Source organism: Topomyia yanbarensis, chromosome 2 (assembly GCF_030247195.1).
Source record: "Topomyia yanbarensis strain Yona2022 chromosome 2, ASM3024719v1, whole genome shotgun sequence".
NCBI lineage: Eukaryota > Metazoa > Arthropoda > Insecta > Diptera > Culicidae > Topomyia > Topomyia yanbarensis.
The window spans coordinates 304803523-304858261 of NC_080671.1; the positions used below are offsets into that span (position 1 = coordinate 304803523).

Here is a 54739-nt window from a genome sequence, read left to right on the forward strand (position 1 = left end):
CGTGTGCTAGTATGTAACTTCGCGTGGGCACATTATTTTTGTAAGCGTGTGGCCATTCGCATGTTCGCGTATTCTTCAATGACCGCGCGTGGGCGTCTTATCTAGTTTTTATTTCTATTGGTCCAATTAAAGACTTCCGGACGTAACCGATTCATGATTACGCGAGCTTAGGTTCTTAGGTTCCAACGTTCACCTAATCAATCGGGATGTTTGAATATTGGCGAGAACGCGGGCGTTCGTATTTGTGACCAGGTTTGTGTTATCGTGTAGGCCACGTTTGTACGTTTGGAATGAGAGATTGATAGTGTATATGAGAGAATAAGAAATTTGCTTGCAGAGAGAATTGGGCCCTAAACCCACATTGTATATTATTTGACCATGGCAGTGGATAATAAAGGTCGCCAAGTTAAGTACTAAAATTGATCACAATGTAACTTAACTAAAAAGAAAATATTCGTATCCCAAGTTTCTGTGATATAATCACTGTAATACTGCTTTGGTGGAAAAGCCCCCGGACCGCATCAAGGTACCGTATCATGTTCTATATGTATGTTTATATTATTAAAAGCAAAGTAAAAATATTGCTATTGTCTAATGCTGCTATCAGTGCACTCTTCGAGGGGAGCAATATGGCCAAAATACTGAAAAAATGTTTTGATTTTCATCAAAAAAATTTCCCACTTCAAAAAAAATGTCTGGAAAATGAGCTTATGAACCGATGCTCATTCTGGATATGGTTTTCTGGAGAATAATTCTTTCTGGAGAAAACACTTCGGTATTTTAGTTTCTGTGGAATGGTTTTTGGGGATAGTCAGCCATTCTTTATTTTAATTCGGAATAAATAATGTCATCCTAACTTCCGGTTTCAACACAATGCAAATCATTTCAAATGTGACCGAATCGAAGAATGTCGTTCGATGGAAGTGGGAACGAGTAGTACATTTGAAAAGATCAAATCAATAAAAAAAGTTAAACTTTTCTGGTGAATGACTTTCTGGGAGATGACGCATTCTGGGGTATGGAATTCTGGGGAATGGTACATTCTGAGAAATGACTTTCTGGGGAATAGTATATTCTGAGGGATGATATTAAGGGGAGTGGAATTCTGGGGAATGGCTTTCTAGGGAATGATTTTCGGGGGAATAGTATACAATCTAAAATATCAATTATCAGCCATCAAATCATCAATGAAACAACGAAGCGGATATAAAGATCATGGGGAAATGTGCATTTCCCATTTGAATTTGTGATTTATTGTAGTGGGGGCATATCATATAATCAAACTCATAACAATAACAAAAAGTATATCATTTAAATGGCTTACATTCCAAAGGCTAATGATTGTTCTACTAGACGTTTTCCATTTTCATTTTTGCTCTTATCTTTGGAACACTATTTTTCACTGGGATTAAATGCAAGCATAACTGCTGTGCCTGTGACGTTTCGTTCGTTTCCCTTCTTTTGAGTCGTTTAATTATGGACTAGCTTTTGTGATGAATTCCACCAGAGTACGCATTGGGCGCCCGGTCATTCCCTTGGCACCAGTGTATGACTGATCGCTACAATCTCCCATTACACCGGCAATGTCGACATGAAGCCAAGGTGTCTCTTTAGGGACAAATTCCCGCAGAAATGCCGCTGCCGTACATGATCCGCCTCCCTTGCCTTTGCCCAAATTATTTAAATCATATCCGTTGTGGTCACACATCTGCTCCGAGTAATGCTTGAATAATGGCAAACGCCATACGCGATCTCCACTCTCCGCGCCAGCTTCGTGGATTTGCTCCCATAGCTTACTACTAGTGGAAAAGACTCCTGCAACGCAATCTCCCAGTGCAACCTTGACTGCACCTGTAAGCGTTGCTATGTCCAGAATGAATTTAGGATCGAAACTAAAAGTGAATAAGTTATTTTTCGCGTCATTCAATTTTTTTTTGTAAAAGATATTCACGTCGAAGCATAGCACAGTGCATCTGCCAAAATGAGTCTTCCTTCGGCATCGGTATTGTCCACGCATATACTTTTACCGTTCATAGCAAAGACAACATCTCCCGGTTTAGTAGCTGTGCCACTTGGCATATTTTCGCAGAGTGGGATAAAGCCTAAAGAGATCATGTATAACTATATAGGCATTTGTGTTTTAGAAACGGACAGCTTACCTTTCACAAAAACTGGTGCCTTCAGCTGGGCCAATGCGTAGATAGTAGCAGCAACATTGGCAGCTCCACCCATATCGGCCCTCATCTGATCCATGCTAGCAGACGGTTTCAAGCTGATGCCACCCGAGTCAAACGTAACACCTTTTCCTACCAGTGCGATGCACTTATCTTCGGAACCATCTCCCTTGTACGAGATTTCCAAAAACTTGGCCGGTTCTTTGGAACCATTAGTGACTGACAAAAATGATCCCATCTTCTTTTCCTTGGCCCAACTTTCATCGTAGATTTTAACATCCACGTTAAGGGATGCCATTTTTGATTGAACGTTTTCAGAAAAGATCGTCGGAGTCATCAAATTGGCTGGTGTTTCCATGAGTCTGGAAAATAAATACATGCAATAGTTCTGATTTGATATGTACTAACTCGAAACTCACAATCGGGCCCAATTTTGTGCGCTAGCCAGTATTGATCCCTGTTCCCAACCCTCGCTTCCATTGGCGTTCTCGGCCAGTGAAACATTGGGCAGCGGCGTTTGTTTTTCCTTGCACTTGTATTCCTGAAACTTGTAGTTGCCTAACAGAGCACCTTCCGCCGCTGCTTGAGCATTCTCGAGATCTTCCACCTCAATGTGACCAATCTTGCATGCCGACAGAGCCTTCACGCCACTGGACGCTGCAATGCGCACATTTTCCTTGGCGCCATTGATTTCGTCCAGTTCGTCCCATTTGGAAGCGTCGCCCAACCCGGCAACGGCGACGGCTGGATACTTACCTAGATCCCAGTAAATACGCGCCTGACCACATTTTATCGGACCGCAGCTGTAAAATTGATATATTTAGTAATGCATTTAAACTACACGGACGGAAAACTGTAGCATTATTCTTCTATTTTTCGTCGGACTATTTCCGCTACGATACCAAACACCGACGCCAGTGAAGTGACTTGATTATCTGGGATAGATATCGACCTATCAACTATAAACCAGGGACCAAAGTCCTCACTTTCCTTCCGAAGGAAGGACTGACCGTCAAACGATACCATTGGAAATGCTTTCCGAGTCGTTCTAAATACTAGTACCTAGAGTAACAGTTCCCTAATTCATCTCAGCATCTCAATTCATACCACCGATTTGAACACATTAGTTAGAGTAGTGCCTGCTATTTCGCTTAAAAGGTAGGGTGCGTTATACTTGACTTTTCACTTCGCTCAATCGGAATATTTTACATGTTGGAGGCCAGATTTTCCATTGTATTACTTCTTAGGAACGAAGCACAGATTTTAAAACCAATTCAAGCGCAATCCAATGACAGTTGGATGAGTTATCAACAAAATAGCGTTGTTGAATTCGATACACCAAAGGATCGTTTCGAAGGACGTTTCGTACATTCCCAGAGGTATATCCGCACAGACAAGAGGGCAATTTAGATGTGACGCAACGTTTGTAAACACGAGTAAAAACCATTTTATTTCGACTTATCAGTCGACTTTATCAGCGAGCAGAGATTAACTGCCATCTGCGTCGTTGGTTGCAGTCTAACTGCATTCCGTCGATAACTGCGCCAACTGAAAACGTTTTCAGGTCTTTCCAAGGAATTTCATTAGTTTGGCTGCCAGATGTTCAGCTCCTTCAATCCCTCGAACCCTACATTGCCATAAAAATACAATGTTAGTTTCTTCCATATCGGCTGTATGTTTCTAGGGTGGAGCACGGAGCCATCACTGATGCCAATCCTCTCAATTTTCGCTTTACCCTTTGAGTAAAAACGTTAAACATAGACATAATGCACCGTTGTTTTAACAGTTTAAATAGGGTAGGGTAGTAAAACAGTCGCTATGATACAAGTACAATATAGAGTTAGGATGTACCATTGTTCAATATTAAGTACGTCATCTTCAAGTGCAGCAAAGTCAAGTGTCCAGAAGCAATGTAACGAAAAAATTTAAAATCGTCGACGAAGAAGTTATCCAGATTTGATACGCGTCCAAAGATCGTTTATGAATAAAATGAAAATTAACGGCCCTAGGTTGGCATATCAAGCAAGCTAGAACGTGTCGAACCAATTCTTACGAAAGCACATCCTTTATGAATATCGGAGGTAGGCAATCCAGGCCTGGTACTTTCAATGGGTCGACACTGGATAAAGTTTCGAACACGTCGGCTTAACTTATATTCAAGTAAAGGAGACTGATATTGCATGATGGAGAGACAGCTGGGTTGATGAATACCCCACGAGTGTTCTGCAAAAAGGTCTACGGACTCGGCTGTGGATTGCGCGCTGGCATTCCCGAAATAAACATTTACGGGAGTACCATCAGCACGTTTTCTGCTGTTCACAACATCCTAGAACGTCGAAAAGTTGTTCTGAAAATTGCTTTGGACATGACTTATATACTCAACGAATGCACCATTTCAGGTAGTTTCGTATTGAAGTTCGGTTTGGCACAGAACAGCTTTATTTTCGTCGGTCTTATGACGGAAGTATCGCTTGCGTTGATTTCAACAAAGCTCAGAATTCCACCATGGATACTTATCAAGAATGCACCATTCCAGGTAGTTTCGTATTGAAGTTCGGTTTGGCACAGAACAGCTTTATTTTCGTCGGTCTTATGACGGAAGTATCGCTTGCGTTGATTTCGACAAAACTCAGAATTCCACCATGGATACTTATCAAGATTTTTAGTTCGATAATGGCGTTCTAAATTGTTTAGTTCGTACTACGTTTCATTGCCCCTTTTTGGCAATAATCGTTTACGCCATCTTAACAGCAACGCCCAGTTGAGGATGTCGGGCGTTCATTGAGTAAACATCCAACGCATTGGACTAACGTAGGATGACTTTCTCTCACTAGATGGATGACGTAAACGATTATTGTCAAAAAGGGCAATTAAACGTATTACGAACTTCATTCTGTTGACAAGTTTCTGGCGGAGGAGTATCTTGTTTCCACTTAACAGATCACATGGGACCTACTGGCGATTATGGCCAGTATAGAGGTCGGAGGTTCGAGAAGTTCGACTAAATAAGCGTAGCGTAGCGTGACCGTCCGTCCATTTGCTTTAGTGAGACAGTTGATTCGACCCAGCCCCCAACGACTATCCATTGTTCGGTTGTGGCATTTTCAGGCAGGTAGCATTTGAGATCATCACCTAATATCCATCTGAGTTGGGGAAGGTTTTAATCCCCTACAATGTGTACAATATCTGATTTACTAGCTTTGTCCAAAATTTGTTTAACTGCAGAAGAGTAGGCAAGATCTGGACTGCTGTTCGGCCATATATATATATATATATATATATATATATATATATATATATATATATATATATATATATATATATATATATATATATATATATATATATATATATATATATATATATATATATATATATATATATATATATATATATATATATATATATATATATATATATATATATATATATATATATATATATATATATATATATATATATATATATATATATATATATATATATATATATATATATATATATATATATATATATATATATATATATATATATATATATATATATATATATATATATATATATATATATATATATATATATATATATATATATATATATATATATAAATATGGATAATATAAAATAAGGGTAAATGCTCTAAAAACCCACCAAACCCCTAGTTCAATATATTTTTATTCATCTGGTACAAGAATTTTTGTAGCTTCGTTAATTTTGTTTCTCTTGTGAGTTAACTACCGTCTCAATTAATTTTTGCTTCTATTAAATACTAGCTAGTACCCATCGCGCATTGCTGCGACTTCCAACGAAATAGAAGGAAAACACAATTTGTCCCGAAGCGCCATCTAGTGGGCAGATAATCCCCAACCAATAGTACACAAACACGCTCCATAACAAATGCCTGCTATGTAAATTTTTTACGGCAATCGGTTAAGCCGTTTGGGAGTCCATAAATCATATACAAACATTGACTTATATATACTAGCTGATACCCATCGCGCGTTGCTGCTATTTTCAACGAAATATGAGGAAAACACAATTTGTTCGGAAGCGCCATCTGGCGGGCAGATAATCTCAAACCAATAGCGCACAAACACGCTCCAGAACAAATACCTACTGTGTATAAGTTCTTACGGCAATGGGTTAGGCCGTTTGGGTCTAAGGTTGGAGGCAAATATATCTGCAGTAAAACATACAAATAATCCCAAATTTACCTCTATTGGTGGACTACAACATATTCTTCACATGCAATTATTAAACGTGCTGAAGAAAATTCAAAATTTTTGAAAATAATCGATGTTTGTATGCTTGATCGATTTTTGGCATGGTAGGGGGCAATATGATCATGTCGCAAAAGATTATATTTGATCACAAAATTTAAAATTTATTTCACTTAATAAGAATCATTTTGTCCATTGATATAACGACTGCCAATGAAATTCATCTTATAGTTTTTAACAGCAATTTCGGTACTATTAGATACAAATTTCCATTTTGTTTTAATAAAATCTTTGCGAGGGGGGAGGGGAGGAGTTGCTTCTCTAATCTTCCGGTCATCACATCGCATGCTTTGGTATTCTTAGTATGTATAACAAACATGAAGGTGTGACACAAGGCGCCAAGAGCGCACTAAAATCCTTTCAATCCTATTTTTCATTGGATTGTCTGCTCTAAATATATCACCAGGGGACCATTCATAAATGATGTTGGATATTGACAATAGGGGAAGAGCGTCACGTAACGAGATAAAAACTAAAAATGAATTTTATACGTATCAGGGATAAAAAAAAGTACAACATTGTTCATGAATGGCCCCCAAACAAAGAATATTCCATAACGAATATCACGTTACATCGGTGACAGGGCATTGGGATCAAGGCTAAGTCCCCCCCGGGTCGTGCAAAACTGAGAAGCAACATCAATTTAGGCACAGATAGCAGACGTCCATTTATTTTCATTTTGTTTTGTCTTTTCATTTGTTTCTCCTGCTACGATGTGTGCGGATCGGTGCGGGAGAGCGGGACGGCCAAGGAAACGGAAAGCCAGTGGCCCAAACAGATCAGGAACAGGAGGGAGTACTGCGAACAGGAAAACCGACAACAGAGGAGAAATCGTTTATTTATTTATTATAGCTACGATACTAATCACAATTGTTTTGCTTTTCTTGTTTCGTTTCAGCAAACCAAAATCTATACGGACTAGCACATACGAACAGTTAGGCTTTGTAGGTTCTCATCTTGAGAAATGACAATGACACTGTACGAGATGGCGCTGGGCCTGTGGCCTTCGACTGGCATGGTCCATTCTCTTTGATTCGGAAGTCTTCTTGGCTGGTTGGTAGATATGTGCTCCTACTTGCAAGTTGATCAATTCGCTTGGGTGGGGGACATGTGGATCCTACTAGTTGTCGACTCTTTTGATCGTGACTATGAGGCTAGTTCAGGAAAGGAGTGCAGGACTGGCACCTAAGAGATAGGTAATTATTCAGGACTTGTTCTTATGATTACTAAACTCGACCAAGCACACCGGCTCTCAGAAATGATAAGCAACCCTTTCGAGTCGGTTTGGTCTATTCGAGTCGAACCAGGCGGACATTCGGTTCGAGCAAACTTTATGGTTAATAGTGGATAAATATTTCTTACGCCTTTATTGGCAGATTCTTTTTGCGAAATCCTAAAATACCTTCACTGGTATAGCTACTCAGGATAATATTAATAGAAAAATTAAGGGTTTACCTGGTCAATAATGTAATGAATATGTATATTGACTAGAACAGGGATAATCGAGTTATGTTATAAGATAGAGAAGAAACAGCACAGTTGAAGGAAAAGTATTCGCGAGTAAGGACTAATACTGCTAGTATGTTTACCGTTTCAATTAATAGTCGATTGATCTGCTTCGGACCTAGGAGACAAAAAGGAGATTAGGAAGAGACAGAAGCGGATTCAATGCGAAATTTGCCAATATGACGTTGACCCCAAGGCGATGGTAGGATGATTTTCCATAGGATGACACGACGTTACACGCTCTGAACTTGCGCCAAATAGTTTGTATGTATGTATGAAATTCGCGGACATCACGTCTGACTGCGATCTCTAATTTACTTAACAGTCGATTGATCCGTTTCTGACCTAGGGGCTCATGAGGAGATCAGGAAGAAAATAGAAGCGGAATCAATGCGAAGTTTTAATTGCATCACTGACGACTTAGCACGCGTTGTTAGGAGCAGGATACGTTGGACCAGACAAAATAGAGAACTTGACGTTACACACTTCGAGACAAACAGGCGCAAAATTTAGTCCTCCTCCCGAGGACCGGTGTTTAATTGGCGGACAGTCGCTAATCCTTCCGATTTTGCAAATTTTGTCTCACGGGACGGACCGAGATCCCTCAAGCTATAAGCTGCAGTCCTATCAGCCCGTTAAAAAAATATCATTGCGAGTAATTTTCTCGAGCAAATATTGTTATTCATCGTAGTAACTTCAGGTATAAAACGTTTACATAGGGATAACTTTTCGGGATTTAATGCACAAAGTAGAGCTATTTTCGCAGATTTTTTGTGGAAGTCTTGTTAAATTATTTTTATGCTTGAAATAGGAAATATTACGGAGATGCATGCATTTTTCAATTACCTCGCACATACGTCATGCGACTGCTTCATATAGCTTGAATCTTATAACATTTTCAGTTCTTTGACATTCCGTCAGATTTTTGTATTTTTTGTGATTTAAGATTTGTTTTACGTCGCAATTGAAGTATTACATCATCTAATGGTGATTGACAGAGCATTCGTGCAAACAAAAGAATCGAAAATTGTCCATAGATTCTTGGAAAACGGGGGTGCTCAATTCGCCCCACATGGCGATATTACCTCACCTTCCCCTACTAAAAGAAATGTAGAAATAGTGCTATATCGGTCGACAAGAAATGCTGCTGACGGTGCACTCTTCGAAGAGAGCGAATTAATCAACACTCTGAATAAGACGATTGATTTTCATCAAGACTTTTCCCCATTCAAAGCAAATATGGTGCTTTTCCCATCTCGCTAAAATTTGGAAAATTCATTTCCGGGGATTCTCTAATTCTATACCTATAGATAATACCTTTCTGGGAAATGGTACATACTGCAATATAGTTTTCTACACTAAGGCAAAACGCATAGCGAAATTCATAAGATTCATCTTATGATGACTAGAAAAGTAACAAAACTATGTTTTCATAAGATTAATATGAAAAATATACGGCTTCTATGATTATATTAACATTTTATAAGGTATTGCATATGCCAGTCGTTCGAATTTCATACGAGCATCTTATGATTCTTATAAACATAAGATAAATGTATAATATTGTCTTATGATAATTCAAAGATGCCTTATGGAACATGAAATCATAGCAAACCGATTTGACCAAATAAATGCCGTTTCATAAGATAATCTTATGATACTTGTGGCTAAAAATTATGCGATATTCCTATGAAAATCGCTGTATTTTTTGCCTGAGTGTAGGAATGGGTACTTTCAAGGTAATGGTTTTTTGGAGAATAGTTCTTTCTAGGGTAAAAACATCGGTGGTTTAGTTTCTGGAGAATGGTTTTCGGGGGAAAGTCGTAGTACTGTACAATACCAACATTAATTTCGGCTTCCGATGATGTAGAGTTGTAGCTTGTAACTTCCACGTAGCAGCGAAACTACTCAAGAGCATGCCTCGAATACTACTCGCTTTAAATAAAGAAAAACTGCCAAAGCTACTTTTCCATTTTCATTGACCTGCTTCCATTACAATAATAATAGAGTAAGCGCCGTTTCACGCGAACGATTTTCCGAACCCATTATAGTTCCATTGATTTTGAACGACCGGCTCCAAAATTTTCACGTAGATCGGCACCATAGTTATCAGCCTGCGATCCTCTGCTCGTGAATTTAAAATTTTTGACGCTAGAATTACGATTGTTTTCTTTCACCCTTCCAGAAAAACACATTACCGGAACGACTCAGTGTTAACTGTTAGCTTAGGTAGACTGCCCGTAGTTGTACTTCGTGATTGACCGAATGAGTAAAAATGCACCGAAACGACTCATAATAACTGGTAACTATTTACCAGTAATTTTGTCAAACGCATTCACCAGCACCTAACATTATCCGTGCCCGAACAATTAAGCCGAGATTATTTTCTGCACCATGCTCTAGGCTCAAAAGCACAAAACTAATTTTCCTCCATTGGCCCTGTAGGCGACGGAATCACTTTGTGGATCTCTTCGAGGCTCTTGATAAAAAATAAGTTGAACTTTTCTGCCATGATTTCGTTGGAATACACCTCATTCGCGCCATCAAAGATAACCCTTGGATTTTTTACATCTCAAGGTTTAATAAGAGTCTTTAAGCGTTTCCAGAGCCTCATAGAGTCGCTATTATATTCATTTGTTTTTACAAAAAAAAAAATTTACGCACATATAGTTGTTGTGGAAGATGTTATAAGCCTGCCAGCTCTCGGAGCCTTTTGTTTCATTAAATAATCGATACGAACTATCTTTTCGGGGTTTCCCGATGTCAAAGGATGTCCAAAACCATTTTTAGGGCGTTAATTATCTTATTGTGATAAAATCATCAGCATCGATCAATAATTTGAAACAAACGTACTTAACGTTGTAATAATGATCAATGACTGTACTGTGTATCATAATTTCTGGGAAATGGTCATTTCTTTGGAATGCATTTCAGTGTATTTGGTCATCCTGGAAAAAGATACATTTTGGAATATGCTTTTCCGATCAATAGAACCTTCGAGTGAATGGATTTCTGAAAAATGGGTCTTCCTCGGCAACAAACTTCAGTGTAATACGAATTTTCATCTTGAATACTTTAGCTGAAAGACAAAATATGATCTGTGGAATAAAACTACCTTAATTTGATTTCGGTTGGACAAGGTACTTTAATTTAATAATGATTAAAAATTAACGAGGTGCTGTAGGATTTTCATTTACACAATGATGTATACACAAACTGTGATAGGTTGACACCTGTTTGTTTTTCTATTAATTGTATCAGTGCATTCAGTTGTACGTTTTGATATCGCCGTTGAAGTAGATTCTTGTTAGAAAAATAGGGATAGCATAACCGTAGTTCAACAATCTGATCCAGGGGTGCTTCATGTTCACTACGTTGGCTAGAACTGCACACAAAGATTGTAAATACTTTCACATCTTTGTTGTTCGTCGGAACTGGCTTTTCTCTTTAATGTTAACTAAGTGTTTTTTTTTATCTACAGGTATTATCTCTCTTGGCTTTCAGTTTAATTGACTCTTTTTGCACCTTCTCTATACCATTATGATAAGGATGGTACAGAAAACCAATTTTATAGTTCATAAGAAACGGCATCCGATAGCATACCCAGTCAGTTAGCCTTTCCTTACATAGTTCAGTTCGATTTCATCGACGAGGAAATTCTGTCACACTTGACGCTAAAATGTAGTAACTTCTATATTTACTAGCCTTGAAAAATGTATAACAAAATAATGCGTTTCTTCCGTATCATAAGTCTATCACCTTTATCATTGTTTGAAACGTTTGGATTTTAATTCGTTTGTTTATGTGCCAGTTTAATCAGAATGTATTTTTTGTGATTTGTTAGTGTGCAAAAAAAACGAAACAACAAATTAACGTGTTAACAGTATTTGACTGGCTTAGGTAAAACCTAGGGAAGTTACACGATTTCGAGGATTTTAATAATGCCTTCACTATTTCCGGCGATTATGATGTTGCTCTGCTTCCTCCAGCAAACTGCCGACACAAAATCGTTGCCTTCTGTACTCCGTTCGGTATCGGAGATGGATCGATTTGTGCTGCTGGGTGAAAATTTCAAATTGAACAACTGCTTGGACAAACCCTTGTAGTACACGCACAGAGAGTTGTCTTCGCTACCGCAAGCCAGATAGTCATTATTTGTCGCTAATCCGGCAAAGTTTTTCTCATTTATGTGACCAGTGAACGATCGTAGACAGTAGGGCGGTGAATTGATATTCCACAGTTTTAACTGACCGTCTGTTCCTGCCGACACAATTTCAGTAGTATTTAAAAACTTTACGTATGATACAGCCTTTTTATGGCCTCTGAACACACATAGTGGTTCCTTAATATTGCGTAGATCATAGTAATGTACGCAGTGATCAGCCGAACCAAACGCCAGGTGACACGAGCTTTTCGGGTTGAATTTTACACAACATACATTGGCCCTTGCTTTGATGGTAGCCACCGAATGATCCACATTGAGTGACCAAAGCTTAACTTGGGCATCATCGGAACCGGATGCTAGCAATCTTGTATCCACCTCATTGAAGTCAACACACCAACATCGTTTGTCATGTTCTTCGTACGCTTTTGTTCGCGTTTTAGTGCTTACGTCCCAAACTGAAACGATTCCTTCATAATCGCTCGATGCCAGGACTTCTTTGAAATAGTTGTTCCATATTACACATGAGATTTTATTATTGCATACCATTTCGTTGATAGGGTAGTTTATATCCACTGCAGCGTCCCGAATCGCACTGTAGTAGTCGAAAATTTTGATTCGCTTTGTGACACCAGCAATTGCAAAATATTCACTATCCTTATCAAATTCGATACTAGAAACAATAGTCGACACGTTACTAGATTCACACGAGTAGTTCAATGTAGCTAGTGGTCGGAGGGCACTGTATTTGGAAAATTTTATTAGATTTTCTCGAAAGGTGTCCAATGACCGACTAGATCGCGTTGTATCGAGAGAACGTGTCGGTGTGGAAGTGTCCAGTGATCCAGAGCTAAACGATCGGTCTTTTCCAAAGTATAGTTCTTCACTTCTTGCCGCAAAGTAGCACTGTACGAAGTCGTCAAAGTGCTGATACATACGCTGTTTTCGTGCCATAAATGACGACGATTTGGGGTCGTTTTTATACAGATTGAAACCTTCGCTGGAAGTCTCGCTGCGGTTCGATGGGACGGTTATTGTGTCAATTTTATCAATTATCTGAATTATTTCCTTTTTGATAGCGACTACATGTTCATCCTTCTCATCCTTTACACTGTTTTCCACTTCCTCTACCGTGGGGCAACTACTCTGGACCTCCTTCAGAATTTTCTCCACGTCCATTATGTCATTTTTGATCAGCGCTATTTCATTCGCTACCTGTAGCTGCTGTTGTTCTTTTTGTTGCAACAAATGCTTCAGAAATTCGTGTAATAATCGATTCTGAGCAGCGCAAGATTCCGCCTCGAGCAGCAACTTTCTCTGATTCAGAATCTCAAGCATAACGTTCACATCAGATAACGAGAGCTTCTTAGATTCTGTCGCCAGAAATTGCTTCAGCGTGTCAGCAGAATCTCCGGACTGCGTGTTGCTAGAGTCGTTTCGCTTCCCTTTCAACTTGAACTTGGTAATCAAGTCGTTAAGCAAATAATTCGGCACAATAGACTCGTGAGATGGTAGCGTGTAATTGCACTTTGGACACTTTTTCGTAATCTCTATGGACTTGAGTATACAGTGGTGGCAGAAAGTGTGACCGCACTTTGTAATGTGCGCTTCGCTGATAATATCGAAGCAAATAGGACACAAAAAGTCGTTGCTCTTGTTGTCGATACTAGCCGGTATTCCGTTCAGTGCATTCATTCGTTTCTTGCCTGAGGAAGACATTATAGAATCACTTAAACCACCTCCTCCTCCTGCTATTCCTCCACCACCGCCTGACATAGTCCCAGCTCCGCTGGAGGACGAAGACTGTACATCCGACAGCTGCCTACGGGTTGTCATTTCGATGCCAATTTTTGCTCCTTTCTATGCACGATTCCACTTCCAAATATATAGCTTCTATCACGTACGTATACTTGTTTTTGTTTCCAGCTTTGTCTTTCAATCTTCTGTGTCTTATAGTGTATGAAATTCTTATTTCTTTTTTATTACAACATAACAGTGGAGCTGAAACGAAAATAATGCCAGAAATGAGCAAACTTTTGTTTAACATCGAGATTAGACAATTGATAGGTTTGAACAAAATTCTAGTCTAAATATGAAAATAAATTAAACAAAGGAATTCTAATCCGAGAATCCGAAGATGATCTAAATTAATAACATGAGCAACAGCTTTGGATCGTTGAACTCGACTGAACGTCGAATTTGGTCTCGTGTCGATACATCTTGAAATCAAAACAAGCTCAAACAGGCATTTTTTTCATTTCGTCTCAGTTTTACTGCTACATAATGGTATTGTTTCTCTTGAACCCTGTGCGCCACTAATAATACACAGTACTTCCCGTACTACGGTCAAGCTCTTATTAAACTATACAGCTGCGATTAAACGAAATAATAAGTCATCTAGTATTAACATACATTAGATGGGAAATTTGGTTTTAATTTGCTATATGGTCGGTGTTAGGTCAGACCGGACTGAGTGACAAAATATTGATTTCGAGAAAAACGGGTTTAAAGTTTGAATCTACGTTATAATTGGAAATAATTTTTTGCCATAATTATTGTTCATGGTTACATATTTCAAATCTGGCAAAAGTCGAATGTAGGTGAAGAAATTTTTTATCCAGTGTTATTATTATCTCACTTTTTGATGTTTTGCGGCTTAGTCCGGTCTGACTTAACACCGACCATATCAAACATGAAACACGTAAGGTAAGAATAAAAAGCTTGATTAATCAGATATTCTTTGCCACGCAAGTTAGCGGTAGTTCAATATTACAACGCAGTACTATCAGTCTCACCAGCATAAGAGTTCCTCAGCAAATATACTTAGGATTTGGGAAAAATTCAAAGTACCTACATTTAAGTTTTAAGAATTTAGGTCAGAGTTAAAATTATAATTAACCTCAGATGCACAGGAATACATGTGAGTTATTTCGTCTTAAAGAGTTTAGCGTTAAGTCTCGCTTCGCTAAGAGACCTAATTGCTACTAGAGGCTTAAAGATTTTGTTTTGCACCACAGGGGGATTGCCAGGATAAGTAAACAAATTTTAAATAAATAGAGATCTGCAAAAATGAAAAACATGACTGCCAACCAAAAGTATGCCAACTAGAATATGAAATAGTAGTGCTCCAAGTAACTAAAGGAGCATAAAAACATGGTACCGTTGCACATAAAGCACATCGAAATCCACGGATGCACTTCTGAACTTGAACTTCATTGGATGGAACAAGCTATTGAAACGACGTTATGGCCTTACGTGACGATGTTTGTGCCATGAATTTGAAATAAGGAGAACACGAATAACTCGCTCCATTTTCCATTTGCTCCCACTTAGGTATAAAATCACGGCATGCATTTTGGGTGGCTACTCGGCACCCCAGCAGCTCACATTTTTGTTCGCTCAGTAGATTAGACTGTTTCATATCTAGGATCTAGGACACAAATACATATGCAGATGAACTTAATTTCGCATAAATTGACGGCCTTCTCTGGTGCCGTTTTCCAAACTATGCGCTGCAGCTGCAATCCTTCTTAGGACTAAAAACAGGATCAGTATTTATGAATTCCGGTCGGATACTAAATCCCTCTGATTTTTATTGTGTTAATTTGCCAGCCATTTGGCACGGTGTAAATATTACTTTTACTTTGGTTACTTTCCGAGACAGGATAATCGTCAGGGTTTATCACAAACTGAATTTGCAGTCAATGTCTTTAGAATTTTGAGGGGAAATTGTTTATATGCATGAAGTTTTTTTGATGTAGTCCTTATAGTATATTCATTTGGCTCGTTACAGTGTAGAACATAAAAAGAAACCAAGCTAGTTTTTGTATTAAGACTACAGTTATTTTTTAGCAGTAGTAGAATAAGCTTAGATGAAAATATTTGATGCCAAATTTGTTATGGAAGAAAAACTATGCATTTTTGTCCACCTTAAATTTGCTGTTCTCCGCCAATTCTTGTATTCTTCTATCACTCTAAACTCGTGTGAAAAAATACACGTTTTCCGACGATCTACTTTCTTGATAATTTGACCCTGTTTACGACATATTAGTCGTTTTCTTCGACAATGAAATTTAATACTAGAACAACCAAACTTAACTTTTGGAACAAAGATATACTGCCGCTATACGCATAACTGTTCCATGTGTTATGATATCCTCTACATATATGGCACAATTATTCGTAGGAAATGGCAAACACAAGCAATAATTATGTTTGATACTAGTTTTTCAAGGGACGATAGGACAGCAGTCAATGCTAAGTGGTTCTCGGCCCATCTAGCGAGACAAGTGTTGCAAAATCGAACAATCTCCCTTCATGAGATACTCTAATATTCTCTGAGACGACCAATCCTCCGAAGGACCCAATCTGTTCGAACCGATCCGAGAAAGCGACTCGTCATTTTCAGTCGCCAGAGTGACTGGTCGAACGAAACAATCAATATTGTCCCAGATGCCAAATTAGTTATGGAATTTGCGTTTCGTTTCGAGTTTCATCACAATACGACACTAACTTAGTGACAGGACTAAGCTAGCACTGGATTGACGCTAGCTTTCCTTAGTGGAGAACAATTGGTCGGTGTTAACTCAGACCGAACCAAGTCGCAAAATCTTGAAAACTGAGATAATCATAGCACTGGATAAAGAATTTCTTCAGCTATATTCCACTTTTACCAAATTTGAAATATGTTACAAAAAGCCAGAATTGTGGAAAAAATATATTTTCCTTTGGGGTTTACCGTCGCTCAAGGATATGCCGTCTGAATCTCACAGAGTTGCGATCACTGGTGAACGAGGTTACCCGTCATGTAGCTATCTTAAACAACAGATGACCGACATATCGGAGCACTTGACCGTGTTCTTGGTTGTGAATGCATTCGACGAGTCGAACGAAAAAAGAGCTTTCAAGTTACGAACAAATCACCAAACAAAGTTCCTGACATGCAGAACCAAATTCTGGAGAACTGTGAAGCCGCGTACCAGATACGAGTTTTAGCAGCGAGTAATCCAAAACCAACAGCCTTATGACCGAAACCATCCCAGCCTCAGTAAACCCAATGAAGACCGAGTCGCCTTGTGACTTTTGCGTTGATTCCCAGCCCAACTTCCAGTGTTCGACCTTTATCTCTTTATCTACATCACTGAAGTGATAGAAGGTGCTATGCTTTGCTGCAATTGCTTGCGAAAAGAACACCTCCCCAGAAGTAGTTCTTTCTTCAAGTCGTGCCGCAAGTGTGAGGCTGAAGCAGGTGCCCTAAGTATTGCATGAAGATGTGGCAGCAGTTCCAGAACGTGACGTCAACCCAAAGCATCGGTAGTTACCAAAGCCGCAACCACCGTCTGTTGAATAACCGAAAGTACCCACTACGACAGACCACCAAGTGTCAATATCCTGCTCTAGTTATTTAGCCACCAGCGCGAAATCCATACTGCTGCTCACCCTAGTAATACACACCATTGAGAAACAAGGCCAACCTCATCCCTGTCATGTCCTCCTCGACAGCGGTTCCCAAGTAAACTTTATTATGCAGGTGGTGTGTTAAGAAGCAGTGAGTGAACATTCTTATCACCCGCATTAGCTAGTTGCGAAGCCACGCTCGTGACAAGGTGATGGTCAAGTTCTGATCGAAAATCTCTACATTCTTCTGCAATCTTGAGTGTCTGGCCACAGCCACAGTAGATGGAAAAATCCCAACCACCAAGATCGACGTCAGTAGATGGTGTCTTCCGAAGGAATAGCTCTTGCCGATCCAGCGTTCCACTCGCGTGAAAAGGTAGTAATGAAGCCAAGACATCTAAAGCTATCCGACAAGCTGCCACGCTGCGAGACTCACCTGGAGTGGATCGTGTCGTGACTAATGTCCTTAAGGGGTTACACCACTGTAAAAATCGATTTTCTATTTGTTAGTCTACAATATGCTTTAGAATGTTAAAAAATGATATCCTAAAACATGGAAGACGAAATAATACATAAATGTTTAAATTTTCAATCCTGCCGCGACGCCTCCTATGTATATCCCGGCATAAGGATTTTGTTTTGCACCAGCATATCAGGATAATGTGCCAAATGACCTACAAAAGAGGATCAAACCGCCTATAAAGACAGTTCCCTAATAAACATCTTATGATCCAAGAGCCTAACGACCTGTTCAGGGTATAATCCAAACAATATGTGGAATCGTTGGACTATATGGGTTAAAGTTTGTGTATAATTTTCTTTTATTAGGGTTGTCCTCTTATAATGAAGTCTGTATGTCGCCATGTTCCTTGGCGAAACGAAAATCTAGAAACAATTACGAAAGAAGCTAGACGCCTGTTAAATCAAGCGAAGATTACTGGTAACTGGTCAGACCACAGGTATCAGAATATATTGGCTCAAATGGCACGTTCCCCGTATGTAGTCGGGGATTTGTGTCTTGCCGTGTCTTTTCATCAGTACCTGAGCGGAAGGAAAGGAGAAGGAGCAGGGAGGAAGTAGAATTGGAAGGGTGGGAAAAATGACAACACGAACATAAAAACAAACAGCAGGTAAGTTAAACTCACAAGTAGTTTAACTCGCCTGCGAGTAAGCCTAAAGCTCTTTACCACATTGGATAAGAAACTTTAGTATGTCTCTGAGTTTCAGTCGTCCAAACATGGTATCGTCTATGTAAGGACGGCCGAAAACTCGAAATCGCAATTGCGCTGCTGCTGGACAGTTGCATATCAGATGATATGAAGTTCCGTAGTTGGATTCACAAAGATCGCATGAAAAGGACTCAGCGCGCTGAATAGTTGCCATGTGATAATTGAGTTTGCAGTGGCCGGTTAAAGCCCTGGTCAGCATGCCGCAGTGGAGCTTCGAAAAATGCAGGAGATTTTTCGAAGTCACTGGGCACGGTTGTTCTTCGTCTTTGTTTGGCGACACGTTTGTAGGTAATATATCCAATCCAATAATTGCGGTGCGCAGACGAAGCCCAGGACCGTATTTTTTCCCTTGTCCAACTTGTCGAAATTGGCAGGGCGGGCTCAGGACCAACGAAGTCAATCGCTGAACCTGCCCTGGCCAATTCATCAGCCCATTCGTTTCCAGTTATACCGGAGTGTCCGGGTATCCAGACAAGGTAGATAGTGTTGACAATGCTTAGTTCTTCGATTTGGTTTCGGCACGCCATCACTACCATGGACCGTGAGTTGTTGAGCTAAGGGCTTTGATTGCAGCTTGACTATCGGAGCAGAAATTTATAACTTTACCGGACAATCCCTGTTGAAGGGCGTACCCTGCACATAATCGCGAAGATTTCAGCTTGGAATACAGTACAGTATCTACCTAGCGAGTGAGATTGTTCCAATCTCATTTCGCGACAGTAGACACCAGCACCAGCACGTCCCTCCATCAGAGAACCGTCAGTGTAACAGACCACTTGCGTTTGTTGTTGTCTCTCCAAATAGTCAGACAACCACTCCTCTCTAGAGGGTAACTTCACCTGGAATGTCCTGTAAGGAAAACTACATGTGAGTGTTATATCGCTGGGAGCAAGAATGTCTTCACCCCATGCAACCATTTGTGACCACAGTCGTCTATGACTGGTAGAAAGATCAATATGGTTACTGTTCCAGAGCCCAGTAACCTGCAGCCTGTAAGCACATGATAGTGCTTCTTGTTTAAGTTGTATGTGTAATGGCTTGATGTTTAGTAGGGCCTCAAGGACAGCAGTTGGAATAGTCGTGAAAGCACCGGTCAACGCCATGAGCGCCATTCTTTGCAGATGGTTTAGTTTCGACTGGACCATCACCACCTCTCCCTTCTGCCACCACACAAGACACCCGTATGACAGTATTTATTTATTGTCGTCAAACAAGAGTAGACCGTTTTGTTACAACGATAAAATATAGTATACACTTAAAACATAAAATACTAATAACTAAACTAAACACTATCTGGTTTACATAGCACTACTTTAGGATGTTCTTTATAAGCGAATAGAATTGAAATATTTTTTTAATTTGCTTTTTGTCATTGTTAAGTCAATAGCTTCGCAGTGCTTGTTGTAAGTTGCCATCATCTGATTTAATGGTCCAAACTTGGCATAATTTGTATGATAATTGTTTGTTATAAATGTATTTCGGATTCGTAACTGCCGGGAAGGTATATAAAAATTAAGTTTAGATAGAAGTTCGACTGAATCAATACGACACGAAATTATATCGTTTAGAAATGAAACCATTGCATATTCTCGGCGCTCTTTTAGTGTTTGGATGTTAATGAGCATACAGCGAGCTTTATAAGATGGGAGAGGAAATCGTGTCCAACCTATTTTGCGAAGTGCAAACAATAAAAATTGCCTTTGTACTGATTCTATTCTTTCTTCATGTGTGATTGAGAAAGGTGACCAAACTATGCTACAATATTCCAGTATTGACCTTACATACGAGATGTATAATGTTTTAATTGTATATGGATCATTAAAATTGTAACTAAAACGCTTTATAAATCCAAGCATGTTATTTGCTCTATTGATGATTGTGTTGTAATGGTCAATGAATGTTAATTTTGAATCTAGAATGACTCCCAAATCTTTAACTCTTTCGCACTTTTGTACCACTTGATTTCCTAGAGTGATTGAAATGTCAGGTGTATTTCGTTTCCTACTAAAAGTTATTGCATTACATTTTTTTACGTTTAGTTGCAGAAGGCTTTTGTTACACCAGAGGTAAAACATATGTATTTCTTCCTGTAATATCTTTATGTCTTGTTCGTTCCTAATTTCTAAAAAGAGCTTCATGTCGTCGGCATAGATAAGAACTTTTATGTTTTTGAGAATGTATGATATGTCGTTTACGAATAAAATGAACAAAAGAGGGCCTAGATGGGAGCCTTGAGGAACTCCTGATGTGACTTGAATGGGATTCGATTTCTTCCCTTTAAATCTAACTATTTGTTGACGGTTAGTTAAATATGATTCGAGCCATTTGAGAAGACCTGATTCAATTCCTAATTTTTTCAGTTTGAATAATAGCAAGGGTATGTCGATACGATCAAATGCCTTGCTAAAGTCCGTGTAAAGAGCTTCAGTGTAGTTTCCATTCTCCATTGCAATCAATGAGTAGTTAACGAATTCTAGTAAATTTGTATTAGTTGAACGTCCTTTGAAGAACCCATGCTGCGTGTTAGTAATTCTGTTTTTGATTTGATTGAATAGTTTTTCGTTAACGATTGCTTCAAAGAGTTTAGGCATACATGACATAATGGCAATTCCACGGTAGTTACATATGTCAGATTTTTTGCCACTTTTAAAAATGGGTACCAGGTACGAGCTTTTCCATAAATTGGGGAAAATGCCAGATTCAAGCGACATGTTAAAAAGCCAAAACAGAGGAGCTGTGAGTTCCAACGCTAAGTTCTTCATAAATACGGGTGGGATCCCGTCAGGTCCAGAACCTTTGGAGGCATCTAGTTTGTTTAAAGCCTCCATAATATCTTGCACACTGACATGATTGACGCCAATGTCTGTGGTGAATTCTGGGAAGAAACCGAAATATTCGCGATCACGATCTTCTTCAGAAAATATGGTATAGATGTCTTGAAAGAAGGTTGCGAAAAGATTGCAGATTTGTTCCGCGTTGACACCGACATTTTCTTTAAGTTTCATTTTTGAAGGGAAGTTTTCCGATTTTAAATTATTTTTAACATGATTAAAGAAATTTTTTGGGCAAGATTTTATTTGAAGTTCGGTTTTTGAGTTATACTCTTCAAATGCTATTTTAATGGATAGGTTTAGTTGATCGCAAATGTCCAAATAGTTAAATAAGTTCCTTTCATTTCTGATTTTTTTATACTTTTTGTGGGCCTTTTGTTTACGATTTTTTAAATTTTTAATTTGCTCGTTATACCAAACTGGATATTTTGTGTTGCCTTGTCGCCTAATTTTTTTCAGTGGTACTTGTTCAACTATTATATCAAACAATTTTGTGTAAAAGACGTCTACTGAATTTTCGATACTTGTTTCATTTCTAAACAACGTTTGCCAATCTATACTGCTTAGTCTTTGTTTTATGTTGTCAAAATTTGCCAATTGAAATTGAAAGGCCTCTTCGTACTCGCAGTCATCGGGTCTTTTGTTATCATGTACAAATACAGAAAACTCTATTGCTGTATGAAACGCTTCATTTTTCCATAGTGGAGTTAATGATTCGGTGACACAGAAGTCTTCAAGAATGTTTGTGAATAATAAATCTAAATAACAGTTTTGCTGATTTCTAACATGATTAATTTGGTTAAGTCCTAAACTTGCAGTTTTGTCAAATATGGCCTGCAGAGTTTCGTTATCCCCAACGACTGGAAGTAGAATGCTTTCATTTTCAGTGTCTGGAAAGAAGTCAATGCTTCGTTGATTGAAGTCACCATAAATATGAACTTTTACCTCTGGGGGGAGCTTGGTTATAATGTCTTCGGCAATAAGAAAAAACTTTTCAAATGTATCTTTGCGGGCATTATTTGGGGGGAAGTACACAGAGGCAAATATATGTGTTTCACCTGCCAGATGGGTTTTAACCCACACATGCTCAAATTCTTTAAATTTCCTTGTAGTAATGATTTCTGCATTAAATTTTGATGTAATTGCTATTAAAACTCCCCCTCCTGACTTCTTTTCAGACATATGAATGTCACGGTCAGCTCTAAACACATTGTAGCTGTTCCCGAAAACTTCTTCACTTCTAACACTTTCGTCCCAACTAGTTTCTGTAGCCAAAATAATTGTATAGGAGCTACTTAAAATATTCTTGTGAATTTCATTCATTTTCGATGGACTTTTCATTCTATTAAAATTTTGACAGTAAATTAAAATTTCTACTGACGACTCTACTTGAGGAATCGAGATTACCTCTTTTTGTTGTCGTTCAAATGGCGTCGAATCTTGGCAAACTGCGGTGTCCTCGTCATTTCCTTCTTCTAGGGAATGCGTCAATGTCGTCGAAAACACGAATGTTGAGAATGGCACGCCTTACACAAAACTGTTGACAAGCGCTCCGATGTTGGGTGCATTTGCATCGTCGACCGTGGTAAATCATCCACTGGATAGGGATTCAATGTCGGTCCTCTTTGAAACTGAATTGTTGGCCTATAGTTCGTGGGGGGTCCTGAGAAATGATCTTTTGCAGCCGCAAGAAGCACTCTATCCGGTGGCAGGAAACTATTGTTGTAGTGACTACTCGTATGGTTTTTGTTATAGTGGGTGTTGCCGGCCCTAAATGTGATTCTGCGATTGGTATTACTCGTATGGTTACTATTAACTGGCTGTCGTGAGTGGCGCGCTGCTTGCTCTTGATCAGGTCGAGGAAAATTTGTGGTGCTTTTGTTTTTTTCATTAACGTTATTATTATTATTTCGCCTCGATCTTTTTTTACGTCTTCTAGCCTTTTCGGCCTGTTTTTGCTGGTTCAGGTTTCTTAATTTGCGTGCATCGTAATCGCTCCAGTCTGCTTTCCATACTTTCCTTGTACCCAAAAAGCGCCAACCTGAGTTATCGATATTTTTGTCGTTATTTAATTCGGCTTCCAAACTGGGGCATGAATCAAGCGATGATGTAGCGTTTTGACTTGCCGTTATGTTTGATGAAAGCGCCTTAAGTTCGTCGAGGATATCAATAGTTAGCGCAGAATTTGTGAAGTTTTGACTGGTGGATATGTTCGCTGACAGAGACTTAAGCTCGTCAAGAATATCAATCCCCAGCGTCGGGTTTGACGTCATAGTAATACTAGCCGCTGTGTCCAGAGACAGTTGATTAAGCTGGTTTATTTCATCATTCATGGTGCGCAGTTCAGCTGATAGCTCTGACGTTACCGTTTTCAGCGTGCTATAGACATTATTTTTCGTTGTCGTCATTGCTGTATCGAATAGCGAGGTAATGTGATTTTTAATGGCAACAACACTTCCAGTCAAACTGCTGTTTTTGTTTATTGCTATCAATTCCTGTTTTATTGTTGTAAGCAAAATTTCTAGGCCATCGATCGCTTCGTGAACTATGTTAGGCTTCTCCAGTTGAAACGCGAGCCGGTGCATTACTTCCGTATTGGCTTGCAGTTGTGATTCCAGAAGTTGTTGTTGTTCAATAAGCCCTTTGAACTCAATCTTGGCCTGCATCAATTCTTGACATGATTCACAGCACGGTAATAGATACGAGTTGATGTTCACCCTCTTGTCCTTCTTCCGCAGTGATCCCCTCGGAACAGTCACTCCAATGCAAGCGGCGTGGAATTTTCTTGGGCAACCTATACACGTCCACATAACTGTATCGGCGGAAGTGTCGAAAGTGCAAATTTCGCAACTCATTATGATTGATGTACACACACGAAAAGCTGAATTAATAAAAAACTAAATGAAATATCGCGCACGGCACCTGGATCGAACGATAAAAGCGTGCGAACTTGACGACGACTTGTTGTGAATGATTGGACGTACGATTGTCGTGTAAATCCAATAGATGTATTTAGGTTTGAGACCCCAGGTCTTTCCAAAAGTTCGTCTGCATTGTCCAAAAGCCATATACGCTTTACTGACTCTGAACTCAATGTGAGCTGACCAGTTCAATTTGGAATCCAATATAACTCCAACGTACTTGACTTGATCCGGACACAGCAGCTCAGAGTCAAAGTTCAGGGTATAATCCAAACAATATGTGGAATCGTTGGACTATATGGGTTAAAGATTGTGCATAATTTTCTTTTATTAGGGTTGTTCTCTTATAATGAAGTCTGTATGTCGCCATGTTCCTAGGTGAAACGAAAATCTAGCAACAATTACGAAAGAAGCTAGACGCCTGTTAAATCAAGCGAAGATTACTGGTAACTGGTTAGACCACAGGACCGCTCTTACCAAATACAACTCTGAATTCATAAAGGCTAAAAAACTATCACTGTGCGAGTTTTGTGAAAACATCGAAAACTTACCAGAGGCAGCTTGCCTTCAAAGGTCTTATCAAGGAATCACACAAATGGCCTAGGGCAAGTGAAAAAGGCAGTGGATCTCTCTCAATTGGAAATAGTGAAACATTGAATGTTTTAATTGACACAAATTTTTCTTAGTCGGTTGTGAAAGACGAGAACTCGGCATGTCAGGACTGAAATGGATTCCGTCTTAACGGGACATGTAAGGCAAAACAGAAACTGACCTGTCAAATTTTCACACCATCTCCAATTAAATAGGCTATCAACACCTTCGAACCCTGTAATCCCCTGGCCCTGATAACATTCTTCCAATATTTCCACAAAAATCGGTGGTCATAATTCTTCCGGATCTACTAAACATCCTGAGATCCAGTCTTATTCTTGCTAGAGGAGCTAGAGAACAGTTACGGTAATATGTATTCCAAAAATAGGTTAAAAAGACTTGACACTACCCAAGGCCTATAGACCTGTCAGTTTCACATCAACAAGTCTGAAACTGATGGAAATATTACTGGACCACTATATTCGAGGAGCGCACTTATCGAAAGTTCCGCTAAGTAAGTATCAGTTTGCATATCAAAAGCGTAAATCTACGGAAACAACCCTATACACCTTAGTGACAGTTATTGAGAAAACCCTATATTAGAAGGAAATATCAATTTGTGCTTTAATTGACGTCGAAGGTCCTTTTGATAACACGTCTTGCATATCAAGTCACAAGGCCGTGGAAAAATAGATAGCGGACCATGACTACAGTTCCAAGATACGACATCTCATATCATCGCTGTTGTGCTATCTTATGACAAACACCATTTTGGGGTGAACTGAATTAGATATGCCATGTTACGCATAATTTTACGAATCATTTATGATTTCTTTTTAAGGAAAATCTTCTGTGTACATTTGAGACACGTTATACATATTTTATCATCAATACACACTTATGATACGTAAGCGAGCGACTTTGGTTTACATTTTAAGCAAAAATTGTCAATATAGTTGAAAGATCTACGTATAAATCGAGAGATAACTACAGAAAACATAGAAGTGTCGATTGTCTTTTCTGAAAAGTTTTATAAATTTCAAGATATTTAATCTCAAGCTTTAAAAATCGTTTTTCTAGAAAAGTGCAAAATGGCGCTTGTCATAAGATAGCACAACAGCGACGATATGAGGTCCACACAGTGGATCGTCAGATGTGGGATGAAGGTGGTTCCTTACTACCTCAAGGTATTATTCTATACGGATGGCTCTAGAATGGACCAAGAATTAAAGGAACGTTACCAATCGGAAAATGGCTTATAGTTTACCAGGCAGAGGTATATGCATATACTCCTGTTCGGACGTATGTAGAAAACGAAACAGACATGCAAAAATCGCAATCTTCTCTGACAGCCAAAAAGGTCATCGAAATGTGAGTCCACACATGTTTGGATGTGCATCACGTCTTTACAACAACTGGCAACTCGGAATAAAGCAGAGGCGTTCTGGGTACCAGGCCACCAAGAAATCGTTGGTAACGAAGTGACCGACGAATTAGCCAGGCGTGGTTCATCGAACATTTTTGTTGGCCCAGACCATTTCTAGACATATCTACCTGCGTCATCAGACTAGAGCGTTCAGGTTAGGCAAGCGATCAACTATTAAAAGACTGGCATAACGTAGTAGGCGCTCGACAAGCTAAGAAATTCATATATCCAGATACAACGAGAACCAAAAAACTAATGGGCCTTAAACGAAAAGATTTACGTATAATCACAGGGGTAATTATCAGGACTTTATCCATTATCCTACCAAGCATCACCTGAAAAAAATTGGTAAGAATCAAGATGACATTCATCGATTCCGTAACTACGAGCCCGAGAGCTCGGAACATATTCTCTGTCATTGTGCAGCATTATTTCTTCAAAGGAAGCGACATATCGGAAGGCATCTTATGATGCCTCACGAGGTATGACATACCTGTCCCAAATGGATCCTCAGTTACATTATTAATGAAATCCCCGGTTGGGACGACACATTTGGACAAACAAACAAATCACTTCCAGCTACATTGGATTCGAGTAATTTGTAACATGTAGAGTACACAGGGACAACCCCAAAAGATAACGCGAGTAGTGGTCGCAGTGGCAAAGTTTTCCCTAAAAACCATTCACAGGGGGTCACAGTTGGGCCCCTATTTGAATCAACAAGATAATTTGAGGTTTAAGCTTGATGCTTGATTAACACAACACATGACTACAGTAGAGTTGAAGAAAATCATTATCAAGGAAAAGGAATACCCAAATTCAGAATGCTGACTTAAGACATAGGTAGTGATTGAATCGTAGATTAATGCTGTCATAAACTGGGTTAGCAAAATTCAATAAACTCAAGTATGGAACCCACTGCAGTGCACTGTAACAATTTTTTCCAAGAATATGAGATTTATTTTAAAATAATAATATTATGAAAAATGAGGCTCCGCTCTGTAAATCGATACAATATGTTAAATGAAGTTTCCAAAGGCAGACAACTGGACCAATACGGCCAGCAAAACCTACGTAAATGCATACATCTCTTGGATTCAATGAACCGTGCATGAATGAACATAAAGTTCTTTGTGATTAATTAGCAATTGTCCAAATATAATCGATACTTACTAGGGAGGGTCACGATGGTGTCCCCTGAAGATTCTTTCAGGGATATTTTGATGGATTGTACATGCCAAAAAGTCGATAAATCTAAAGTATAACGTATAAAAAGCCAGGAAGATAACAAAGAGGGATATGTAAAGGATATAATAAAACTGTATATTATCATTCCTGTCGACTATATGTACTATATGACTATAAGCGATTGACCACGACCTCGTAAGCCAATTTTGTTTCAGAATATTTTTATTGCTTTCAGGAAAGTTTTCCGTCACCGTAACAGATAATTAAATGCGCGCATGCAACGGCGAGATAAACCCGCTCAAAAGTACCGGCCTGTTGTCCGGGCACTCGTGAAAAGTGCGGTGTCGGTTCGCCATTAGTAATTAGCTAAACGACAAGGAGTGCTTTCGCAACATGGCTAAATACCAAGAAACCGAGACATAGGCCATTCTCACTGTTGACGAACAGTCGAACGAGCTAAGGCCTCCTTCACGGTTAATCATCAAGGAAAACGAAGCAAGGACAAAGATTTCCACTAAGGAGATCACTGACTTCAAGGATCGCTTGTGAGGAGAAAGCCCATCCAGCACTGAAAACAATTCAATGAACAATTAACAAAACCAATTCTTGTTTTTATAGTTAGTTGATTTCAACAGAAAAATAAAAAATGTAGCTAAGTGTTCCTTAACCGTTATGTGTTCGAAGGGGTACCCTGATAACTTTTTAATGAAATTCCAATGTTTTAGCCATAGCTGGCAGTTGAAACTTTCTGACATCTTAGAACTTCGCTAAGTCAAGCTTTTGCGAGAAAAATATTGCTGATATAGTAAGGGAGTTAGAAGGGGCACCTAAACTATTTTACTACGTAACAGGCCGACGAGTTTTGGGATCAGGAACTCATCCACTTTTAGACTTAGAAAAAATGATTCGGGTTCATTCATTCGGTTTCCGTGTATCGGAAGCATGTTCCAGTGCTGGGATACTATTCGTGAATTTCAATGGAATATTGGCAATATGGGTTAAAAGTTCTTGAAATGGCATCAGCAGGCTGTATCTCGTAGTTTTGGAACCATTTGGTGATTTGACCCTGGATCGGACATTCTGGAACAGGTTCGCATGGGGCCGAGTGGCCATTCCGTGATCAAATTGCCATATAGTCCCGTAAAAATAAATAATAGACTTCCGAGACAATTGAAAGACTTTCGATGCTCATATTGCTAGGATATTATTAAAATTTTCAAATGATACCCTAGTACTGGAACATTACTCCGGAAAATCTGGATTGCCAAGAACCAGATACATTCATCCGGTTCACTTTCACAGAATCAAAAAGTGGACGAGTTCCTGAATCCAAAACATCTAAAAGTATCCAAATCGGTTAAAGAAAGCCATAGTGATGAGAATTTCAATTTTTGGGTACCCGGGTACCCTCGTCGGCCTGTTAAAGGTGTTTTTTTTTGTTGGACACACATCGGTTAATTTTCATCTCTTGAGATGCCAAACTAGATGTGGTTTTTTGTAGTGCTGGTTGACTTATTAAAAGAGAAATGAAAATTATGCCTTGCGTACGATAACTTGTTTAAATCAGCAATGAGACCAGTTGAATTGTAACGGCATATTCTATTGTGTCAAGACTGAATAAAACGTTACAAGCTGCAACCAGCGTTTCAGGCTTCAACTCAAGTTAGCTTCAAGTTTTGTACCCAGACTGAAACCATTGTATTCAGACTAAGGCTGACAGCACAAAAACAACAGCGCTAAATTATTGTTTTCAAAAAAAAACTAATTTCGCCTAAATATCAACTAGACAAAATCAAAAACTACTTTTTAGTTGAAATTGTGATAAATCGGTTTTGGAGAACGAGCTGATCAAGTGTGTATGTATTTTGGGCGTTTATTCGCTGTAAAAGTGTCCACAGGATCGTCGGATGACCGAACATTATGTAATACGCCAGAGGAAATAGATTCCTGGAGTGCGACGACCCGAAAAATCGCTTCTCGGAGGTGAAGAAAACCGAAGAAGCACCGGCAGGAGCGAAAACAAGCGGGGCGAACGAATACACCTCCGCGCCCGCCGCTCAGCGCGAATGATGGTACCGCGAACGAGAGTGTGAGAAGAACCAAACTATCACGAAAGTGAGACGGACAAACCCATTTTAGAACCATCCGTATAGAATGACAAAATTGAAGTTGGTTCCCCCAACGCTCAGTGGAACTACAATCAACTACGCAGAAGAAGCGAAACACCTAGGTGTTATCCTATACAAAAAAAAAATAAAGGGTTGTGTACAGGACACGACCACGGTGACATTAAAAATGTAGCTTTTTTCAAAAGCGTGCAAATGAATTTTATCTATCACACATATCGACTCACGCTCTTGTTCACTCGCCTGTTTTCATATGTTACAATTTGCTATATACCCTCCTCATCAAAATATAATTTATTGAAGGTCATTTAACGGTAATCTATTAATTAATCAAGTATCTCACTAGGTGATTGGCATTATTTGGCTGATCCATCTAGTAAAAATAGGCTGGTCTGTCCAGAAAATATATTCAAAGGAAAAGCTCCATATTGAGAGCTGTGATGAGGAAGCCCACGCCCGCCAACGGAAATATACAGATTCTCCATGAAATATGAAATTTCATTTTCCATTTAAATTTTCAATAATGTACTAATGAACTTAAGTAAACAATCTTAAGGTTAAGTATTTCTTGATCGATTGGTGGTTGAACAAATGAAATTATTTGATAAATTACATTGTAATACAACGTTCGCACTACCAGTTAAAACGGGTTTTTATGCTATCTTGGTGACATTTTTCTTGTTGCTAATTATTAAAACGTGTTATAACTCTGTAGTGTAAACATTGTATTATTAAACCAATTCTGCAGCGTGTTATGTTATATAGGTGTTTTATGTGGTAATAGGACTGAGATAATTATATCTTCAGTACAGCGGTTTGTTTCATAATTTAAAACAATTTATTTTAAAATTTAAATTAGTATATCCAACCGTTCTATTTGTTGTATACTTTAAAACGCAATTAGAACTGTGTTTTAAATACATAGGGCAGGACAGATACTCTGACTGCATAAACTGGGAAAACAATTTTAAGTCCAGTAACGCTTAAGACATGGCTTGAATTTGAATCGAAAAAGAACACCCGCTTAAACTGCTGCTGGGACGGTAAGTTCTGTTTTAAAATTTTCCGTTGTGTGCAGTACGAAACAAAAGTGTTTGAAATTAGAAAACAAAAAGTTCTGCTGGGAATGTGATTGTTTCCGATGCAATTACACTCAGATTTTTCACGCAGGGGATACAGGCCCCTGAACAGTGCAATAACTACAGAAGCACGTTGTCAGATGCCTTACTCATAAAAAACATATAACCGAAATATGAAACATGAAAACCAATAGGCTCTTTACCCTACGCAGCTACAAAGCGCCGTAAACATGGATTAACAAGTTACAACGCACACGCATGCATAAAAATAAATATATTTATTTCAAGCGCAACACTCTTAAGCAGCACACACCGTATTGAATTAAATCCAACCACCCACTTTGCAAATCATTCTGTAACACCGTGCTGGTACCCGAAAAATCCGCACACGGCCACCGCTGCCGAAAATGCATAGCGTCTACCACTTATTGTAGTGCCTAGACGCTGCAGCCATGATCTTACCCGTTCGACATAAGAACAAAAACTGATTCAAACGGGTACGCGTCACCTCTATTTATAAACTAACCGTATATGGTTTAGTCACTTAGGTGCGAGTGTGTGCGAATGCCAACGTTGCCGAAAATCGATAGCGCTTATTGCATCGCCCGGAGACAATGTTGCTCGTATGGGATATTCGCAACAACTGATTTAAACGGACATGCGTTGCTTCTATTTATGACTTTTCGTGTGTGATTGAGCCACTAACCTACCCTCTAATGACGGCTGTGTCTGAGAAATCTGCATCACGAATGGTAATTTTCCCGTTTTTCGTGAACTTTTTAATTTTACCAATTTTTAAAAGTACTTTTATTGGGGATATATTAAATTATTACCAATATTTAAGTTAGGTGTTTCTGAATCGGTTGGTGTATGAATGATTAAAATCCATCTAGTAATATCGGAGTTATAAGCGTGCAAACCTTACATAGTTTCGTTACATTAGAGATAGTTTAGATTTTAGAATGACAGCTAGCCCCAGATAGTGGAGTAAGACATTTTTAATGTCAAAACTGAATTGGAACTCGCACCTGACATACGCCGTTAATAAAGCAACAACAGCACTGTGGGCGTGCAGTAAACTCTTCGGTAAAAGGTGTCTCAAACCTAGGTTGGCTTACTGGTCCTACACGACCATCGCCAGACACCGAATAACCTATTCCTCCATTGTATGGTGACCTAAAGTTAAGCAAATGACGCGCCCAAGCTAAACTAACTATAGTTCGGAGGCTAGCCTGCCTCTCTATCACAGGCGCTATGAAATCAACACCCACTACAGATATGGAAGCCATGCTTCATCTACCTTCATTGCACAAACATGTTATGAGTGAGGCGAGACTTGGCTCTCTAAGAGTACTAAAGGGTAAACCACTATTTGATGGCGATTTAAATGGTCACCTGAGTATAATGAAGGAACTCAAATTAAACCCTGTCTTGACTACAGTTCAAGATAAAATGGGGGCTATACCGAACTTCGATATCTCATATGAGGTCCACATAGTGAATCGTCAAATATGGGATGTAGGGGGTCCCATACTAACAATATCATTCTATACGTATGGTTCTAAAATGGGTGAGCTGACTGGCTCGGGAGTCTACGGACCAAGAATTAAAGAAGGGATGGGAATGGGAAAGTGGCTTACAGTTTTCCAGGCAGAGGTATATGCTATATACACCTGCTCAGAGGTCTGTAGGAAACGAAACTACAGACATGCAAAATTCGCAATCTTTTCGGATAGCCAAGCAGCACTGTTGGCATTAAGGTCGTCGAAATGTGAGTCCAAGCTAGTTTGGGAGTGCAACAACTGGCAACTCGGAATAAAGTAATTATATTCTGGGTACCTGGCCACAAAGGAATCGAGGGTAACGAAGTGGTCGATGATTTAGCCAGAAGTGGTGCATCAAACATGTTTGTTGGACCAGAACCATTTCTAGGTATATCTACCTGTGCCATCAAACTAGAACTTTCGGCTTGGGCAAGAGACCAACTACTAAACGACTGGTGTAACGTAGAAGGCGCTCGACAAGCTAAGAAATTCATATATTCAGATACAACGAGAGCCAAACAAATATTTTTTTTTCGAGAGAATTGTCCTACTGGAGCTGTAGAGCTAGGTTCTCGGAAGGGCTCCCCATCAGAATCACATACTACAAGTTGCAGACGAGACAGGCGAATGGCGCCTACTAAAACACTGCTTTAGACCAATTGTAGCGGGCCGTGATTTTGAATGTGATATTCATTGTACGGTTCAGCTATGTGCGGGCGTAAGGACTCGCGATAGCGTGTATCATTGCGAAGGGCTCGAGCATTTGTACGTTAACGTGTTCGATCGCATGTGCGTGTGTATGTCGCGTGTGTTAACGTATATGTAACTTCGCGTGTATAAATTCTATTTTATAACCGTGTGCCTTTCGCTTATTCGCGTGTGTTCTAGAATGATCGCGCGCGGATAGGGTTGTGGTACCGGTAATACCGGTACCGAAAATCCCGGGAATACCGACCCATTTTTGTTACCGTAATACCGGTACTGAACAAAAGCCAGTACCGGTATTTTCGGTACCATACATTTTTTTATGACAAATATGTGGACTCTCTAGGGGGACCTGTTCAAAATATCGGTCTGCAAGATGACTTTTAATTATATTAATTACCTTCTATAAGTTAAACATTACAAGCTCCCTTTGTAGTGAACGGTATGTTTAAATCGATCTTGTACTAAATTTCAAAATATTCACATCTAGCGTAAGAGACGTAAAAATTTGCTATGATTTTTTTTATTAGCGACATTCTGATTGGTTTCCATTATTCACTGGGTGGCGCATAATAAGTCATGTCTTTGATTCGCTCTTAAACCTTTATTTATAAAAGAACGAACAGCGATTTAGTAACTAACAATGTTAGGCTTGGTGAACTACTCCAAATGGGGCGATTTGTAATTATTGATGACCGGAAAATTCAGCAAAACTTCATAGTTTACAGTAAAGCAAGGAGCCTTGGTATGCAGGTCGAAACCAATTTACAGAATCAAGAGAGGAAATGCGAGCAACCTGCTGCTATTTTCGCTTTGATTTACTGTTGTTAATAGAGTTTCTTACATTTACCATCTGTTGAAGTCGATAGAAGTTGCACCGCTTAGCAGTTGTTGATTTCAAAGTGGCCTAGATTTCGAAATAAAAGAAGGTGCCGCATACGAAAAATATTTTCTGCTGAAATGAGTCATGCCATTCCGAATCAATTAAAAACAATAAACAAGTTTTTTTGATCAGCACAAATCAATTATCTGAGAATAAGATCATCAGTTTGAGCATTCCATTTCACTTTGAAGCTTTCATAGAATTTTTAAAAAAAAATCGAGTACCGGTACTTTACCGGTGCCGAGGGCTTCAGTACCGTAGTACCGGTTCTCGCCAAAAAGGGTCGGTACTGCGAACCCTACGCGCGGACCGTGAATCTGATACTTAATTTTTCGTGTTCGGTTCAGATTCCAGAAGAAAGTGGGTTCTTCCATATCACTAGAGTTCCCAGTCATGTCGCTGTAGATCGTGTGGTCTAGTGGATATGAGCTTTATTTTTTGATTGGTTCACCTGGATGTATGGACCAAAGTTGCTAGAATGAAGAGTAAAGATTTCCGGATGTAACCGATTCATGATCCCGTGCGTTTGCAGGTTCGCGTTTGAGACCGCGTTTGTAACTTCGTATGTACTAAAACGTTCACATAATTACCGGAGTGTTATCAAGTATGCGCGATCGCGGGCATAGGTGTGCGTGGATGATCACGAAGGGCTTGAGCGTTCGTATGCCGACTTGTTTATCGCGTGTGCTCGCGTGTATGTGACTTCGCTTGCATAAATTCGTTTTTGAAACCCTGCGGCCATTCACATATTTGCGGACCGTCATTCAAATAGTTTTCGGTGTACGGATCACATTCTGACAGGGAGTGAGTTACCCCATATCACTAGAGTTCCCGCTCATGTCGCCATGGGACGTTTTTTCTAGTGGATATGGCAGTTATCTTTTCTTAATTTTTCAATTTTATTTTTTTATTAATTAATATGGACCTTTTTCAATTTTTTATTAATTAATATGGACTTAGACTGTTAGTACCGAGGATAGAGACTTCTGGACGATCCCAACTCATGATGGTGCGAGCGCGGGAGTTTGTAGCTTGACGCTTGAGATCGCGTTGGTAAGTTTGTGAGTGCTGAGACGTTCATCTTATCACCGGGGTGTAATCATGTTTGCGAGATCGTGGGCGTAGGTTGCTTGGAAAATCGCGAGGGGCTCTACGTTTGTTCGCTGACGTGATTTTGTAACATATTTGCGTGTGTTCCTGAATTCACGATATAGCGATCAACAAGATGCAGGTTTGTTTCAATGAATAGTGTTGTTTGAAATTACCAACAAATTCATTTATTGGATTTTCAATAGTTTCAACAAATATTTCGTTTGAAACAATAAAATCATGATAAGTTTAACCAAACAAACAAATTCAAAGAAACAAAACAAAATCCAAGTATTGACCAAATGATTGAACCACTCAAATTTAGTTGAAACAAAGATTCTGTTGATTTTCTAACAAAGCTAAGTTCGATCAAACAAATTTTATTTTGCTTCAACATTGTTTCTATATCAAAGGCAAATAGTAATATTTATTGAACAAAACTAAATACATGCTTTCTAGAAACACCAATTTCAGTTTGAAACAGTCATTCGTCAAGTATGAAATTCAACTAAACTTGTTGTTTGAAAAAGGCTTTATTATTCTGCATGTGCACCAGTTTACATAAGAAATACTACCCTTGGTCAACCGCGTTCAACTTTCTTCCGAGTTATATATTCTATCTTGAACATAAACTCAAACAAAAAAGGAATTGGGAATAAACGAGCATGATGGTGTACCGTGCGGTCATTGTAAATGCCATCAATACATTTTTTAGACCTTTTTATATTAAAAACACCATTTTCCCCTACAAATATTAAACTAGGTAATGAGCAGGTGGAACTAGGATACCTTACCGTCGTCTCCATTCCTATTATCATTCTACCTATTTGAAACTATTGGTTAGAGTCGTGTTATTTGAATGATAGGATGAAGATTGTGTAATCGATTCGAGTGTTCAATACGCGCAAACTGAGTACTTCGCAAGGTTCGGGCCACTTTTATTGTTAGACAGATTTTTAGAAACAAATCAGAGATATCAAGGCTAATTTATACGCATTCCATCCATTGTAGGCTGAATAATTAAAAGAATGGTATGGCACTTTTTAGCTTTTTCATTTGTTGAACATACAAAATACATTGTAAATGGTCCTGTAAGAATTCCCAGGGACACCATCGTGACTCTCCCCTGTTAGCGCTATTCAGATCGCAACGAATAAAAATTTTTGCACATACAGCAATGTATAGACATAAATCACATTACGATATGTTTTTGGGATACCATTGAAAACAGCCAATTGAGATTCCACAACCCAGCCAAGATATGGCGATGGGTGGTTGCTTACGTTTTTGGTCCTATCTATTTATAGGAAAATGAAAAATATGCTGTTCACCCTTACGCTAGTGTGTGTCGATCGATAGAGCCGACAACAAATAAGTTTCCGATGAAGAATATCACACTCAATTCTGATTACCATAACAATTATAACGTTATTTGTGTAAGTCTAATGCAGATATTGCAGCCATAAACATACCCAGACGATGTAGTGTTTTGTCATATTTCAACATCATTTCAAAATGTCGAGAAACTAGATAAGAATGATGAGCTTGCCTACAATGAGATAAGATAATGTAACAATTTGCACCTATGCCGAAGATCAACTCTTGTCTACTACAACGAATCCATAGCAGATTGCGCCAGCCATTTGTCACGCTGGTTACTAACCAGCCTTGTGTTCTTTTTGTAGAACCACAAGCACTCTCCGCAAAACACACATCAACTCCTCGCCTGCTCGACCGGGTCGTAGATGTAGCGAAAAAGCACGTTGAAGAAGGCACAAACTACGTTTTGTCATGTCACATTCGCTGCTACTACAATGAATGGAGCAACCACCGAACCTGCTGCCATGCGAATCTGCTGAAACAAGCTAACGAGACATTTTTCATTAACCTACTTCGAAAGCAGACTCTGCCGGGAATTGATAATGACGCTGATGTTTTAATATGCACCATCGATAGAGCAGTCGAACTTTCCTTCAAGGTCTCAATGCCGTATGCAAAAATGTGAAGCAGGAGGGGTGGGCTATAATTATGTTATAACCTGTACCCTTTCCGCATCTACTGTGTGCGAAAGAAAGCGGTAAAATGCTTTACGAACAACAGTGGGCTCAGGTAGGAAGCTCCGATAGACTGCAATTTAAGTTATATAGTATCAATGATCGATATAAATCTGATGTTATTTTAAACTATAAGTACGGGCTGTTTGACTTTGAGCGAAAGTTATTATACCACGTGGACAATGTTTGGAAATCCCTGGGACCAAAGGGAGAAAAAATGACGTTGGGATTTAGAGCGAATGTCTATGATGATGAATTTATTAGCTGTCTGAGTTAAACCTAGATTTGATAATATGTATACTATACATTGTATAGAATGAAAATAGTTTATTGTTCGATGTATTTGTCAGTCAATATTCGCAATCCATTATGAGGCTTATCATGCATAGGTTATAAAAGACAGTGCCCCTACCAGAGTATGTACTGGAATTGTGCTAGAAAAAATGCAACAAAATCTTCGACATTTTCGGATTCACATCCAGCAACTCAAGAGCGAATCTTGTGCTTTATCCACATTTTCCAACGACTTAATAGGGAGCAATATTTTCAAGTGCCCATAACTGACTCATAACTGCACAAGAAAAAACCCAGAATCAGATCTAGCTGACTGGAAAGTGTGCTTCAAAAAGACAGTTGAGTGCTTCATCAACGTCAGACGAGTATCCACATAACTTTTTGAGCCTAGCAATTTCGGCATTCCACCGAGTGCTTCTGCACTCAAAGTGAACAAACCTATTAGCTTGAGCTTGTGCGACCACCCCTGGCTGCTACTCCGTTATCGATCGGGACTAGCTGAAGTTGCACAGGGAATCAGTACATAATTAGGCTTGGGATTAGCGAAACATCTTTTCAATGTGCAACTCTCCTGGTAATCTTAAGGTGTTTCTGATCAATACCGGCGCCGGCCAGGCCCGAGCGTAGATCGCGGAAGGAAAGGGAACTTGCTTTTGCTAGAGGCCGTATATACTACTGTGCACTCCACAAGTATCACGGGAGGAGGATATTTTTGTTATTAGAGTATAGAAGTTGGATATACTTCTTCTTTACCGACGCCAGAGAGGTGATTTCCGATACCTGGACTAGATATCGATCCACCAATTTCATGGACCGGGGGACCAACGGCTTTACTTCCCTTCCGAAGGAAGACGTGACCACAGATTTTTTCACCTCAGAAAGTCTCAACGACCTCGACTGGAATTGAACCCAGGCCAACTGTAATGAGTGGCGGTCACGCTTACCACTCAAACACCGGCGCCGTCTTAAAGTGAACAAACCTATTAGTGTGTTTAACTCGCGGCCTCATCTTACTTACTTGGAGCTTCAATCGATGGAAAATATCTATAAAACCTAGTAGCCTAGCCCTCTCAGCCCAGTTCGTAGATTTGGGGTATCGATATCTAGGGAAACATTTGAACGATCACAGATGATGTATTTATGATCAGATAACGATAGCTCGACCCAGTTTGCCAACTCATACGTAATACATTTAGAGCAGAGAGTTATGTCTAACACCTGTCCCCTGTTAGACCGCAAAAATGTAATATCTATAGAATTAAACTATTTACTTGTGTAGTCATTCCCGATTAATACTACTTTTTTTATAAAAAATGGTTGTTTGTTGGTGTCATCTTAACTAAAATGGTAAATGATTTATTTTGATAACAATTAATTTCAATATCCAAATCCAAACTTATTGCATTTACTCTGACGTTTTGGTTATTCTGAATGAAAGAGATGTAGCAAAGCAAAAGTTCTAGAAGTTTTGTACTTGTCGCGTCAAATCGTTCTAGTGAGGGTCTCTTCAATTCGTCGTTTTGTAAACGCCGTCTACCGTTCACCATCAGCACTTTTTCTTGTAGTAGTCTGTAGACATCTTGTACTCTGTCGCACTCGAAAAATTTGTGCTATATGGTTTACACTGGTTCTACAGAGTAAATGCAATTATTGCCGTTCGCTCGTCTCATAGTGTGTAGTAGTCACCTGTGTGGGACTTGTTGGGTTACTGGTGCCCTTGCCGGGGGTCAATCTGGCCAACCGCAAGCTACGGCCCTGGGCACAGCATCTATGTTTGAGTCTACTCAACTAAACAAGTGGATCACAGGTTTGTTTGCACTTTCGCAGGGAAATGAAAATCAACTCCTCCGGCGGATTATCTGCGGCTCTGTACCGTTTCGTATCCTTGGACTCGTTTATGCGACCAAGCCGCATCTTACTACCTTTGTCCTAAATGCCACTTTTTTATGCGCAATACCACTGTTAGTAAGAACAACTTATTTTTCACAGTTTCAAGTATTTCAAAGTTTGTTTTTCGTATGTTTATAACTTCTAATATTCAAAAATATGAATGAAGATCCCAGAAAAAAATTCCATGTATGTCATTTATAAAAGTTTGTTGATGCTACTTGCATGATCTGAAAATGACTCAAAGACCGTAAGGAGATAAAAAGGTAAACAAAATCCATATTTTCAACTTTTTGCTTGGAACCACATTTTTCCATCGCAGTCTAATTTAAATTTGATGATATTGCTTGGAAAATTTAGATGAATATGGATTATTGCTTATTTTCAGTTGTGAAGTAATGGAAACCAAATAACTTGTAACGTGACAGATCAAAAATTCGAAAAAGTTTTGTGGACCACACCAACAGCATGCATACAATGTCTAACCTGCATTTTTTCTTACTACTTCGAGTCTAATTTTTGAAACTGTATTGTGAAAACTTTAAAGTTTTATTCATTTTTTTAGAAAACACAGTTGATCTTATGTAACGTGACAGATGTTTTCTGCTGTAAGGCAATTCCATCAAGTTTGATTCAATTACGTCAATGATGGTGACCATCTTTGATTCTGATGAAACCTTTTACGTTTCATCTATATGGGAGCCTAAGTATTTTGCAATGTTAAACATGCATTTTTTATTCTTGAATGCACTACTTTCAATATATGTTGTTCGAAAATCGCCATTTGTACTATATGATAGCGAGTTCTAGGGAATTAATTCTTTTGTGTGAATATATTTTTGTGAAATTTTTCACAAAAACAGAAAACTGTTTAAAACTACAACAAAAATGTTAAAAATACAAATATATTGTTAAAAAAATAAAAATACAATTACAAAAAATCAGATTTTTTTTATTAATGAAAGCTCAAAAACTGAAGAAACTGGAAGTGCACTATTAGGTAGTTATTAGTAAGAAAGCATTTTTAGCTTCAAGTATTCGTCTAAATTTCAAGTATCCTTCTAAATTTTAAATTTGCCAGTCATAAATATAATTTTCTTATACAATATTAATACTAAATATCATTTCGAAGCAAAATGCTCTTAAGAAAAATTTTCCGAAATATTTTGATTTTTTTCAACCGAAATATCTAGTAGTGAAAATACATCCTTTTAATAAATTACTCACAAATACGCAAAAAACATAACTTTTAAAATTTAATTGCATATAAAAAAAACTTTAAAATATAATTGCATCGTGGAGAAAATAACAATAAAAAGTTTTGACATATTTCAAAATTCTTTTAATTTTGATTTATTTTTATTTTTTTTTGAATAATTTAGTTACAGAATGGATTTCAAAATGGTTTTTCAATTCAAAATGCTCATGAAAAATTATCCTTCAGAATGCAGATGTTTTAAGTTATTTTAGATTTTCTTTCGATATAATGTTACTTCATGAAATTACGACCTTTTCAAAAGTTATTCACGTTTGTTCATTAAAGCCAATATATTTTTCAAAATAAACATGAAATTTCCCGTTAAAAATCAGTTCCTAGATTAACCATGATTTATGTACGATTGTCTTGATATCCTTGCTTCAATCAAAATGCAGAACTGTAACGTGACAGCTTCTGGTTGTAACGTGACAGATCATTGAGAGTACTCCATAAAATCGAAAACAAAGCTTTTCTTCACGAAAACTATATTTCAAACTCTTCCTTGTTTTCTAAGCTTCAACATAAAACAGTGTTCATGCAAATTTGGGGGCCAACGGAACAGATTTTTTCAATTTAGTCGGGTAACCTCCAAATTAACTGCGAAAATTGTGTAACGTGACAGACATATCAAAATGACAATAAAATGAAAACGGTTCATGATTGAAAAACTTTCTGTAGAAAAAATGTGCCGCTTAGTGACATTAATAATGTGCATTTGTGATAGAATCTGGTTTTATCGTTTTTGCTGACTTATCTTATGAAATATGCGTAAAAATGTAACGTTACAGACAGAAGCCTTGACCATATAAATAACATATTTGGCACCTACTTCCAATAACGAAAAGCTTTATGATGTTTAGTCTCACAGAAGGGACACCACAAACTTTTTCCAAAAAGACGCCAGATCTCAATTGAGGCAACTTTTAATTTACAATAATTTTGATTATCTGTAAAAGTGACAGCAAACACTTGACGCTATCGCTAATGCGTGTGAGGTTAGCTTACCGACAGAGCTAGCAAAACGCATAAGGTTTGCAGTAAAATTGATGGAAAGTGACGTAATATCCTTAGTGGTTCACCTATCCCCGTGGTTCATGTAGCCCCACTCTCTTCTATAATTTCTTCGAAGACATTGATCGTCCAAAGTTGATGGTTGCGAAATAATGTGATATTGGCTGCGAAAAAAACTGATTTCGAACCTTTATTTCAGAATTCTTGAATTAAAAAAAGCATAACTTGAAAACATGGTCTTGTGCACAAATTGCGCGATAAATTTAGCACTCAAATGTACGTCAGAAATAGCCCCTTATTTCAATTTTTGATTTTGCGAAATATTGAATGCCATCGTGTGACTATTTTTAGAATTGACAAAAAAGTACAAAAAATCTTTAAATGCTCTTAAAAACCAATTCTGACATACTAGAGATAAACGAAAAACGCCATTTTTAATCATTTTCATTTTTTTCTATCCGAAAAACAATATGTATGTAGTCTCAACCTATTCAATTTTTTTGACAAGAAGCTTTATGTTAAATTTAAATGAAACCCTCATTTTAGTAAATACGATAATGGGTGATATTGTTGAAAAACCCTCTGATATCAGTATTAATTAACATTATTTCAATAAAAGTAAAGAAAATTGGTTATTTTTTATATCGAATTCAAGAAGTGTGCAAAGTATTCACCAGCTGGTCCGTATATAATATCTTAAAACGCTCTATGAACAACTTTTTTATTTGAGAACCAATTCCGCTCATATTTGGAATAAATAATACATACATGACGACGATAAATCTGTGCTGATATGACACAAATCCATCGGTTATTAAAGGAGTTATAATTCGTCAAAATAGAAAAATTGATGTGTGCAAAAAAGCACCGCACGACGGTAATTGCTCAGTTTGACATTTTAATTGTAATTTATTAGCGCATTTGTATACCTTATGGTATGTTGTTATATTGGTTACAAAAACCAGTAACCAACCGCAAACTGTCGTGAGCCCAATTTGTGGGCAGTATATTTTAATTATTTCACTTTCTTGGCATTTGCGTAAAAATGTTTTTTTTTTCATAATTCTCAACTTTGGTTTTGGTCCTTTCGCGAATGACATTGAAAATAGAAAAAATAAAATCCTGGCCCATTGCGCAAATTAGCAGTTCATGTTGGTTACCTGTTAACAAATAATTTAACGTGTCACAAAATACATACGTAACATAAAAATAAGCAGTATATATGAACAAAATTCAGAGCTCTTGAGGACCGAGCAAACAAAAAAAAAACATAAAATTTAATCAATAGATTGATGGAAACAATTAAGATAGCAATGGCACTTACATCTTAATCTGCTCCAGCAGCTTCCCGGCGGTTGATTCGTTGTACTTCTGGGCAAACTGGGTGAACTTTACATCGTCCTGTCCTTCGGAGGAATACACGCCGAGCACAAGACCTCGCTGCGGTTCACAAGCACGGAGTCGGCGGCGTTGAATTGTTTGCAGCAGTGATAATAAGAATACCGCAATGAAGACAAACGATGACGGAGCGGCGGCCACGAGATATGTTGCACAAGCCAGAAGTGAATCGGAAAGTATAATTTTGTTAAGTACTCGCGATTAATCCAGATTTCACCACTAATTAAAATTAATTTTAATTTCCACAATTAATGGTTTGATACGTACTTTATCGGACATTGAAGAGAAGAACCTTTGCGCTAGCACGGAATTTTTGTATCTAACCAGCAGATAAGATCGAACGATTGCCATTATACTACCATGACACGAACAGCGAGACACAGAGATGCCAGATTTGCAGACAAGTCTGCAAATTGGCAGACTTTTAATTTAAGCTGCAGATTTTTTCGATGACGCAGATATTTGCAGATTTTTTAGTTTGGTTGCAGATATTTGCAGATTTCTTAGTTTGGTTGCAGATATTTGCAGATTTTTGAATATAAAGGCTTTTGGTTACACTAGCTTTCCTGACATTTTTTGTTCTTCCCAGACTTTTAAAATTATTATCGCAGACATTTGAAAAAAGTACCTGGCATCTCTGGCGAGACAGGCCCAGAACCGTGCTCCCAGTTAAATGGTTATCAATTTGCCCAAGATATTTGCATCTGCGAAGGTATGCGAATTTCGTGATCTAGCGATAAATGTCGACCATCAGATGGCACAAGAGTGCAGTGTTCATGTTTTGATTATAAGCTGTCAAAACTACGAGAGTGACATGAAGTAATTCGCGACTACAAAGCTGAATTTGACAGCTTGTATGCGTGAAGCACATGTAAACAAATCTCGACAAACATATGATCAGGGCGTATAAACTGTCAAAATCCACTTTGAAATGAAATTCCGGACACACCCGTTACTCACCAATCGCAGATGTTGGTCGTAAACAAAAGAGAAAAGTTTTCTCTTTAATAAACTGCGGAGAACTGTGTTCCGCCAGTAACGGTTTGTCCGGAATTTTCCTTCAAAGAGAACTTTGACAGTTGGCTTTTACGCCGCAATCATATGTTTGCGAGAAATGGATGGAGGAAAATGAATATTCTCAAACGCACCGTTTTCAACGGTTTTTTTTCAATAAATATATGTTTTCCTTGGATACATTTTGTCGTAAGGAAAATAAGGGTATCTCGCGTGTTTTTTTCTAGGATAGGATCCGCCAGCTGGCTTTTTCATATATTTTACTAATCCCTGTTGAAAACGACATACCCCCACTCGACCAATGTTGCCAAAATATTTGTTTTGTTTCGGTCGTATATTTGTTCTGATTAGAATATTCTATATTATGTATCAATTTCATGCTTCTGAAAAAATCAAAGATTTAGTCTTCATATCCGCATTTAAACGATGATAACGTTTTTGTTCCATCGGAATACAACAAAACAAACTAATATATATATATATATATATATATATATATATATATATATATATATATATATATATATATATATATATATATATATATATATATATATATATATATATATATATATATATATATATATATATATATATATATATATATATATATATATATATATATATATATATATATATATATATATATATATATATATATATATATATATATATATATATATATATATATATATATATATATATATATATATATATATATATATATATATATATATATATATATATATATATATATATATATATATATATATATATATATATATATATATATATATATTCGTTGTTGGACATTACGAAAAATATCTTCATGCCTCTTCATTTTCGTAAGTTACTTTCTGAGTCAAGCAACCTCTGTCATAAGAATAATCTTCTCTGTTCGGATTTATTTTAAATATTCTAAAACTACTTTTCTGCAAGGTTTAATTTTTGTTTTGGAGCAATGTATAGGTTTGTTCCAGTACTACATGTGATCGTTTCGGGGAAAACAGCAGTAGAAAATACACACTCCTATTTACACCGATGATCGATTCAGTTGAAAACTGTAAAATTCAACTGTATCAATAATACCAAAGGAAGAACAAGAAGCGACTTCCGGGATAATTTTCTCCCTGTTTGCTCAGTACTTCCAATTTACTCGGTACTGGAACAAAGACAATTTTTACATGAAGTTCAAAATCTTTTCAAACTTACGCTACACAGGCTGTTGATTTCGAAAAGAGGCTGGCTGGCGGATTTCCGTATTATTCCGCACACCGAACAGAATCCACGATAACCGCGCTACCGGATCTCTCGGGAACTTCAGTTCTGGATAGTATGTTTGATTTCGTCTGCCAAATAATTACAGACGGATGTTATAGAAAGAAAGCGGTATCTCGAGAAAACAAAAAAAATCAACACAGTTAACAATCGTCGTTTTATGTTTGATATTACAATATGACAACACTTCCAAGCAGCCCTTTAGTACTTTTAGTTTCCAAGCCGAAGGTTTGCCTATGTCACTTTCGTCCTATCACGAGCAAAGAGAATAGTGAAAGAGACGAAGAGTGAAAATCAGTCAAATGGGCAACACTCTTTTATGATGATTTCACCACTAGAATTTTGGCAACCGCTTCCACAGGCAGCACTTTAAATGACTCCTATTATATTCTGAAAACAAACGTTATGTCGATCGTTGGATTTGTTTATCAATCGATGTGCATTTCGAAACAAAGAGATGAAATAATTCTAAAGCTTGTTTTTACTCATACATATACTCTAGAATGGACCTTACACAATCACGATTGAACTAAATTCTGACGAAAATCAAATTTCTTTTTGATAGATGTACAATACTTATCTCCTCCAACTCAGACATGAGTAATGTTTATTTACATTGCACGATTGGTCTGCTCAATAAGGTATTTTTGGCTTCACACTATTCGTCTCTTTCCCTATTCTCTTTGATCACGAGTATAAACACTCATAGTAATAGACTCGCGGATGTAAAAACTGCAAAACTGGCAACTAAAAAAACAAGCGCGTTAAACTGGCATCACCCAAAAATGTGCAAGCTCGAACGTGCTCGACTGTATTCGATCACCTTTTTTTTATTAAAGTAATTTTTCAAGTGGTTCAATATGTGAATCAAAAGAGAAGTTATACGTTTGATACTGAGCAACAAGAAATTAAGAAAAGCAAACAAAATCCAATTTCTTTAAAAAAAAACACAAATTTGGTGAAAAAGAGTATAAGTAAAATGCTTTTTATTCAGTTATATAGAACACAATAAATATCTTTCTAAATAACATTGTAAAATACTAACACGAACATGAAAAGTGAAGCCTACTGTGAACAGTGTTACGAAATTTCAAAATCAGTTACCTATTTCTGCTTGCATTTACCGAAACCGACCTTCAGATTCAACGCCTCCCTCATTCATTCACTTTCCAGCTGACTGAAATTTCATGCAGAATCGAATGCTTGAGTGCAGAGGAAATATAAATTCATTCACCAACCAAAGCATTCATTTGTTATTATGTGGGCAGTTTTAAGGCAGAAGTTAGCATCTTCTACATTTTCGAGCATAAGGGAACTGCGTAATCTATATTTGGTGCACTTTTGATCAATAATCCCTTTCAGAGCTAGAATAGAAATAAAATTCACTTGGCTTCTGAACATGTCCGTACCTGAAAGCGCTGCGTCGGCCGAACGAATGACGATTGAAACGAATCAAAAATTTCATTCATCGCTGCGGGCGTGAATTGAATTTTGTTTACTTTCAAGTTCAGGCAACGATGTCAATTTTTTTAAGCTCTGACTGTGAATAACAAAATAATTTTTTTATATAAAATCGCAATACTTGTTCTGCATATTTGCATTGTATGACGTCATGCTCGTTTGGCTCCGAATTTTGACAGTTTGTTTGGCTCGATAAAAGTACCTTCGCTGGTCTATTACTATGAGTGTCTATAATTTACCCAGCCCTACCCAGAGTCAGTTTAGCCCATTTACCGCGCCCTTCTGAAAATTATGTTCACGGTTTATGTTTCGCAAATTTTCGGTTGGTGAAGGGCGAAATCACGACTGGAATGTAAATTGGGCGTAAGCATTTTTTTAGTTTCTACCCGCTAAAAGCACATAGGAATTAAATTCTTTGTTATATTGTCACAAGGTTTAACCAAAGATGCTTCAGAAAAAACATGGTCATAAACTAATTTATACCTACAATAAAACCTACATTTAGAAAAGCATCGCCGAATATTGAAACTGATTTTTCTCCATTTGAGTGCATTGCGACTTAGGCCCTAATGAAAGATCTGTGTCGAATTCAGATAATTTTCTATGAATTGCAACCCTGATATTTTATGTCAAATACGCTTTCGTTTTGGATCGAATCGACGAGTGTAGTTTGCTTAATTTATTTATTGTTTATTGGCTTGTTTGTCAATATATTATCCTAAACCCGGGGAAAGTTTTGGAAAAGACCTAAATTATGTCGGATGGTGAGTAAAGAACTCATATCATATCTTGCTGTAAATTATACGCTCGTAATTTTCATAGAGGAAGTTATACGCCGACGTTTACAAATTGATGGAGATGGCACTGGAGATGACCGGCGTTTAAATGATCTGCTAAAAACATTTGTCAAATGGTGCAATTCAATAGACAGCACAGAAAACAGGTGATTTAGTTTGGTTTCTATTTTAATAACTTTTAAAAATGTAAAGAAATAATAACAATTAATTACAACTTTTTAATCGTCTAATTGCAGTCAAGCCATTCATGATCGCTTGCTAGCACAATTGGCGCAGTGCGAATTTGCTATGAAAAAGTCGGATTTTTGCGCTAAAATGATGCAGCAAGAACTGAAAAACTATGCCACTATCTCCGACACCATTGAAACAGGCATAGAAACTGCTAAAGCCCAAATTATTCAAAGCAAGCAGAATCTGGTGCTGGCTAAGAAGATTCGCAAGAATAGAATGGAATACGATGTGCTAGCAAAGATAATAAATCAACAGCCAGATAGAAAAAACACAATCAGAGAACTGGACTTGCTGAAACAAGAACTGGATCAATTGCAGGACAAAAAGGGATCATTGGAGAGAAAGTTGGAAACAAAGAAAAAAGATTTCACTGTTCTAATGAGATCGATTGTGGAATTACAAAACAAGTTGGACTCGGTTGGAGAAGACTCCCAAGATGTGACTGAAGATAGAATGTCTTGCGATGACGAACCAGTTATATTAACTATTGATGACGCGGTTAGTCCTGGTAATGAAGAAGTAATTATTTCTTCTCCGGAAAAAATAAGCTGAGGACATATTACTATTGTGACTTAAACTTCTCTACATGATATTTATCGTTTAAGCATTTCTGAAATAAAATTAAAGTTAAAAAAGTTTTATTTTTAACTTTGATGCTTTTGGTACGTGTCGTATAGTTAGGGAAATCCTTGTACCACGTATTTGTTTGTCTTCCATCTGAACGATTGAGCTTCCTCGTTTGAGTACTGACAGATTTGCAAAATCCTGATCAATTTCGTCTTCAGTTATCTCCGATATCGAGTGTAGATATTGGTGATACATATCATCCTTTAGTATTAACAAACTTCTAGGTTCTATCCAAAGTTTAATAATTCTTAATAGTTTCTCAGGATGGCTGTTCTCTCGATCGTGCGGTTCTTGAAACTCGAGCACGGTATGAGAACCACATGAAATGGTTGTTATCGTGGGATAAAATAGTGGCCCATCCACATGTGGCATGATTCCCTGGCCTGGTAGGTATTCATTGACGAGTACATGGTTGGCTTTCCGTCCATCCTCGAATACCTTGGTAAGCTGATTTACTTTATCGACATGTTTCTGTAACCAGGCAGGAATTTCTTCTACAATCATACCTTTGGGATGCGGAACACCACCATAATTGATAAGTCGCCGATTAGATAGCTGAGTCCAGCGGGGCTTGGGAGCCTTGGCGACCATGGATAGAATGATCGATTCCTCCTCAGGTGTTATAAAATCGGGAATATAGTAAGCACTCGAGGGACACTGCGGAAAAATAAACTTATTATATCTTCCAAGCCTTGAGTGATAAATAAAACATGCAAACCTCGTTGATTTTGAAATTCTGTAAATTCATTGCATATACAAACCGATAAACCGCTCTAATTACAATAATAAATCGTTCCTAATGCAACAGTTCTTTTTTTTCCTTTACTGTGTCAAGTGAGCTTGACGGCTACGACCGTGCAACGGTTCTTACCGTAAGGGGCCATGCATAAATGACGTAGCATTTTGGGGGGGGGTAGGGAAGGTATACCAAATTTGTGACGAAGTGTGACGATGGGGAGGGTAGGGCCAGAAGTTGTGCGACGTAGCATTAAGTTTAAAACCCATTGTTTAGAGAAAACAATTTGATGATCCTCCATTCCCAAGAGAAATAAATTTAAATTCAAACAAGTTACTTTTGATTTGCTTTTTCATGAGGTAAATTTTGTAATTCGCAAAAATACGAAAAGATTTTGTATGCGGATTTAACTTGCTACATTGGTTAGCTAATGTTGCTAACTACTAGACTTAGTTTGAAAGCTGAATTAAATTTTCACTTCGGATTCAAACAAACAAAATTTAGTAATTTAGATGAACGTATGCTGTTTAGAATTAATGCCAGCCGCAGGATTGTGAACTGAGAGAACTTCTCATGCTCCCCTTGACATATAAAATTCAAAACAAAGCTATCAACACTATATTTGTCATGAAATGGGGTTATTTTGCACGCAATTTGCTATAATAATGAAAATGTTGATAAAAGTCGTCAAACATTTTGAAAAAAATGTAATTTTTTTTCATTCCCGGCTGCTTTGCATGGGGCCAGGTGGAGGGGGTTGGTAAATGCTACGTTATTTACGAGGGGGAGGTTAGAATTTTGTGACCAAATGCTACGAGGGGGGATGGAGGGGTCAAAAATCGCCGTAAAAAAACTACGTCATTTGTGTACGGCCCCTAAAGCATCTGATTTTAATTTATTTAATTTTATCCATATGATGGTATAGGGTTGCCAGAAGGCTGGTCAAAAACAAAACGAGAGATTCGACTCAGTTGAGGTCTTCCATCTCAGTAAACTAAAAGGCGGCTAGGCGGGTTAAACTAGATGCTAGCGATCGGTAGGCTATTGAAACTTTGTTCTAGGCTATCCGCCGTAACTTGCCGTTTACTGTAAAAGTAGTGTGGGATGGAGGAAGGTACTTTTGAGTTGTTTGGGGTATACTCAAAATTAGGTAAATTCAACTTAAATTTGAGTATAAAAAACCTATCAATGAGTTGTATTTTTTGCCGTGGTTAAATGGAAACTACATTCAACACGGTTTACCTTATTTTACCTTCCTCCACGATACCCCGAGATTGAGTGAAGGAACTTTAGTTAGAATGTGGCCAAGACGAGTTTGATGTATCCAAACGAGCAGAAATCAGACGTATTTGTATTGTGAATACGTCAAATTTTATGTTCGTTTGGATCTAGAAGAGACGACAACAGGCTTCTTGCTCTTCTTAATTTTATCTACCAGGACCTGTCGTAATTCCAAAGACAACAAGCATCCATGTACCTCAAACATCAAGCTCTGTCAAAAATTCACAATACTAGCTGCATTTAAAAATTGAATTTTATGTTTATTCGTGTCTCTCTTAACTTTACACGTAGTTATATCGTCATTCAGGGTATTTATTCAATTTGCATGAAATGTTCATGGGTATGAAAAGTAGCCAAAATAAATTCAGCAGCACTGTTTTTCATCCCGGTTGAAAATATTATGAACGCTCTTGACTGGCAAAACGACCAATCAGAAGCTGGTTCAATATTGAGGTTAGGACTGGATCAAATTGGCTACGCGATGGTCTTCTCTTCTCTTAAACGGACCCTACACGAGACAGAAATATTGTCAATAAATATATTGACAAAACTGCTTCAATCCATCAATCCCATTTAAATTCTACAGAATCAATATTTTCAAGATGACCTTACACAATCAATATATTGATCAATATATGATTTATTGTCAATATTTCTGCTCGTGTAGGGTCCGCTTTAGGTTTGGATGCGTCATGGCCACACTCTAACTAGAGTGCTCTAGGGTTAACCTCATCAGCTGCGTGAACAGGGATACCAGGTATCTTTTTCAAATGTCCACATTTTATAAAAAAATGTTGTCTTCAACGGCCAGGATTCTGACTCGGTTATTGATTTTGAGCCAGAAATCAGTCTGACGTCCGAATAAATTTGTTTTCAAAATGAAAAACACGTCTTCAAAATGAAGACAAATCTTCAAATCTGGCATCTCTGTGCGTGAATACTAGTACACATTCGGAAATGGCTGCCTCAACAAAACGCCTGCCTCACGGCTACCACCCGCTTGGAAGAAAAACGGGCAGCCAGCAAAAATCCGTCAGGATTCCGGCAGCTGTCAAAATTTTCAAAATGGCGCTGCCAGAATTCAGCTATACTCCTTCCAGTTATGGCAGGCAGATTCGCCTCACCGGTTCTGGTTTGTTTATCGTTGTTTCATTTTCGCCATATTAATATTTTTCAAAGAAGGATAGTTTTGGCGGATGAAAAAATAGGAAGAAGCAAAGATTTTGGTTTCAAACAAGGTAAGTAATATGGATTTCATGGCTCCAGACATGTTTTTATTATAAATTTACATAAAATTAAAAAAAAAATTAAGAAAAAATACAAGCAAAACCTGAAGCGGTACAAAACCGGTCCTGCCGGTGCGTGCCTGGCAGATATCCGGCAGAAAAAAACCGTTAATAACCGTAAGGCGAAAAATTCTGCCAGAAACGGTTGTTGCATTTGAGCCGGCCGGCAGGGCAGCGCTCTGCCAGCCAGACCCCCAGAAATTCTGCCAGCCTTTTAATTTCGCTGCCGGCACTCTGGGGGGAATTCTGCCAGGCACGTCCGAGCGGGCAGGCCCGATTCAGTGACGTTTCCACTTGGATGTCAAATTCCAAAATGACAAGTAAAATTCGCCCGCTCCAAATGTGCGCGCGGTTATTACTTTTCTCCGCCATTGTGTAGTTGCCGGTTAGAAGACTTGCATTGCATTTGGAAAGTATTTTTTCTACAAAGGTAAGCGTTCAATTTGTATCTATAAGGACCGATTTCTTTACCGTCGCTTAACACTTAAGCCAGGTTTAAACGTACTGGTGAACCTGGTTTAAAGTTAAGCAAGGGTGAAGAAATCGGCCTAAAGGTAATATTCCCAAAAAACACCTGAACTGCGTCGGTTGTTTTTGAGAAAGCGTCTCTCCAATACGAATCCAATTGAATACGCCGTTTCCAACGTCGAATTTTGGTTTTGCCAGAAATTTGTACAAACCTACATAATTTTCTTTTTTTCTTGGTTAACATAAATTGACAAGCAATATACAATCAAAACAAAGAAGAAGAACCGGTTCACTAGCGGTTGTGGGCACTCTGGCTGCCAGAAGTATAGCAGACGGCTGGCAGCCATGCCTCCCTCAAAACCGATGGGCGAAATCCTGGTATAAACGGTTGTATCGATTAAGTTGTATTTCTGGCAGCCGCGAGGCAGCCATACACCAAAATATCTGCAGCCATTTTTCGCCCGCTGGCAGGCGTGAGGCAGTCGTCTGGCAGCCGTCTGGCAGCCAGCCTTGAGTGGGCTGTTTGTTGCCTCCCAGTCACCGTGCCCTAGCAAAAAGTTTGCAGAAGTTGAGTAAAGCGAAATTGAATCTGGCAGATTTTTTGCCAGCATTTTGCGCAATTTGTGCGAAAATTGTGGAAGAGAATTCGCTCAAATGCAACAACCGTTTCTGACAGAAGCGTTTAAGGTAACCGATGCTGCTCGCTTTTAGCCAGAAGCCAGCCAGGAATGTACGGCCATGATTTCTGTACGCTTCCATCACAACTTTGTCAGATGTTTTGCTCGATTCGTGCTAAAATTCTACCAGGTAGGATTTGCCAGGGGTCTTTCCACGGTTTATTTCCGAGTTATGCCAGGGTTTTGCTCGGTTCCTGTCAAAATTTGTCAGAAAACGCGAGCGAAACCGAGTTCGCCTTAGTTCAGCCAACCCGGCAGGATGCGCGCAGAAATCTGACAGGACTGCAAAAACAAGACTGACAGAAATCTAGCAGAACGGTTTCTGCCAGAAAATTTGGTGACTAGGTTTAACCAAATACAAATATGTTCACTCAGGTTTTTTTACGGGGGGGATACATGCCGCGTAAATGAAAACTGCGTAAATGAAAACCGCGTAAATTTCAAAATCCGCGTAAATGAAAACCGCGTAAATTTCAAAATCCGCGTAAATGAAAACCGCGTAAATTTCAAAATCCGCGTAAATGAAAACCGCGCAAATTTCAAAATCCGCGTAAATAAATACCGCGTAAATGAAAACCGCGTAAATTTCAAAATCCGCGTAAATGAAGACCACTTAAATTTAAGAATCCGCGTTAAAGGGAACCTCGTTGATGGATACCGCGTAAATTCCAAAATCCGCGTAAATGAAAACCGCGTAAATTTCAAAAACCGCGTAAATGGAAACCGCGTAAATTTCAAAATCCGCGTAAATTGCAAAATCCGCGTAAATGAAAACCGCGTAAATTTCAAAATCAGCGTAAAAAACCGCGTAAAAAAATATCGCGCAAAAAAGCCGCGTAAAAAAAACTTGAGTGTTTTGTAATTGTGTTTGGTTTAACCTCGTTTGGCACAATTCAGCCCGATTTAACCTCAATCTCGCACTAACACAACTGCACTTGGATTAGTCAATTGCCTCGTAGCAATGTGAACGTTGCTTAACCTTCCGGAGGTCGCTGAGCTTAGTAATGATTGTTCTTTTAACACACAAATTTATCTGACAGCAAAAATGCTCGCGCTAAGCAATTTAGTGCGCATATCACTGTAACATTCGTCAGATGATGACAGCTATGCATCGCTTCTATGCTAATTATTATGACAGTGGTAACGACGATCATAAAAGAAGCTGTGCTGCAAATATCCTCCTCACAAAACTGAAGACTGACTATCAACGACCATCTCCACATCGTTACAGTTCCATGCAGGCTTTTCGTTCGATGGAGCGCGGAAAGCATTTCTTGAATTACCTGTGGAAAAGTTCCTGTATGCTTTATTGCGAATTTTACCCCCAAATACACTCACAGCAAAATAATTTTGCCACACGAAAATATGCTCTACTATAGTTTGGTTGTTGCGGTGGCTAACAAAAACAACATTTAACGCCCTCTCTAGGATTGTGCATAAGATGTTCGGTTTGTTTATTTGCTATCCCCCATGGAGTTTAACGTTAGAGCATTTATTTTGCTGCTTTCAAAATGTGCACGAAAGTCTATCTACGGACGAAACGGGCAATATATGAAAAATCATACTAGGTTTGGGTTCTTTCGCGTTACTCCTTTCCGGGTAATGAGAATGTGGATTAGAACGTTAATAAGAAGATGGGCACTTAACAGGTGATGTTTATGTAAGATCGTATAGCTTCAGTGAGTTTCTTTTTAGTATTTCTATTTAGAGGATGCTGGCAAATTGGCAAATTTCGTAAAACAACGAAAATTCAGGAATCCTAAAAGTACCAACAAATCTTGGTTCAAGGTGGTGGATAAGGACCGTGACTTCATTCGGGCGAAGGCACAAATCCCCGACTACATACGGGG

General features: G+C 38.3%; 3 protein-coding genes across 4 annotated transcripts; 1 reads left to right on the forward strand and 2 right to left on the reverse strand.

Moving 5' to 3' along the window:
- Positions 1 to 1207: 1207 nt before the first annotated feature.
- Positions 1208 to 43419, reverse strand: LOC131683453 (cytosol aminopeptidase-like). 2 transcript variants are annotated; one of them, XM_058965461.1, is made up of 6 exons: positions 43301 to 43419; positions 42960 to 43075; positions 2594 to 2977; positions 2160 to 2536; positions 1952 to 2102; positions 1208 to 1892 (listed from the first exon to the last, which is right to left on the reverse strand). In XM_058965461.1, the coding sequence occupies exons 1-6, from the start codon at positions 43382 to 43384 to the stop codon at positions 1475 to 1477; spliced, it is 1530 nt and encodes a 509-aa protein (XP_058821444.1). In that variant the 5' UTR covers positions 43385 to 43419; the 3' UTR covers positions 1208 to 1474. The 2 variants fall into 2 exon arrangements, with proteins under 2 accessions (XP_058821444.1, XP_058821443.1); XM_058965460.1 differs by lacking the exons at positions 1208 to 1892; positions 1952 to 2102; positions 2160 to 2536; positions 2594 to 2977 and adding an exon at positions 11081 to 14123 and having other exon boundaries at positions 43301 to 43324.
- Positions 43420 to 47324: 3905 nt separating this feature from the next.
- Positions 47325 to 48462, forward strand: LOC131683455 (THO complex subunit 7 homolog). The gene is made up of 3 exons (XM_058965463.1): positions 47325 to 47550; positions 47609 to 47729; positions 47820 to 48462. The coding sequence occupies exons 1-3, from the start codon at positions 47541 to 47543 to the stop codon at positions 48364 to 48366; spliced, it is 678 nt and encodes a 225-aa protein (XP_058821446.1). The 5' UTR covers positions 47325 to 47540; the 3' UTR covers positions 48367 to 48462.
- LOC131683454 (alpha-ketoglutarate-dependent dioxygenase alkB homolog 6) lies at positions 48301 to 49301 on the reverse strand. The gene is made up of 3 exons (XM_058965462.1): positions 49160 to 49301; positions 48481 to 49098; positions 48301 to 48424 (listed from the first exon to the last, which is right to left on the reverse strand). The coding sequence occupies exons 1-3, from the start codon at positions 49187 to 49189 to the stop codon at positions 48377 to 48379; spliced, it is 696 nt and encodes a 231-aa protein (XP_058821445.1). The 5' UTR covers positions 49190 to 49301; the 3' UTR covers positions 48301 to 48376.
- Positions 49302 to 54739: the final 5438 nt, after the last annotated feature.

Bases quoted from the DNA above. Each gene is read 5' to 3' on its own strand.
- LOC131683453 (XM_058965460.1), bottom strand. From the start codon at position 13,958: ATGACAACCCGTAGGCAGCTGTCGGATGTACAGTCTTCGTCCTCCAGC.
- LOC131683455 (XM_058965463.1), top strand. The intron at 47,730-47,819 runs GTGATTTAGTTT...GTCTAATTGCAG, and splicing joins ATAGACAGCACAGAAAACAG to TCAAGCCATTCATGATCGCT.
- LOC131683454 (XM_058965462.1), bottom strand. From the start codon at position 49,189: ATGAATTTACAGAATTTCAAAATCAACGAG. The intron at 49,099-49,159 runs GTTTGCATGTTT...ATTTTTCCGCAG, and splicing joins AGAATTTCAAAATCAACGAG to TGTCCCTCGAGTGCTTACTA. The intron at 48,425-48,480 runs GTACCAAAAGCA...ATTTTATTTCAG, and splicing joins TTTCCCTAACTATACGACAC to AAATGCTTAAACGATAAATA.